General features: G+C 45.6%; 1 protein-coding gene across 1 annotated transcript; it reads left to right on the top strand.

Annotated features, from left to right (window-relative positions):
- Positions 1 to 41,040: 41,040 nt before the first annotated feature.
- LOC115326183 lies at positions 41,041 to 43,547 on the top strand (the record flags this gene model as incomplete). The annotated part of the gene is made up of 9 exons (XM_042286240.1): positions 41,041 to 41,108; positions 41,169 to 41,532; positions 41,832 to 42,005; positions 42,092 to 42,167; positions 42,270 to 42,380; positions 42,469 to 42,717; positions 42,775 to 42,946; positions 43,139 to 43,290; positions 43,366 to 43,547. Coding segments are annotated over 9 exons (1,548 nt in total), but the record flags the coding sequence as incomplete, so codon positions are not given.
- Positions 43,548 to 72,089: the final 28,542 nt, after the last annotated feature.

Here is a 72,089-nt window from a genome sequence, read left to right as displayed (position 1 = left end):
GAACGGCCTGCAGACTGCAAGCCACGGCTGAAGATCCGCAGCCCGAAGAGTGGTGCATAACCCGAGTTTTAAAAAGCGCTGAGAAAGTTCACCGAGGAGAGAAGAGGTCGCGGTCACGTGGTATCGTTAAAGGTCCGGTGTGACCACGAACTTCCCAGACGAGATGTTGCGGAACAGTTTCGAAAAGTGCTGCATCAGCCATCACCTTGACGAGAAGGATTACGACGCTGCCTGTGAGAATGAAGGCACCTCAAATAGCTGCAGTGACTGTAGCGACGAGCGTATTCAGAAAAAGGGTAAAGTTTCTAGCGAGACCTCGAAATAACTTTACATGGTTAGTGTAATTATTACGAAAGGCTTTCCTTTTGTTGTTGTTGTTTTTTTCCTTCTGAGAGTGGTACGTTGGTGGTCTAGGTTATATGCAGAGGCGGGTAATATGCGCGAAAATACGTAACAACGGCCCGAAAACCGTACGACCAATCCACGGACTGTCGGCACATCTGGACATTTCCGCAGCTTCGTGGCGCGAAGGGAGCCCGAAGTGGACCGAAGGGGCATGTTGGAAGGTGTGAAGAGGCACATGCAAGGAGGAGAAAAAGGAAACGCTCCAAAGCGTGGTGGCAGACGACAAACGGGACGTTCGCCGTTGTCCCGCTTCAGCACTACTATCATTTACTCAACGTTTTACGAATTAGTGAGCCTTGTCCATTATACTTGGACTTTTGGAGTAATCAAACATTGCTGGCAAGTCATTGTTTTAACAATATCCACGCCAAAAAGAGCATGAGAGTTTAAACTGACACCAAAAACAACGCATCCGAATGATTTGTTGGTGTGTGAGGCTGCACTTTCTGCCCATATCCCACTGCGCAATGTGTTGCACCGCTAGAGGCCGCGTCTGTTTTGTTGTAAACATGAGTTGATGTATAGTTCACAGAATCAGTTGATATGAAATACCACCACGCTAACACTGTTAATGTGATGTGGTCTACTTGTGTTCACGAAGCTACTTTTTCTTCCCCAGGTCTCCGCGCTGGCACCTGGGATAAGTAGGGCTGGCATGTTTGTAGAAGCCAGCCACGCGTCCCACCAGAAAAGTCAAATTTAGGAATAGCTCTCTTAGTGCTCCATCGCTCGATTGCACGCACCAATAAGGGTGATTGAAAGTTTCCTGCACCCCGTCTTGGAGTCACACAAGGGTCTTCAGTTTTCCAGCTGAGACCAAGCGTTTTTCCTGCCTGAAAAATAAATAATATATTCTGCTATGCACCAAGCTTATGGATTGCCAAAAACCACATCTTGACAAAATAGAGTCCATATATATGAACACCAAGAAGAAGAAAAAACAATTATTCCCCATTTCCGTAAGTGTGCAAAAAACATCTGGCTATATCTCACTATGGGGGACTTTCCAGCATTAGATAGGAAATACTCTGCTATAGGAATGGAGGACGCGCCCTTTTTCATAATCTGCCGGATTTTAAATTGCACCGATATGCTTTTATCTAAGGCTGTAAGTGAGCTGGTGTAAATTCAACTTTAGAAGAACACCGAGACTGAGCTTTAGAAGGCAACAGATGCAAGAGGAGGAAAAGCAGCCTCTCTTGTTTCTCCTCTCGTCTGTGTCGTCTTTTCGGTAACGTAAATCTTGGGATATCGTATGGGCGTAGATTTTGCAAGTTTCACATCACCCAACTAGAAAACGATCTGAAAAACAAATTATCCCGTGAATAAATAACCTTATATCAACGAATACATAGCATACCATTCCGGATTGCGAAAATGTGTGCCTGCGAATTACGTCTCAAAGACGAACCTTGAGATTCTTGTGAAATATGGAGCTCACGTAAAATTAATCGTTCCAGCATTTTTAAACAATATCAGCGGATTTTTTCTGAAGCTCGATTACTTCCTGGAAAATCAATTGATACGTCGTCATTTGTATTGATATCATGAACTCTATAACCTGCAGGTTTAAAACTTACATTTACAAGAACATTTATTTTTCAGAATTTATTTTGCTCGCGAGCAGTATTTGCAAGAATACAGCATCCATCACACAACTCGGAGCAAATTATATGAATGCAAGAACACTTTACGACCTGTTATCGCTGTTGGCAACGCAATAATGCTCTCCCAGTATTTAATTTAGACTATGTTTCAGCTTAGGTTGTACCGCAGAGAAGACTAGAAGAGCAGGCTCATAGCGTTGGCAGCTGCTCCTGCTGCACGAGACCTCGTGCCGCCGAGCCGACGCCATACAGTAAGGAGCTTGCTCTTGTAGCCTTTCCTGTAGTACAACATAAGCTGAAACATAGTACAGTGAGAAGGGGGGAGGGGTTCTAATTGAATATTTCTTGTTCCCGCACAACCTGGAAACCTGATCATTTATGTTTTACCTTTTCAACATGCCAGCAATCAACCATTTGCCCAATCTTGGGGTACAACTTGGCAAGAAACGAGTTGATCATGAAGTGGCAATCAGTGATGATTCCTCCTACAGTCAATTCATTGACTTCAAAAATCACTAAACATCCTCAGGCCCTCGAGCTCTATCGCCCAGCTGCAAATTGCTTCGTTAGACTGAAGTGACAAATAGAACATTGTATTATCACACCGAACGTAAAGAAGCCGGAACGAAGTCAACTAGAGCTGTTGAATGGGACAACGCATGTCTGCAACATGTTGCCTTCGCCATTCACTTTTATTTAAGTACAAAAAGTTTTTTTTTTTTTTTTTTTTTTTTTATGGGAACAGAAGCATCGGAACATTTATGGCAGGTCAGTTTAGCTGCACTGTTTCATATGAATGACCGTGTTCGTTGACACGTCAATAACGGTGTATGTCTCATATTTCGCCAAGTGCCCGGGGGAGTCCGACCGCCCATCACCAGTGCAGACCAGTTATCGTTCATTTGCTTGCTTGCTCGAAGAGCTCGTTTTGTTCCTTGGTCCAAACCTGGAAGTTCATTTGCAAAGATTTTTGTAAGCAAATATAAATCCTCGACATGCTTTTCATTTAACCTTTAAGTACACTGCAAGCATCTTTCGTTTATGTGAACGGCCATGGAAGTTCTGCGTTGAAGTCTGAATCTCAGACAATGCTATCACAGCTTTCACTAATCGTAATTGCTGTTTTTTTTTTTTTTTGTCTTTTTTTTTCAAAATGAGGGAATGGAATGCTCCGAGTCATAGGTATAAATATTGAAGGCATATATGTACTATAAGGTGGCTTCGCCAAAACACTTTTTGTACTTTCTATGCACGGCGAGCTGATGAATAGTTTTTGTCATTTTCCATATTGAAACTCAAGGAACATAGTTGTGGACTTATTTAGGTCGAATAGACCCCTGCCTGATCAGCTCTTGTTCCCCTCGTAGCATCCAACAAGGACAGTTTGGCTGCCGAAGAGCCGCCTGCTTAAGAGCGGGCTCGCCTTAACCTGGAAGAGACGCCACTTCGTATCAAAATATAGTACCGGCCGATTAACCCTTACGATGGAACTAAGGAACCTTTATTTTAAGGAACCTTTATTATTTACTTATTCCCACAAAAAAAAAATCTGCCTTTTACGCTGGCCACTTCTCCAATAAGTGAAGGAGAATAAGAACTAACTGAAAACGCTGCCTCCATGTTGAGAAAGACATAGTGCGATGGTTCACCTACATGGAATGCCGCGAGTCTTCGAGCGTCAAGAATGTGCCGTGAACCCTGTTTATCCTTGTTTCGATCACACAGTTCCTACCTCTCCCGCTCCCCCCCCCCCCCCCCAGGAGCGCGCTAAATATAGGTGCAGATGATACCTCTCAACTCCACTACCTACTATATTTTTCGGCATATAAGTTGCGTTCCTTTCCTGGAATTTTTACGCAAGGACAAATCGCAAGGGGAAATCAAGGCGGCAGCAGACACCGGCCCACCTACGACAAACTTTTTCTTAGCAATGCGCTTTACAAATATGATCCCACCAACAGACAGGCCGTGCCTTGTCAAAATCATCACTCTTCAAACGTAACCAATCTGCAGCCTTTTCAAATCGAGTCCAGTTGAGAAGGTTGGTCAGCTGTACCTTTTTGTCGCAAACTTTCGCACTTTAATATCAAAGCAGGATGGCTTGCTCTCTTTTATTGATACATGTTCCGCTGATTGGTATTTTGGGAACTGAGTCATGGCTCAGCTCAGACATTGCAAATTCAAAGTTTACATTTAGACCTGTTTTCAGTCAATTGAAAGGACTGGTCTTACTCCAGGTGAGGTATGTTTATGATCGCCGTAAGAAAGATCATCCAATTGTCGTTTATTCCAACTTATACAACACTTGAGATTATGTGGGTTACGATGAGAATAGGCTTTGAAAGGTGCTTACTCGGAGTGTGCTACAGAACCACCGGACCCCTGGCCAGAGTTTATTGACCACTTAAGAGAAATTGTAGACGATTTACTCTTAAAGTTCCATAGCACTCCTATAGTCATAGCACGGAATTTTAACTGTCCTGGTATAAGCTGTACAGCAAATCAAGTTTCTAATTACTGTACAAGCGAGAGGGAATGACTAAAGTTCTTGAGGTGGCGAGTTATTTCCAACTAGAGCAGATTGTCGCAACCCCTGCACGTGGAGATGCTGTGTTGGATTTAATTTTTACAACGAAACCTGAGCACTCGTCGGTTAATGTTATTGCCAGAATGAGTGATCACAGTGTTGTACATTTGTCATGTTTCTCCGAGGGGACGAGTGCAGGTCGAAAGACGAAGCGACACATTAGTAGACGAACGAAAATCAAAATATTCACAAGCACAAAAAAAAAAAAAAACAGAACAGGAACAAAATTATAAGCGGAAGCGAAGGAAAAAGATAGAGTGATTAAATAGCTACAGTCACTACAGTCAGTCTCGGTCGTCTTTAAGTGGGAGTTCAGAACACTCACAGTCTCGAGCGTGAGCGTGCTTGGGCCGGAACCAGGCCTTGTTCTTCGATGTTACAAATATGGGTCCAAGCTTGCTAGGAGCTCTGGGCCACCCAGCACCGGTTCGATGGTGTCGCTTGACCAACCAGGTACGTGGCCTGGGTTGACAACAATGTTGCGAGGCCACTCCTTCGTGTCCGTCTTCGAGCTCGAAATCCAATGCTCCGCGCTTCTGTTACAAGCAGAAAGCACGACGTCGCTCCGGCTCGATGGCGGCGAGAAGACCTGGAGCGGAGCCAGGGTTCACCAGGAGCGAAGCCTGGTCTTCCGGGAACGTCGACGGGTCAACTGCCGCCCTTCAGGCTCAGTTGTCGAATGTCATCTTCTCTCGCGAGCTTAACCTTTTCCTTTTTACTCGAGCTTTTCCCTTTCTTCATCTTCCACTTCAACCGTCACTTCAAAAACGTGACACGCCCCCCTTCTTCAAGAGCCTCACTTCCTGAGGCGAAGAGACGCCAAAGATAGATAGATAGAAACTTTATTCAAAAAATGATGGTGGGGATGATTCAGCCGCCTCAGTCCAGGCAGCCGCTGAGGGCCCTGTTGATGTGGGCCGCCAGTTCCCGTTGTTGTTCGAGGCTGACCGCAAGAGCCAGCCACTCCCGGGTGTAAGTGTGTGGTTGTGCCGGGTTATGGGGGCAGTCCCACAGTAAGTGGTCCTGGTCGGAAGGGGTGAGACAGCGGGAACAAAGAGGGAGAGGGTCACCTAAGGAGCGGCGAAATAGGTGGAGTCGAGCGGGTGTGAGAAGTGTGTATGTTTGTGCCTGCCGAATGAGTGTTTGCTCACGACGAGTGAGCTGGGTGTGGGGCGGAGGAAAGGTACAACGAGAGGCGAGAAGGTCGGCTAGGGTGGGGAGGGGAGGAGGAGGAACAGGGGCTGTGTCACAAGCGTCAGCAGGGGCCCGGAGGAGCGTTTCGCGGGCAAGCTGATGAGCGCGTTCATTCCCGGCAACGCCAGCGTGACCAGGTATCCAGTGGATATGAAGAGGTCCTCTAACATTGTTGAGGAGAGGAAGTGCAGAAGGGAATGCGAGGCCCTGAGCGAGGTGGGAGCAGGCCGACTTTGAGTCCGTGTAGATGTGGGTGGTACGGCCAGGGGAAGAGTTGTTGGCAGCAGCAAGTGCAATGGCGAGAAGTTCTGCTTCGACCGGGGAAGCGCAGCGCTGCGTTTCCGAGTGTTCAGTGCCGCGTGAAGTGATGTACGCGAATGCACCAAGGGTGTCTTTTAAGGCTGCATCGGTGAATACGTGATGAGATTCGGGATCTCGGGAGATTTTCCTCGTGTAGTATGCCGCACGGAGAAGACGGCGAGTGGGATTTCGATCCCTGTCCATGTGGCGGGGAATCGGGGCCACGGTAATATGTTGGAGAATCGTGTTGTCTAGGGGAGTGGGTTGAGGTCCGGTTGGATGGGGTGTATAGCCGAGTTCGTGCAGGATGAGGCGACCTGTTGGAGTTAGCGAGAGTCGTTCACGCTGATGTATGCGATGCATGTCAATAATGTCGGAGACCGTAGGTAGTACGCCCAGTTGAACCAGTCGAGTGGTGCTAGTGGTTAGGGGGAGCCCGAGGGCGATCTTAGTCGCCTTACGAATAAGAGCGTCGAGCTTGCGTTCTGAAGTACGTGTGAGGGATACGTAGGGAGCTTGATACTGAATGCGGGAAATTATGAGGGCATCGCGAAGTCTAAGGAGGTCTTGTTCTTTGAGCCCCCTGGTGCGTGTGGTAACACGGCGCATCATGTTGAGGATGGGTGCAGCCTGGCGTAAGATGTTCTGTACGGCAGTAGTGCCTCCCCCATCGGATTGTATATGAAGGCCCAAGACTTTGAGGGACTTTTGTGGGCGTATGATGTGGGTGTCATGCTGGAGGGTCACTTGAGGGGGATGCCAGTGGCGAGAGTGGATGAGGAGCAGGGAAGTTTTCTCGACCGAGCAAGCGAGACCAATAGTGCGGGCTGCGTGATGAACAGCTTCGAGGGCGGCTTGAAGAGAATCCTGGATGTGACCAGGACTGCCTCGATTGATCCAGATAGTGACGTCGTCAGCGTATAGAGAGTACCGAATGTCAGGGAGGGGTTGGAGGGCGCGGTGGATACGGCGCATAGCGAGATTGAATAATGTTGGAGACAGGACCGCTCCCTGAGGGATGCCTCTCTGTGGGTGAGGGACCGCGTCGAGCTTGTGTTCGCCGATTTGAATTGAGAGCGTACGCGATCGAAGAAAGTTCCGGACATAATTATACATATGCGAGCCACATTGTGTGTCGGCGAGTTCTGAGAGCATAGCGTCATGGTCCACGTAGTCGAACGCCTTCGTGAGGTCTATAGCGAGGATGGCTCTTAGCTGGGCTGTGCTAGGTGACTGCAAGATTTCTTCGTGGATGCGTAGCAGTGTATCTTGGGTGGAAAGATGTGAGCGATAGCCAATCATACAGTGAGGAAGTGCTTGGGTATCTTCAAGATGTTGTTGGAGGCGACGGAGGACCATGCGCTCCATAACCTTGCCTACGTGGGAGGTGAGCGTGATGGGCCGAAGATTCTGGAGTTCCACCGGCTTACCAGGCTTGGGAATGAAGATCATGTGGCCCTTTTTCCACAGATCACAGAGCGGCAGTTTGCCTGTCCACACAAGGTTGATGGAATGCAAGAGATGATCTTGATCAGCGTCTGAAAGATTCCGGAGAAGGGCGGTGGTGACCAAGTCGGGCCCTGTAGCTTTGGAGCCTTTACACTGACGGAGCGCTGCGCGTAGCTCTGCGTAGGTAAATTCTTCATCGAGCCCAGTATGAGGAGAGCCTTCATAGTTAGGATACCGCGGTTGGCATGCAGGAGCGACATAAAGTCCCTTTATGGCAGCCAGAAGTGTATCCGGGTCCGTGTGCTGGTTAGTGAGGCGGTTTATCTTGTGTGTGGTCATGGTCTTGGTAGAATCCGGATTTATGAGGGCTTTCAGAATGCGCCATGTCTTGGCAGTATTCAGGGTGTTCTGAAGTTCGTCGCAAGAGGCATTCCAATGTTCGCTACTGAGCTGATCCGAGTATTGCTGGATGTGCTCATTTAGGCGATCGATGCGGGCACGGAGCTTGCGGTTCGTTTTGCAGCGCTTCCACCGCTTCAGAAGAGAAGCACGTGCTTCCCAACTGTGCGCGAGGTGGGTGTCGATGTGAGGTTTAATTTCATTGGTGGCAAGGATCTTGGTGCGTTGATCAAGCGCGTGTGTAAGTTGCTGTGTCCATGTAGGTATATCTGTGAAAGGGGGGTCGCTACGGTCTTGCCGATAATTATGCCAATCGATTATGCGGATGGGTTTCCATCTGATGCGTCTCGGAGTTTCAGATACCGTAAGGTGGAGGATGGCGTGGTCACTGCCCATATACTCTTGCGTATGTTCCCACTGCAGATGAAGAGATGGTGTAGAAAAGGTGAGATCTGGGTTGGTATTGCGCTCTACAGAGTTACCCATTCGGGTATGTTCATGTATGTCATTGTGCAGTGTGTAGCCGGCTTCTTGTAGTGCACAGTGCACCCTACGGCCTTTCTTGTCTACACGAGTGTAGCCCCAGGCGGGATGTGGGGCATTAAAGTCACCTGCTAGAATATGGTGAAAGCGGCGTTTAGCCCGGCAGGGATGCAGAAGCTCGTTAAGTTCCGGGAGGGTATTCCGGGGAGGACTGTAAACATTACTGATATGCAGAGAGCCGCGCTTAAGGGGAATCGATACAGTGAGACTATTGGCAGTATCGTGTTCGTGAGTAGCCGTGAGGGTTGAGCGAACGAGCGTGGCAAGGCAGGGAGTTTGTTGAAACGTGACATAGCCAGAGAGAGTAGGATTTAGCCCTGTCTCTTGAAGGAGAAGGATGTCAGGTAGCTGAGGTTGCGATTGGAGCCACAGGAAGAAGGAATTACGCTTGCTCTTGAAACCGCGACAGTTCCACTGAAAAATGTGTATGCACTCTTCCATGATTATACAGGGGGGGATTCAGGGGGAAGAGGGTGAGTCGAGGGGATTTGCGATAAAAGTGTCGCAAAGAGGGATTTAAAGTGCTCAGTCTGCTCTTGAAAGCGGCGATCAAGCTCAGCAGAGAAATGTGCAAGAAGGTCAGTGTTTTCTTGATGTTTCTGCTGGACAATGGCTTGCTGCTCGTGGAGGAGGGAGAGCTGATGCGTAATTTGCTGCTGGAGGTGCGATATGGCGGCATCAAATTTCCGTGCGTATTCTTCGAGGCGATTGGAAAGATCAACATATTGGTCCGCATTCGAAAGGGTGTGAGCGGGGGAAGGGGAGGTCTCCTGGTCGGAGAGACGACTACGTTTGACACCTGGAGAAGGAGAAGGGTGGGGAAGGCTTGTGTTGGCTGGGCTGGGGAGGGGTGAGGGAGGGGGTGGGGTGCGAAGCGGGACTGAAGGTTGGTTGGAGAGGATGTCCCGATAAGTGAGTGAAGGTGATCTGCGTGCGTGTTCAGGCGTGTGTGGGAGTGGCTGGCTCACCTGGTGGGATGGTAGGCGAGAAGGGGTCTGATGGGCGGTAGGGCTGTGACCCCGGGTACCAGCAGGACTGCGCCCACTGGAGGTGTGGGTCCGGCGTGGAGAAGAGCTGGTGCGGCGGCGAGAAGGGGTGGTGAACCGGGTGCGACTGCGGCTGCGGCGAGAAGGGGTGGTGAACCGGGTGCGACTGCGGCTGCGGCTGCGTGCCCCGGATGGCGCCTTGGGAGGAGCTGTGGCGGACGCTGCCGCTGCCACACCTTCAGCTTTGAGGGCGGCCTTGCGCTGAGCGATGCGCTTGTTGTAAGCCAGCTGGCGAACGGCTGCGTCGGCAGCCTGCTTGTCTTTACATGCTGCGTCGTCAGCACGATGCGGGCCACCGCAGCGGAGACAGACCGGGTCCGCCGAGCAGGTGTGGCTGTCGTCGTCAGGTTTCAGCTGACCACATGTCGGACAGCGGGCATTGTAGGTGCAGACGTCAATCCGATGACCAATCTGCTGACAGCGGTGGCAATATTGGGCCTTGGGGCGATGGGGGCGGCAGCGGAATATGCCACCGGCATAGCAGATTTCATGCGGGATGTGTGTGCCGTGAAAGGTGATGAGAGCCGTGGTCGTCCGGCCCATCAGGCGTGCGGCGAGAATTTTAAATTCGGGGCGAAGCGTCGACATATGGCGCATGAGATATTCAGGGCTTGTCCCAGCGGGAATATTGTGAATAACTCCTTTGCAGGTATTGGACGGAGTGGCAGGGTAGATGGTGACGCCACAGCGACGGTCTTCGAGATCGACGCTGGTTATTTCCTGTAGGGGCTGGGTTACGTGGGAGTCAAGGCAGAGCAGAAAAGCGAGGTTCTTGGATTTGTCCACGCGCACCATGAACTTGCTGGCATCGGCAGGAGCAAGGGCGGCCTGGGTGCGGAGCGCGGTGTGGATCTGGCAGGGATCATGTTTGGTGAGGTTAAGGTGGTCGCTGGGGCGTAAAACAAGCGTGGCTTGTACCTGGGAGACAGCATGGTGCCAGCCGTCTTGACCTTGAACAAATTTGGGAGCCATGTCGAAGGAAGCGACGGGCCGGAAGGCCTTGCGGCCGGTCGGAGGGCGCGCCGGTGGAGGCGTATCCGCGCGATGCCTAAGTAGGCTTAGCGAGGCGCGCCTCGGTTGGATTCGGAAGCAGGCTGAGAAAAGTTCGAAAAACGGCCGGCAGCTCACCGAAAATTTTTCAGGGCATACCGGAGATGTTGTCGGAGCACGACACAAAATTGGGTAGGATTGGAAAAGTTCTGACTGGGTTAAACTCGCCGAAAAGGCCGGAGCCGATGCGGTGCCCGTCCGATCACTTCGGCGATGCGAGCGCCTCCTCAAGAGACGCCAAAGTTCTGATGAGATGTGCGTCACGTCGTTGACGTGGCTTGTCTTCCTCACAACGCTCACCACACACACACGCATAAAAACATCAACGTAAACATAAAAACAAATGAGACCTTGATATTGGCACCAGTCTTACACTTTTCATAACACTCGTTCCGGCTAAGCAGTTTATCCTTTGAAAGTTTCCGTCAGACGTCTGCTTGAAACGTTTCTGTAACATTTCTTTAACTTTGTTCTAAATGGATTCAAAGCTCAATGGTAAATTATATAGGCTAGTCACTACTCCTCACACGTGACTCATAAAGTCAGCACCCACGTTGTCTTTACCATTAATATATTCTACATTAAAACTTTCAAGTTGTAGCGTCATATTCCATTTCATCACTCGACTGTTGGTGTGCTTGGCTTTGTTCAAATGCTCTAACGGCTGATGGTCGGTCTGTAATTTGAAAGCTCTCCCGTACAAAAATAACTTGAATCCTTGCAATGAGTTTACGATCCGGTGATATCTTCCCTAGTTGAAGAACTGTTCAAAGGAAACATAAATTTCTACTGTAACCGATTACTAGACGCTTAGTCGAAGAAGACAAAAAAACGAAAAATCACAAACTTGATTCCAAATAACTGGCCTGAAAGTAGCGAAGCCTCATCACGCAAGTTCGAAAACCCGAAGTTTGTTTAGTGTTCGAATACCACGTAGGGCGCACTTACCAAGTGAAAGTTTAAAAAGAAAACTTTTGAAACCGCCATGACAAAAGTGCGAAATCGAAAGACGAAAAACAAACAAAAACGAAGCAGCTTATGACTCGCAGCAAACGTTACAGACATGCCGTGTACAGAGTTCTGTCAAAATTGTAGTATTGAAGTGGCTTTCTTGAAGTAAAGTAGCTAACCACCCAACCTGGACTTTCGAGGTGACCAGCTCGGTGTAGGACCTAACCCTGTTTTGGCGTCACACTCAATCTGTGCTAGGCTGGCCTCAGCTGGGTCGGACTCAACCTCTGAGCATTTAGTGCTCTCGGTTTGTTTTTACATCCGAACTTGCTTCCGCATCTTCTGGCCCACGCGTCTCTGACTCCTGCTTATCTGGCGTGCGTCCTGTCTCAGCCCAGTGATTCCTGTTCGGCGACGAAGCTTACGCACCTTGAAGCGCTCTCTCCGCCCTCCTCTGATCTGCGCTACGTAAGAACTTGACTCTGTGGTGATCTCGCAGGAAGAACGCTGTGTTTCGTTTGACGAGATTAAGTCAGACATTTCTTTATTTCGTACTTCTCGCCGCCATCTCGTTGTCGGGATTCCGAAGCGTCACTGGCTAGAGGCCCCAGCAACAATTCATTGGTTAAATCCTCTACGCTCGGCATCTCATTCTTCACCATTTCTGTGGTGCAGCTTAAACTACCTTAAGGTTTCCATGCCTCCCCGAATAATCTCATTTCCCCGTCAGGCGCCTCTGTGTCTGCACTCAGGGTACGGGTGAGCGTTACCGAGTCACCCTCAAGTTTCTCATCCGCGTATCGCTCTTCAACTGATGCGCACGTCGCATCTTGAGCTGAAGTCACAATAGCATCCAAAAGCCCGATCATCTCTTTCAGGCTACGAGATTCTGCCTGAAGACGCGACCGTCTTGCGGCCGTCTCTCTTTTACATTTCTGCATTTCTAAAGAATCTCCGTCACCTCCATTCTCCGTCTCTTGCCATAGCATTTCCCATTTTTCACATTCCAGCTACCACTTTTGCTATACAAACGAAAGGTGACCTTCTGGCCACTTCTTAAGTGACACCTCGTCCATTTCCAAGGACTCCCCGAGTTTCGTTACATCACTGAGTGTGTCATCTTCTCTCATCCATGCTCTTTCGCCATCTGCAGATTTCTTCAACTCTGGCCCATCATAGCCCAGTTCCTTTCCGACAGGCGTTAATCTTTCTACCTCCATGACCCTGGATGCCTTTCGCCTTCGGACGCTCCTCTACCTCCAAGAAAAACAAGACGTCAGAAATGGGCCACGTATCCTGGCAGGCTTGCCAATTGTCACGTTTCTCCGAGGGGACGAGGCCAGGTCGAAAGTCGAAGCGACACATAAGTAGACGAACGAAAATTAATTTACTCACAAGCACAAAAAAAAAACAGAACAGGAACAAAATTATAAGCAGAAGCGAAAGAAAAAAAATACAGTGATTAAATAGCTGCAGTCACTACAGTCAGTCTCGGTCGTCTTAAAGTGGGAGCTGAGAACACTCACAGTCTCGAGCGTGAACGTGGTTGGGTCGGAACGAGGCCTTGTTTTTCGATGTTACGGGTGTGGGTCCAAGCTTGCTAGGAGCTCTGGGCCACCCAGCACCGGTTCGATGGTGCCGCTTGACCAACCAGGTACGCGGTCTGGGTTGACAAGAATGTTGCGAGGCCACTCCTTCGCGTCCGTCTGCGAGCTCGAAATCCTATGCTCCGGGCTTCTGTTGCGAGCAGCAAGCACGACGTCGCTCCGGCTCGATGGCGGCGAGAAGACCTGGAGCGGAGCCAGGGTTCACCAGGAGCGAAGCCTGGTCTGCCGGGAACGTCGACGGGTGAAGTGCCACCCTTCAGTCGTCGAATGTCGTCTTCTCTCGCGAACTTAACCTTTTCCTTTGTGCTCAAGCTTTTCCACTTCTTCATCTTCCACTTCAACCGTCACTTGAGGAAAGTGACAACATTGTACCTACTCTTTGTACGTTGCAAGAGTTGATATTTTAGATAAACAAATGTCTGATTATAAGAGAGCAGATGAGGAACCTTTGATGCCCAGATTGTTTATGTTTTCTAGCTCTTTCTTGAGTCGTTTTGATGAGCGTTCCGTAAATAAAATCTGGATGTTGTTTCGCAACAAACTGATAGAGTTTCAGGCTGCTTGCATTTATGTTTTAAAAATTGCACCTTGTCTACGTTTTCCGTGGCTTACATCTAAACTTAAACGAAGTGTCCGGAAAAAAAAGTGTTCATAAAAGGCAGCGAAGAGCTCTGCCTTGGACTACGATTTGACCTCCTATCACTCGTAGGCCTTATGCTGCAAGAAATCGATAAATAAAGGCGAAGCAAGGCTTCTTTGACGTTGATGTCTCGAAAATGATATGGTCAGACCCGGAGAAATATTGGAGGGTTGTAAACCCAGACCCTGCAAGTGTGCTGCCGTGCTTGGGTTCTGGTGACACCTCACTTGGTGAATCTCAGTTGGCAGACCAGTTCAGCGAGTTTTTCAGCAGTGTTTTCACTGATAAGTTTTTTTTTTGTTTTCCTTTTACATTTGACTATATTACACATGTCACTTGAAAGCAATATGAAAAATATTTTAATTTTACGTATGGGCAATCTGCCAGTGGCCGGTTGCCCACTAACTCTAGTCCTGGCCCGAATGGCATATCCACAAAGTAATTAAAGGTAACCAAATCAATTTCAGGACATCTTCTGGGAATGCTGTTTCAACAATCCCTCTCCATCGGTGAATCACCAGACGTTTAGAAATATGCCTATGTTGTTCCTATATTTAAAGGGGTCCTGGAAAGACTGTCTTACTGGGTTTTAATCTGCACGGAACCTGAGCGCACTGAACGTAGTAACTTAATGAAACTTTTCTTTTCTCAAATTTCGCTTTATTTTAAAAGTTATAGGCAAATTATGTTTACAAAAACAAGCAAAAAATAACCCTCCCTCATGACGTCCTTGGTTGCTTGAGTGGCCGTGAACTAGAGGAGAGGTGGTGAGCTCAGCGAGCGTTCACGGCTGCCGCGGTCTGTGTCGACGGCTCGAGAGGGCGCCACTAAAGCATATTCTAGATAGGCTGTATGGAGCAGGCGGCCAGGGCGGCTCGCATTGCATTTGCTGCGCGATTAAACGCTAAATCGGCATGACACTTCATTGGCCACAAATGAGAGCAAACACGAGGTAAATATCAGTTCAGAACGGAAGCCGCTTCGCGCTGCCATACCGCTAAACGGCCAAACCGCAAGCCAGACCAGCTGCCGAAGGCCTTCGGAACGCTCTTAACCGGTCGAATCCTCGAAACCGTATACGAACGCAGCACCGCCGCGTACATTCGGGACCTTTCTACGCTAGCCGCTCGTCGGTGCCTGTTTCCACTGCTCCTTTCTAGTATGCGCCGCCTTTTCCATTGTCCACGGGTCATTTTTTGTTTCCGTACATTATAAACTGCATTTGTTTCTTTTCTGATCTCAAATGCTGAACAAAAACTGCTTTCATACATAACTGAAACGGTTCGCGCCACTTATATTTTCTATCTCAATAAAAAAGAAGCTTTTAGCGGCTCTGACCAATAGTAAGGACAGGACCAAAGGCGTTACATATTGCGCGCTTTCGGCACCGCGGGTCGCGCTCGTAGGTAGGTGGAGGAGGTTCCCACGTCGTCCGGTTAAAATATGACGCACTGATATTTAGTTATTCTCTCCGTGCCCGCTGGCTTGCCCAAACCCCAAAAGACGGGGAAACCGCGAAAAAGGTAGAATCTTAAATATGATTGCTGTGCTTTTTATATGTACATCAGTCACCTTCACTCTAACATGGAATCTTGCTCTGGACTATTCGCGGATGATTGCGTCACCAAGCATCCTGTTATGGACCCTCACAATAGTACAGTTTTACAAGATGACTTAGACACAGTTTTAAAACTGTTGTGACACGTGGCTGATGGAAATAAATACACTTGAAACAAAATCTATGACCTTTTCCTCGAAATGATATCTCGCCCCTCACACGTACTATCGGGGAAAAATGAAATGCGAACAGAGGAGCGCGTGGCTCGCGGTACAGGCTGCGCCGCCTGGAAGTAAACCTAGGGGCGAGGGTGCGTGGCCTACTTCGATGTGTTCACGCCCCTCGATTGGCGCTCCCCCAGCTTCGGCAGTGCGCCTCTCAGTGCGCTGAAAGCCGTCACCGCTATCTTTGCCTGCTCGGCGAGTGCGGCGAGCTTCTTTGCACCGCACGCGCTGAGCCAGCAAAGAAAGCGGTGATAGCTTGCAGCGCACCAAGAGGCGAACTGCTGAAGCTTGGGGAGCACAGAGGGAGGGGCGTGAACACGTCGGAGTAGGCCACGCACCCTCGCTTCTAGGCTCACTTCTAGGCGGCGCAGCCTGTACCGCGAGCCACGCGCTCCTCTGTTCGCATTTCATTTTTCCCCGATAGTACATTGGTAGTGACGCCCTTGAAAATGTCTCATCCTTTAAATATTTTGGCGTTCATATATCATCGAAATTAAGGTAGACTTAAGGTATAACCTTCACATTGAACACATTTCTAGCGTCGCGACCACTTGGCTTTACCAAACGAACACTATTCCAAGCCAGCTTAGATAGAGAACTTCTTGCCTACACTGCCCTTGTCAGATCTCAACTTGAGTACGCATCAATCATATGGCACTTTCATCCAACATATCTGGCGGGTATGATTGAATCTATTCAAAATAAAGCTGCAAGATTCATAGCTAGCGACTGGTCCAGATTCAAAAGTGTAACCAGTTTAAAACTTCGGCTTAACTTGTCACCTCTTCATACAAGAAGGCACCTCGCACACTTATCATTTATATAAACTTTATTACAGCCCTATCGAGAAAAACCAGTGTAACTATTCACTATCTTGATTACGAAACCGGAAATTTGTTTCTTAAAACCCTTAATCCAGATTGGAGACAAAGGAATAACTTCTGGAAACCTAAAATCCAGATAAAGTCCAGAGAGAATCCAGATAGATTTCCGGCTCCATAATCCGGATAGCGAAAAGTCATACTGAATTTTTCGGTAGGGAGTCCCTCGCCGTTTAGGAACTCTTTCGTATTACCGGCTCACCATTAATCGTCCCGCTTAAATCACCTTTTTAAAATTAACCCCATTTTTGCAAAAACCAACATGTCTAAAAACCCTAAACTACTTCTCGCTATATAGAACTGCAACAGCCTCCCCTGAGAAATGGCCTTAATCAGTGACCATCAGTCTTTTGTCTCCGCTCTAATCATGTTAAACCTTGAATAGTCTTGTCTCCCTGCAATATTTGTGGTTGTCAGTGTCTTCTTTCTGATGCAACGTTGTGCGCTATACTTTGGATATCTTATGCTTGGAGGCCGAAATTGCTCCAAATGCTTTGCACCTTCAATTTATGCTGTGTGCCTTTTTTTGTATTTGTCTTTTTTTTTTTGTTGCCACTGATTCCATTGTACCAATCTTTGAGTGAGGTTTCCCTTATGTAATGCCGGAAAGTGCCTTTAGTGTTAGAATAAATAAATAAATAAATGAATGATATCGCAGTGTTTATTTTCCTTCTATATTGGCACGCGTTCAGCACCATGTAATTTCAGCATAAGATTCCATTTTAACTTCACGCGGATTTCCTTGTACCACATCGTACTATGATATGCTAAAAGAAAATCCGCTGCCCGATCATAACGATTTCAAAACACTGGAGTTCCTGGCATCGCTCTGTTAAAAATAGATACAGAAAAAACAGGAACTCCAGATTTCTGCACTACGGCACGCGTGGCACGAGAACGATCGGATAGCTTAGGGGATACCTTCCTAACGTGAGTTCTTGCGCTTATGACTCATGAAAAACAGCAACTAAAAATGTGGTTAAATTAAATATCTAATTGTGCAATTGTTACAACGGTATTTGAGGAAAAAAATTTATTCAAATATTGAGTTAACAAATAAGAGTGAACATTGGGATTTGTTAACTTTTTACACCAAATTATAAATTACATTTTCTAAACAACTTTTCGTTACACGTTCCCATCGCTACAATATAAAAGGCTCTACATCACTACAAACACACTTTTGTAGCACTGTTGGTATTGCTAGCATTTCTGCTGTCATCTCGGCTTTTATATTTGTGTATGGAGAAAAAAAAACTGACAACATTTGATCCGCAAAACAAGAAAAATTACGGTTTTGCTCCCAGTAAAAATCCAAAAAGGAAAAATTGAGTCCCTCATACCAAACAAAGACGGTTTATCGAAGATAGCGCGACAACACTGCCACGGGGACCCTTAGCAGAATGACGGCGCAAAACTGCGAGCAGCATTGACACGTCCCGTAGCCGCCGAGAAGTCCAGACGCTAAGGAGGAATGCCGGTGTCGTGCGCAAACGTTTGTGGTCGCGAACGGACGTGCATCACCGCACTGGTGGTTGAGCTGCTCCCTTCTTAAAGATGGCACCCGTGGAACCGCAGCCTTAAGCAGCCAGTGACCGTAAAAAGTGGCATGATGTCACAATATATATTGCGTGTCTCGATCGCCTTTCTGTCTCGATCGCGGTCGCGTTTTGTCTCGATGGCAGTCGCATCTTACGTTTGCGTCTCACGCTCTCACCATGCTACCCCAGTCAAATTATGTTCTACAGTAAAATAGTCATATGCCAATTCATAAAAGACTCAACTTCTCAAAAAAAAAAAAACAAAAAAAAACAGTGTCTCGTCCAAGAAAGAACGTTTTCAGATGTTTCTTTTTAACCGCACCAATAAATTATGCATTGCAGAACGCTCATTTTCCGGTCAAATGTAGCGCTGGCCAGAGCCTTCTATATGCTGACAAAGCCTGCACACATCACCTACATCGTCGCGAGAAACGGCCGCCTAAATGAAAATGGTGGATAGGCAGACAACAAATGAAAGGCGAGCCACGTGACTGGCACCCCGTTGCGGCAAGACGCCGAAACACACCTCTCCCGAGCGAACAAGTGTGTTTCGGGTCCTCGCCGCTGCCAAAGCTATGCGCTGACGTCCAGGTTCCTCGAGAAATGTCTCTGATGCTCTGTGCTACCAGATCCTCGCGCTCCAAATCTGCGACCGGGCACTCTATGGCTCCGTCGTCGAACTGCCATGCTCTGTGAGCAGAGGCGTACCAACTTGTTTTTGAGTGGGCAGGCAAACCAGACCGCCCCTTCTCCCACCCAGGTCCGGGGGGCGGTGCCCTTGGTACCCCTTGGGCGCCGCCGGCCAATGTTTTTCCTGACCAGTGGCGGCTTTTTTAGGCGGGCGGCGAAATACATGGCTGGCCCCCTCACTCTGAGAACTGGGGGAAAGCGCCCCTTTTGCCCCCCCCCCCCCCCCCCCCCCCCCGGTTGGTACGCCAATGTCTGTGAGAGTATAGAGGAAGTTATGCGCTAGCGCTTTAAACCAGATGCCAAAGTTTTAGAACTAAGCGTTATCTCGATTAAAAGTTATACGTGATTTTCTGAAAATTTCAATGGGAAAATGGGGCCCGTTCTTGCCAGTTACCTGCAACTGGCGCCACTAAGCTCAATGTATTCGAGAGCTTTGTCGGTCGCCGTTTTCATATTAAACATTTCAGAGAACTGCTTATAGCTTTTAAATAATATAGTGGTTAGTCTTGAAAATTTCGCTTTGGTTCGGAACACTAGCGTCACATTTTGGGCTGGAGGAAGAGCGCTTGGCGATGTGTAGTTTAAATGTTCAATGAAAAATATATTGAATTTTTTTTTTGTCAGACATGTTTTACAATGGTCAGATTAACTGTGATGTCAAATCGTAATCTCTTTGCCTAGCGGAAACTCGTATTTGTATGAGAAAAAATTCTATGGTCAAATAAACGTATATAGTGAATACTATCATATAAAAACCATGCAAGCATATATAAAATGTTATAAGAAACTTATAAGAAGTTTCTCATAACTTCTTATATATTATATCATTCTCGTATGGCCTTATAAGGTTTTTTTATATATTTGTATACGATGTCATCTGAGCATATGTGTCGGAACCGAAACATTTTATATGCGTATAAGATTATTCACTAAGGTTATCACCAGGAGAAAAAAACAGGCAGGAAAGAAAGGCGCGAGCCATCAACGTCTCGTAGCGGAAATAACAAGAATGAAAAACAGGAGATAATGAGCGAATCTGACGTTGGCAATATATATTTGATAGCTCCCAAAAATATGGCGACCAACACAGCATACACGCACCCCCCCCCCCCTCATCCGCAAAAAAAAAGCACATAAAAATAATAATAAACAACATTACGACCTGTTGAATCCCGAAACCTTGTCCAAATCAAATGCCGGTGAAACAATAGAAAAACGTTATGAAAGCAAAACGTACGTCCAATAACAGTCTGAAAACACTGGCCTGTTTAAAGAAAAAATGATCTACGAGGCATGTAACCCCCCCCCCCTCCCTCCCCCCCCCCCCCCCAAAAAAAAGAGAAAAAAAAGAAGAAAGATAGATAAACGCGGACAAAAAATATGACTATACCATACGAAAGGGAAACAAAAAGCAAATCTGTAATAGGTGGCGCCGACTTTCCAACCACTTAAACTTAATGCTGGTCATATCCCGGTCCATTATTTTTTCCTTGTAGTGGTTGGAAGGGCTCAATTGCGCACGCCCTTTCAGGGGCACTTTTCTTTAAAAAATGGCGCCCCGTTTTTCCGCTGGAGTTGCGAGACTCGGGTCAACCTTTACCATTGGCTTTGAGCTGGGTCATTTTTTTCTTAAAGGGCATGTTGCCCGGTTTAGAAGTGAAACGTTATAAAGTGCCGTTATGTTGTAATAAACGATGCAATTAACCAAACTGGTGGATATCCTTAATCCAAAACTCAAACACTTCCAATCTCCAAAACCCGTATAAACAATGTGCACTTCATTCCACAGTAAAAACGGGAAATAAACAAACCGAGACCTGTAGGAGGCTGTGTGCTTTAAGAGCAAAGAAGAAATCTTTTTTAGAAGAAAAATCTCACATCTCGCTTGAATTTCAACTATCTGGATTTAAAGGCGCCTTATTTACTATTGCTAACTAAAATAATACTGATAATCTGCCGACACCAATACCAATCAATTATTGATAATTAAACAAAATCACATTGTTCTGGCATGCATCTACATTAGAATTAAAATCCACAATGGCAGATAGCTTTTTCTTAGTTGACCCGTTTAAAAGAATACCGAAAGAGATGGGCGATTGACGACAGGTATGAAGCCGTGAAATAGTGGACAGGCGAAGCATGTATAGATAATAATCATGGCAAGGCTACACCACAATTCTAACTTACAAGCGTGCTCTACGCTTGAAACAAACCAATCATCTCTCCGGATTCACTGTGCCATGATATTTCAAAAGTTCACTGCTGTGCATACGTCATCTTAAGGATTTAAATATTTTAAAATTACCGACATTAGAAGCCTATGCTCACTCAGTTTCCTTGTAGTATCGCTCAGTCACACCTCGTTTGTTGTTTCCTTAAAATAAGAAATTCCTATGCGTATTGCCTTTGCAGCGGTAAAATGAATATGCAGATCGAAAATAAAGTGGCAAACCAGGTAACATGCCTAACGTGATTAGTTCATAACGTTTGTTCACAAAGCTCCTTTGCTTTGCAAAGCTGGGGTTTCCCATAGCTAGGGTGCGGCTTTTTTCGGAGTTAAAGTTTTGAGTAAAATTGAACAATGTTCACCGAAGCTTGTTATTTTTTGAAAGTTTAGTTTTTTTTTTTTTTTGCGAAAGGAAGATTAGTTGTTTTTTATCTAGGTTAAAATTAAGCACATACCTTAAGTATAATGTAATTCTAGTGTATAATGTAAGAATAGCTTAATTAAGTACATTTTTAGACATAACACGTATTCCACGATAGTGTAGAATTGGACAGAAAGAAGCGCATTCAGTTATTCAGGTACGGCCCTATCCAGAGGAGCCAGAACCCACATTTGAGAATGCTGGAAAAGCACGAATCGGAGGGGCTCTCTAGGTACTGAAGTTCACTCCGCGATTTCTATATTCAGTTTACCCCTGAGTTCATTCGCATAGGCGTACCCTACGAAAAGAAAGTTCAAATATGTTGTAAAAAATATTAATGACTAAGAAGTAACCGAGAGGCTCTTTCAAATCCCTTTAGAAGAAGCAATGACAGCGAGCTTGCCGAAAGCATACAAGAAAGTGACATGCTTGGGTTTCATTTTTTTTGTAGGTTTTCGTAACAATTCGGTTCTCACCTCGCATTATCAAAGCACTGAAGAACACTGCGTAAGCAGGTTGCAGCGCACTGAATGATTTGCTCATGATGATGCCAACAAGACTATATGAAGGCTCTCGGTAGAATGGAGAATAAAAATTAAGTTGGTTAATATTTTGATTTATGCCATCATTAAAGTCGTGAATCAAATCAGAACAATCTTACCATGACGATTGAAACCAAACTTTTTAACAAATGCAATTCCGAAAATATATCGTATTTCTCTAGCTATGGTACGCAATCGGCACAAAGACTGCACGGGCAAATTCTGGGACAAAAATAATTGTTCGCTTAGATAGCTTGCACCCGGTGCATAGTCAGCAATTCTTGCATAGTCCGAACGCAAACATCATCATGCACAGCAAACATTGACAAATGTCTGCCGCATTAGCTCACAAGGAAGCTCGAATCATACATAAATCAACCACTATTATACTTCGTTATTCACAAAACTTTTCACGTCTAGTCACACTGAACGAACTAGAAAAAAAAAACAGATCCTTGTACAGTCCACAACTCTACATAATACGCATCGTGAATAATTTCAATATTTTAAATGTATAGTCCGCCGACTACAGTCCGGAAAAGATTGTATTTTTGTTTACCATTATTTCATCAGGTTATGCTTTCCTTCTACGTGCATTAGTCTGTATTTAGATCAAGCCATCATCCAGGAATAACTATTTCTATCAGTTTGAAAATGAGCAACAATCAGTGCTCGTTTGAGCAATTGGAGCACTGGGGTTACTCCCTACCTCCCACTTGAATCGTCAGTTACATAAAGCAAATGAGAATGCGAAAAAAAAGGAACGAAAATAAGACAAGTAATGTCCTATTGCAAGCCAATCAGAACGTGACAAATACAAGCAAATAGAGCCTTTTTTCTACTAAAAAAGTTCGCGTCTTTTGCTCTACTTTGGCAGGTTTACATCTACTAAATACGCAAATTAAACTACATCAAAATTACAGTAATTCTTTCTTCCATAATATCATCGGTGATTGTACGCATTAGTCAATTATTCTGCATTGCTTTAAAAAATGCGTTTCGTAATAAAAAATAATCGATTTTAGCTATAGTGATTTGAATCAAAATAATCATATTTAAAATAAATAAGCTTCTGTTAAATCAAGGAAACAATACGTATTAAATTTTGTCAAACCATCATAATTCTTTACCACCACGATAATCAAGGGTAGACAAGCGCAGCCATGCTCCTTCTGTCCGGAAGGTGCGTAGAACGATGTATTGTCACCAAATGATACCCAGTTTTTGTAACACTCGAAAAAGCGCCCGATTTGTACGTTTTGCACAAACTGGAGTTGGTGAAACTTCTGCCGCGGCGCCGAGGTCAAACGTCCGCCCCTTGATCGCGGGTGGCGACATTCATGATGAAACTGTGAAGAGAAAACGTGCTAAAAGTAGAAACGTATATACATTTATTCCCTAACGCCTGTCAACTACACATGCCCCCCAACCGGCGCTCAAAGCATCCTTCGCGGAACTTCCCCCGTACCCCACGCCACATGGCCCCACCTCCGTACCGAAGGGGAAGCACACTCATTCCGTCAGCGCGGGGACCGCTTGCGCTTTGGCTGCCACCCGTATGCTGTCGCCTTCCTCATGGGTGAGGTGTTTTTTTTTTCTGGACCGCCGATGGGCAGCTACGAATAAATGAGCATCGAAATAAAAAGGGACACATTGATCGTTTCTGACGCCTCTCAAAAGTATCGCTTCTGTTCAAACATGCGACCCCCCCCCCCCTCCCCCCCACACACACACACACGATGGCGGCACAAGTGTCGCGTTAAATGTTGGAATCATAGAAATGATACTAACTTTGTTTCGGTGCGGTCAAAGACTGCACGTCGTTTTCACTTTCACGAGTTTTAGTAGATCGTTCTGATGACTCGGATAACGATACCCAATGCTCAGCCGACGCCTTTGCGCAGGCATCATATCGTTATCGGGTATCGTTATCGGAAATATCGCAACGATCTACTAAATATTTCCATTAAGTCCGACTTTAGACAACGATACAATCCGATGGACCCAACCAAGCAGCACAAAACGCGCAACGTCACGGCTCTTGTCGTTTTGTACGTTTGCTGTCGTCGATTACTTCTGCGTTTGGTTGTATTAGAAGGCGATAACAGACGCAGATTAAAATGGCAACTTTCGACTTGACCGGCATTGAGCTTCTCAAGCGCACCGATGTCGCCAGCGTATGTAGTTCTAAACTTCCGCATACCGCGGTTTCGGTTCCTCTACCATTGCCCTGTAGCCCTGACCTTCTGAGACTCGACTTTAAAATGTGGTCTGATAGTATTTTTAAATCTGTATAAACCGATTACTACGTCAGTAATAAACATTTCTTGTGGCGTGCTTTTCTTTATCGTCTTGGAATAGCATCGTCTTTGTGGGGAACACATTTTGCTATTTGAATACCAAGAAAGAAGAAGGGACTTCCCTACTGCTTTTCGTGTATTTTAAACAAACGCTGGCGCTAGCCAAGATGCATCTCACTGGTGCACACTGTTCCACTGTCGTTTTTAAATTTTTCGGACTTACGCCCTTTATAACTCAGAGGAAAGTGTTTACATGACACCTTGATGTCAATTGAGAGTATGACACAAAGTGACACTGACGTCACAAGGCACAATAACGCCACGTGGCACTAAATTCTCGCGAATATAACGAAGCAACCTCCCGTCAAATTTATCGGCGAAAATTCTTTTCTAAATATAGCCGGAAAGTTACGACGTCACGTGTCGTAAGATTATATGGCGATGCCATGTCACAATGTAACGACAGTTAGAAATCTCGATAAATTAAGCGAATAGACTTTCCGAACAAAATTTAGATAGAGAACCGTGACGTCATGTGACATGACGACTTGTAAAACTGACGTCACAAGGTAACGACAGTATGGTTTTCCGCTAAATTTAGCGGAGAAATGTATCCGCTATATCTGGCGGGAAAATCGTAAAGGAATGATCTAACTTATGTCAAGTGAATATTTGACGTCAGAATGCAATAGTTTCGCTTTGTCCAGATAAATACAGCGAAAAATATGACGGCCAAAATTTTGAGGGGAATTTCCCTCGCCAAATGTGACACGCTATGACGTACTTACACGAGATCCGCTGCAAAGCCTCACCAATGACGACTTTCGCTATAAATGAAGCTTAGCCTCATGATTAGAGCTCGGTTTCAGTGTCATGATATGTCTCTTATTTCTGACATTATAGTATAGTAGTTCGCTCCTAAGAATCGCTTCAACTTGAACATGACCAATAAACACGGTAATACAAAACACTGCTCATGCTGACCGTATGGGTTTCTAAACATGTTTAATGTAAGAGCCAAAAAAAACAATTTTTACACAAAAAAAAAAAAACTAAAAAGAAAAGGAAATGTTATGTTCGAGAAAATACTTGGGAAATATCACCTTGCGGCACCTCCCCCCTACCGCGTCCCCAGCAGCTTCTGCTTTACTATATCTTGCATTTTTCTCAAGCAATTGGTCTGACAAGTTCCTCAAGGATTGCTTTTTACATGTCGTCAAAATAGAGCTATATCATCGCAGCACACTGCAGAGATGCCTAACGTGTATTTTTCATGTTTTGTTTCAAAACCCTGAAATTGGTTTGATATAAAGACGGTTACATCTAATGGAAAATGTTTTCCAACTAGCTGCGCAAGGATAAATTGGTTTTATGTGTGTAACCTTTGTAGCAACCATTTACTACATTGCAAATATGAGTTCATCGTGTATAACAAAGACGAAAGGGAATGAAGGAAAAATGAAATAGAACTATTGTATACCAAAAAAAAAAAAAACAAGAACGGGAGCCTGGGGCAAAAACGAATCGATGTAAATGAATAAAGGAGTAGCTACAAATAAGTGCCACGTATGTGAGGAACTAAGAAGTTATTAAAGTTTCTACGAGCTCAAGAATGCTGTTTCCGACTTGGAATAGCGAATTTCCTGAGATATAAGAAAAGAGAGAAAGAGAGAGAAAGAGAGAGAGAGAGCAACGCTGTTTACTTCACATTTAATCCGAGCAAATACGAAATTCTACTCAGAAGTGCGATTCCTCTCGTTCGGAGCTTTACATAACTATGCATTTCACGCCAGAGTTCTCGCATTCGTTCTTACGAAAATGGCTGCGCGAAGAGAAATGCATAAAAATAATTAAATATCGAAAAATGGCCGCACCATTTAGAAGTGCGGCGATAATCAAATAAAATGCGGTAAAGGAGACATAGTGCACGTGAGTTATTTTAGATGGTATTGCTTTTTCTCCTTTCAGGGGCTGAGAATTACTTCCCAGGGAGTTTTATTGCCACGTTTTGAGGGAAACTAAATAACGGTGGGAAAGTATGCTTTTAAAGAGGCTGGTTTTCTATAGAACACGCGAATTTTTCAGGCTCATGACTAAGATCCCGCAATGCTGCGTTTTTTGTTTTTTTTTAATTTTCATAAAAGCGAGGTTTCCTCTGTTGATAAATGGCAAAATAGACGCATCTATTAGTTTCTTTGAAATGAAAATAAAAACCGTTACTCAAATAAAAAAAAAACACTACAATTGCATTTTTTTTTCTTTTATCTGCCATCAATAACAAAAAACATGGCCAATCGTTTTATGCAAAGTAAAAAAAGCTATCTTGGGTTTTTCAAGAAAAGCAGAAGTAGTAGTTCTTTGTTTGCACACAAAAATGATATTATTTTGTTATTAGCGCTAAGTAAAAATATATAATTTCATCAAACAAAAGTGGCATTAATGGTCACTACTTCACTGAGCAGAATGAGATTCCCCTGTAAAGAACACACAAAAGCATCGCCATGTTGTGTCAAAACTCAAAAAAGTCAAATTGGACGTTTTGTGTTGATACAGCGTACGGTCGGTCTGCCAGGATGGGGCAACACTGGTTTACACTGTAGATGAGCGATTTTGCAAGTGCAGAACGACTACTAACGTGGGGTCCTTAACGTGCTCACGCAGCAGTGATACACGACCGCACGCCGGTGCGATGCTCATCCAGATCGAAACGGGAAGGGGTGGGGCGCGAACCCATGATTTCTGGGTTCTGCAACGCGAGCTTTCACTCCACGCGCGTCGAGCTGGGTGTGCACTTTAGCCCACTCGGCCATTTTTTTTCCATCCTCTTATAAAACAGATTGTCAATCCACGGCTCGCGAGCTTTGTTTTCTTTAGTTTCTTAAAATATTTAAGGGGAACGCCTCATCATATAATTGCCTACCTTTCACCATAAACTCACTGTAAGCTTTGTTGGAATTTTCTTCAAGATACACCGCACTCCAGTCTTTAATGTCAACTAAGTCCTCGATCTTTTAAAGTGTTTCTTCATTTATTCTGCAATATTTAAATGATTCTTGCTCTGTTACTTTTCAGTTGTTGGGAATAGAGGGAACGCAAAAAATGAAAAAAAAAAATGGTCGCTAATAATTTGTGTTAATATTCCGGCCATGGCATCACTTGTACTTAAATATATTACACATATATGTATTGATGTGGAACTTTCTGAGGTGACCCTAGTTGGCAGCGTCGTAAAATTGCTACAGCCGTAGCACATGGTGGTTTCATTAAACTCTGTCGCATGTAATGTGTCTGAATTGCATTCTTATTGATATCACCAATTGAAAAATATGGGAGTGGGAGCAACTAATGCCTTTGCAAGATGTACCGTGAGGCATATAACATTTTCGTTTATCATCGTGAAAGCATCCGCTACTGAATAAGAGTAGCTGTTTTTAACATATGGAAGGATTCCCCCGCTTCTCTTATCGTCCTTCGTTAAGTTGGCACAGCTGTAGTTATCAAAATGTGGCGGTTGATCGTTTTTGCTCAACCATATTTCCGTAAAGATAATGACGTCAAAACATAGGGAAAGCGAATAAAAAATATATCAAGACCGTCGGTTTTGCCATTAATTCTTCTTGCGTTTATGTGAATAGCTAAGAACGTTGATGAAAATCGCCTTCAGCTTCATTATAATATTCACTCGTAAAGTACTCAAATGGCTCCTTTTCCTGCATTTTAAAGGAGTGGCTATAAAAGATCAAATCTCATCAGTTTTCCTCCTGCACCATTTTTGCTACGTCTGCTTGGGTAGCAATCCTCAAGATTTCCGAGCCGTCGATCTTGTGTGCATGAACCTTCCCGCCTCTGGTCCAGACATACTCTCAACCTACAACCTTTTTTTTTTTTTTTTTTTTTTTTTAGTTAGCGGCGCCCATCAGCTTCTTGTTTTGTTCCGTTAAATGTTCGTTTATATAAACAGCGTTAGCCGGACCCCTGAAGTTCACTGCTTCAGTTATCCTCCGATCTTATTTTGCTTTCATGAGAAGTGCAATTATTTGGGATTGTTGCAGAAAGCGCACAATTATACTTTTTTTTTGTTGGCGTTAGCGTAAGCACCATGTGGCACATACCATTGTATTTGTCGTCCAATGTTTCACCCAATACTTCACCCATCTTTTTTTACAATGTTGTTTGCCTCGGTTTGTGGCGGGATTTCCCTGATTTCTACGTTTTTCAGTCTTAATTCCTTTAATTTCTACATTAGCTAGTTTCACGCGTAAATCATGGTTTTCTCGTTCTAGCTCATAGTTATATTGTGTCAGTTGTTGTATTTCCTTTTGTAATAATTTTAGGTTATTGAAAATTAACTTTACCTCGTGGCAAGTATCACTATTGAATTTGACACTATATCTTAGTAATTGGAGATCAGCTTCGTATCAGGCGCCGGATATTATCGATTACCTTCGCAAAATGTTACTTTTATTTCGCCATGAATAAAAATAAAAATTAGACCAGGCAGCACAGTACACGGCACAATACTGACAGGAACGTCGGCTGTGTCCGGCAGCAGTCAAAAAATAAGAAGCGTAGAAAAAGGTTTTCTTGCGCTAGGCTCTCACCTGCGTAGTCAATGTTTGTTTGTTAGATGCTTGTTGGGAAAGCACCGCTCCCGAACTGCAGACGGTCCAGGATGGTTGTCACTTCTTATAGGTCACTTCTTATAGCTTCTTAGGTCCAGATGGCTGCTGGAGGGCGCTGCAATCTTCGGCACGTGCCATTAACCCAGTGACGGTGTGCAGCTCCTCCTCCCCGGTGACAAGTCAAGTTGTAGGCTTGGGCACTTTCTGCGTTGTCAAAGCTTGTTTGGTAGATGCTTGTTGGCAAAGCACCGCTACGAAAAGAGAATTGAGGGAGAAATTAAGTGATTGCTGGTTTCCACTGAAGTGAGGTGCGGAGGAGTGTAAGTACGTAGAAATCTGCAACGCTTTTTCGGCCGTTTAGCTTAAAGAGTAGCCAAGCTGTCCCAGATATATGGAGTGTCTTTCCAACAGTCCCTGAAGTCGGCAATTTGGGGGATTCAGAGTGATATTCTTAAAACCCTCTTGGTATCTCCACTCCGCAATGACGGTTTCGTCAGCTCCTGTGCCGATCTTAAAGACCAAGCTTTTAGATCACACTAATAAAGAGACCTTTCATACGCAGTAAACCGGGAAGGGGAGGGTGTGCGTTACAGACTTTACTAGTGCTGCAATCGTACTTTGCATGTACCTACAGCTCACGAAAGGTTACATTAAAGAGCTCGTGCATTTCGCTTCCTAGGCATTCTATCCGACATGGTTCTAGAAGTGGGATCTGCTGGCAATAGCTCTCCTCCTGAAAAAAAGTCAGCCCACTGTAACGGCTCCGGCCTGGAACTTCAACGTGGTCTGAACAGGGTACTACCGACCGACACGACACCTGCACAACAAGGTCAACCGCCCCAAACTAACACCTGCGAACATGATTTCATTCCAAATCACGCCACTTGACCCATTCTCATTTTCGCCGCCATCAGAATGGTCCAGTGGAAGGAACGTTTCCTGCATTACCGCGCTGCTTCCGGACTTTTGGGAGCATGCAAAAGAGAGTCGACACGTTGGTGCACCTCACGAGCCCTCAAGCAAAAAACATAGTCAGCACTTTCAAGTTCACACCAGATAAGCAGAAAAATCGCAATGCCATTGTCCAGAGCTAAGAAAGCTACTTAATCCTCGACGGAACATAATCTTCGACCGGGCGAGATTGAATACCATAGTTCAGCTTGACAGTGAGTTTATCGAAGATTTTGCGACAGCTCTCCACGTAGTAGCGGACACGTGCAACTTTGGTTCACATCACCAAGAGCTTATCCGAGAAAAGCATGTCGTAGGCATCAAGGATAACAAGGTGTCGAAAACCCTCCAGCTTGATTCCAGCTTAGGTAGCCTGTCACAACGAAACGGTTCAGCAGCAGAAGACAGAACTTCGTGTTGGCAAGCCCTAGGAAACGGAAGCCGTTGAACAAGGGACCAGAAACAAGCCTCCTAAACACAATACGTGTTCCAAGTCACCGCCTAAGACACAATCTTGTCTACAAATGGCAGTAGTAATAAAAAGAAAGCACGTCTCTGTGGTTGGTGCGGTAAAGAGCATCACTTAAAACTTTATGCCCAGCCGAAACTGCCATCTGCCAGAAGTTTGGAAAAAGTGGTTATTATTCGACTCTTTCCCGTTTGATGCAAGTGCTACCGACCACTGAGCAAGAGCCAGAACTCATCGGCTTATTGCTCTACCCTTCGTCCCCAGCGTGGGACGCCTTTCCCTTGGTTTAATCTAGAAGCTTGGTTTTTATGATCGACACAGGAGCTGACGAGACCGTATTCCGGAGCGGCAATAGTAAGAGATTTTCGAGAATGTCACTCTAAAACCCACAAATCGCCGAATTCAGGGACCTGATATACAGAACATACAGATTTCTGGAATAGCCTCGCTACATCTTAAGTTTAACCCACTGCACTTCTGCACCTCTCGGATAATGAGCAATCGCTCACTTTGGTCTATTCAACTCACTCAATAGTCTATCGGCGTTGACAGCCAAGAAAGGCTTTCACGAGGTCGTTCATGGTCTAGGTAATTTTCAACGAAAATGCGCCATCTTTCTGCGACCGAAAGCCACATCGTACTCGCTCACAGTTGCCTTCACGTAACACAAATCGAGTGCGCCAATTTCAGTTATAACTAGCCACAAGAAGAAAGGCACTTGGCAGTTAGTTATCTTCTGTAGGGTGTTGTCTTCTTGACAGGTCAACATGCGTTACTAAATAGAATAATTATATACATTTTCTTTATTTTTTAATGTCCTATAGATTGGTTTTATATACATATATATGTATATAAGGTTAGAGTTGAACAAATTTATTTCTTCATTATTCTCTTTTTTTTTTTTTTATCCTGCAGCCGCTTTGGTGCTATTGCAAGGGTGGAGGCTCTGAGACAAGAGCAATCATATAAAGTTAAAACAGACAAAGAACATAAAACGACATAAACATCAACATCGACCGCTGTCACTGGCTCACAGAAATTCATCAGGTGATAGTAATCGAATATTTTCAGGCAATTAATTCCAAATTCTAACTTCTCGGGTAAAGAAGATGTGTTTGAACATACCGGTACACGCATAAAACGTTCAAATATTTACGTCGTCATGGTTTCTTGTAGATGATGCATTGGAAATCTTTTAATATGAACTTAATGAGGTAAAACCTGAGGAGTTAATTAATACGTATTTTAACCTTACACATTCGACACGGCGATGCGAAGAAAGGGAACTCAGGCCTAATGGGGTAAGGTTGGAGGTGGGTGAGAAATCTCTGGCATGCGTGTAAAATTAAACGTACTGCCTTCTTCGGAATTAACTCGAGTTTGTTGATATCTGATTGTTTATCTGTATTCCAAATAACCAAACCGTACTCGGTAATAGGGCGGATTAGTGTTTTATATGCCAGAAGTTTAATATCTCGCGGGGCAAACACGTAAAGTGCCCGGTTTCCGGTGACGGCGAAGCCGCTCAAGCCGGAAACTGGCTTGAGTGGTCGAAGCCGCTCAAGCTCGTTTCCGGCTTGAGCGGCTTCGCCGTCACCGTCGCAGTCGCCGTCGGCGCAACCGCGTGTTGAATTAGTGGAAACATCCCATAATGCAACGCGCCGGTCTCACTCGTGACCCGCGCGTTGCATTGTAGGACGTTTCTATAATGGAAGTCACACGTGACGTCAAGAGTGACGTGATGAGGGTCATGAGTGACGTCACGAGGATCCCGCGCGTAGCATTATGGGAAACGTCCCATGAAGCAGCGGGCGGGTCTCATTTGCATCGTTGGACGTTTGACATACTGACATCAGACGTGACATCACGCCTGACGTCACGGTTACTCGTGAAGGTCACGACAATGGTCACAACCTTTACTTCATAAGGCCTTCACTTGTGACGTCACGAGGGGTAACGACTCACGTCACGAGGGGGCATGCAGGGAGCGGAAGGACGAGGAGGAGGAGTGGAGGAGAATGAGAGGAGGAGGGAGGGATGAAGGAGGGGGAGAGGAAGAAGGGAGGGTGAGGAGGAGAGGGGGACGAGGAGACCAGGAAGAGAGGAGGAGAAGAGGGCACGGAGGAGGAGGAGGGAAAGGGAGTTGAAAACATCTTTCATCTTTAGAGCGCAACTCGCCGGCGCCCGTTTCCGGCTTGAGCTGCGTCGCCGTCGGCGTAATTGCGCATTGCATTATGGGAAACGTCCCACAATGCAACGGGTGGGTCTGACTCGTGACCCGCGCGTTCCATTATGGGACCTGCGCGTTCTATTATTGGACCTGCGCGTTGCATCGTGGCGGCGAAGCTCGCTTTCGATAAGTTGTGCATTTTTATTGCGGCCCTGCGCTTACGTAAAAATTTCCACATGTTCTCAATGGCAAGTCCCACGGCAACTCTCACGGCTTACACAGCGTTTTAAAAAGCTTCTCCGCCGAATGGGTACGAACGAGTAAAAAACGTGGCTTCAACGCTGCCACCAGCCTCCGCAACGCTCCAAAAAACGCGATTTTTCGATATGCAAGATGGCCAACCGGTGGCTTCACTCTCGCGCTGCAGCTGCAGCGACCAAGCAGGGCAGAGCCGTATATGTAAAGAGTTTGGCCATTCGTTGGTAAGTATAGGCGACAAATTAGGAGGCGCCAGTTGCCGATAGCGGGCTAGGCGTGTTCCAGGGAGTCTCCACAAATTCGAATGTGGCCAACCAGAAGCCGGAGATAATACCCTGGTGGTGGTCGCGAGAAACAAACCTGATAAGTGCATCGCAGTAACTCTCGGTGACTGAAAATATTGTGCACGTGATGTTTCAATTACGGTCATCCAAAATCACGACGGAAGAGTGTGACTAGCAAAACGATCGACATAATCCGTACGCCAAGCGCCGAGGGCCGGGAATCTGCCGTCCGAGCGGTCACACTCTATCCGAGCAAAACAAAGTTGAGCGGCGCGTTCGTTTCTTACATAGTTCTGCATGATCATAACCGAAACATCACGTGTACTCTATTTTCAACCATAAAACGTTACTACACTTCACTTTTACGCGCTTATTAAAGCCATAAACCAACATATACCTTGGATCAAAACAGTTTCTCGCTACCACCGCTAGGGGATTCTCTTTGGCTTTTGGCTGTCCAAGGGAGCATGTCTAGGACACTTCCTGCGTCTGGTGTACGCCCTGGCTCTGCCCGTGCCTCCCATTGACCAAACTCTCTGTATTTAAACACGGCTCTGAAGCGGGGATGCACGATCGAGCCCTTTCCCCAGGCAGATGCCGAGCGCTCCGCGCTAGCGGTCGGCCTCCGTGAGCGATGGGTCACGTGATCCGCCCCAGTTGCACGCGCTGCCACCGCTTTCATAGCGTTTGGCCTCGCTTTTTAACAGTTTCGGTTCCAATTTCTATGTTGCTGAAAGCATGAAGGAACTTCATGCTTTGACAAACTTTTGGAGTGTTTACTACTTGATTAAGGGTGACGCCGACGTTAAGACACTATTTATTTTTCTTGCATTTATATAAACCCGATGAAGACAACTATAAGTACTTTTGTACGAGCCGTAGGATGCAATTAAGCAATACCAAACACCTACGCCGTAAAGCGACCGCAATCTCCAAAGAGAGTTATATGTACTTATTCGCAGCATTACTTTGACTAGAAAGGGCCTTTGCAGCAGTATATGTTAATTCTCATTTTTAAAATACCGTCAACATTTGGTGGTAAATCCATAAATATGCGAACATTAGCTATGTGGAGATCCCATACCCTTTTGAAAAAAAGTAGAATAATTTGAAAGAAATTAATCACTAATTTTATATCGTGCACACTATGGAGCATACTGTAACTCAAACATAAATATTTGGCAATTTTTTAGACGTTTAATCAGTCTTCGCAATTCAAAAATAAACGAGTGGTCCTCGTTTTCAAATAGGGATCCATGAAATGAGAGCCCTCATTGGGAGCCGAAATTAGACTCCGTTGCTGCATATTGAACTCGTGTTTCCTAATGACTATACTGATCCCCCACTAAGGCGGGCTCCGACGCCAGACTCTATGGCTTCGCGGGCTCACATGGCCATCTCCCGTGACCCAGAGTTGAAACCTCCCTTTCTTCCTTACTTCCTCTCACTATCACCCTCTTTTTCTTTTTCTTTCACTAAGCAAAGGAATCTTCGGCAAAATGAAGAAAATAATGTATTCTTTTTCCTGTAGAATTCCGTGTTGTTTCAAGCGGTATTCTTCATGGCAAGTTCTCGAGGAATTCCAAGAAATGTTCGCGTCCATGGAGAAGAGCTCTCGGGGCCGGAGGAGGTGTGCATTCTCCCCGATTATTTACCCCGCCTTTTTGTTACGAATGAAGCCGTGTGCGCTCCTCCTGTTCGCCTTCCCTTTTGTCCTTGTTGGCGCTTTTAATTTTATAACCCATGAACCAACTCGCCTGCTTTGCCACTTTAGTCCTCTCGTATGGTTCCTGTCTTTTCCTTCACAATCAAGATTAGAAACGTTAGTGTACGGCGTAAACATAAAAAACGAAGATATTTTTTTTGCCAGTGCCTTCGCGGAAAGCAATTTTGATGCATAGACGCGATGACGCCAATTTTTATTGCGAGACTCCAAGATTTTCGATGCTTGTCTCTTTATGTGTTTATATAACTGTATAGCATATATAACTGTGAACTATTTAGAATGCGAAAAGCACAAAGGTCAAAGGGCACCGCTCTGTACAATGGCATAGCGGTGACCACTGTTTATTCTACACAGGTTGTTTCTCGAAACGCGGAAGATATTGTGTTTTGTAAAAAGTACTATGCGTCGTGCAGAACAAAGGGTTCATATCAAAGGGCCAATTGGGGAAGATTAATTACGTTTGGTGTAATGACTTCAATATTGACTTTTTAATAATAAACTTTTATATTTTCAGCTATGATTTGAATTCGAAAATTTCTGGGAATTATCAAAAATCACTAAATTACCTCAACTTAGAACGATGACGTAGAGCATTCTACGGCGTTAAAAAAAACGCTCAATTTGGACGTGTCTTAACAGTTCGGTGGCCTATCGTAGCGGATCTGTGCGCGAGCGGTTATAGCCCTCGTCGTCAAAAAGTGAATCTACCACCTCGCCTTCCTTCTACAAAGAGGGAAGGGGGGGGGGGGGGGGGGCGCTTTAAGGCAGAAAGCGCGCTTCTGCATGATTAAGCTTAGATTTTTTTTTTATCATGCGAAGAAGACGTAGGGCAGATCGTTAACGACGGGGGAGGAGGAAGGGGGTTCACAGATGCGTCCTGATAGGAAGCCATAACCTCGAAAAGCGTCAATAATTGAGTGGCTTTTCAGAACGCCGTAAAACACAGTGTTTTACGGCGTTCCAAAAAGGCACTCAATTAAGCACGCGTCTTGCAAAATAAGGTCATTTAGTGGTTTCCGACGCTTACAAGAATGTTTCTAATTGAAAGCATACCTTTACGCTTACCAATTTAAATGTAATAACTAAAAAAATATCAACCAACTAATTACACCGATCTTTATTCTTTTTACCAGTAGTCCCTTAGGCAAACACCAACACGACATTAAAGAAATGCTTAGTGCGATGTTAAATATACAAAGAGACGATTTGCCCCACTTTAAGAAAAAAACACCTTGTGTAACTGATACGCCGAAAGTGAGCATTCCATTCGTATATTTATGATCGAAAAATGTTAAGGCTAATAGTCCTAATATTTTTGCAGCGAGTAACACAACCAGCCTGTAAATTGACCCCAATGAAAACCAAAAAAAGTAACACATCAAAACTAAAATAATTTTTGTTTATTAAGTAATTATGGCTCATTGAAAGAGAGTTCCCCCCCCCCCCCTTTATGCTGACTATAACAAAACAAAATGTAGGAATCAAAATAAAATACAATGAAAACAAAAAAAAGCCACACAAGTTTTTTTTTTTTATTGAAGTAATTATTCGCGCAATTAAAAGAAGACGACAATAGAGAAACGAAGAATTTTAGTTTGATAGCTACACGGCGAGAGTTTCAAAGATTTATAGCCCAGCATTCGGCCTCGGCTTGTCGCGGCACAAGAAGGCGTGGTAGGAAACTTCAAGCGTTGACAGAGATTGAGGGGATCCTGTTCCCTTAAATCACTACAAAGTCGAAAACGAAAATAAATTTCTTGTCACGATCTTTGTCGGTGGGCGTGCACCAAGACGTCGCTTCTGCCTCCGCTATTTACGAGCTAATGGCGCGGTGATTTCTTTTAAACACGGCGATCATCGCGTGATATATTTCTTCCTGGGCTCTGGGCGTCCACGTGATCGATATCTACAACGCGATGGCTGCGCCAAAAGAGGTTGTGATAAATGTAAACAAAACTGGTTCTGATAAGCATCCTGCGTTGCCCAGGAGGCGCTGCGAAAAATGTCTCGTCAGGACTTGTTTTAGGTAGTAGAAACCTGAGCAACTCAAACTGCCACACACATATAAGCGTGCCTGCTCTAACGCGAAACATGATAACGAAAAAAAAAAAAAAAAAGAGCGAAAAATGATAACGCCGTTGAAGCACAGGCCAAAGCTTGGACGATAAGAGCGTGAACCGAGAAACGCCGTATCACGCGTCTCAAAGAAACATAAAGCGGAAGAAAAAACAAAAACGTCGGGACGCCAGATGTTCTAACGTCACCACTCACCACTTAGAGATACGAAACGCGTACCCTAGCGGTGGTGGCATGAATCCGGAACTTTGGATTGTCTTGCGGCGTCTAATGTAGCCGATTTCGGACGCCCAAAGGTGTTTTTCCGCTCTTCTGCTCTACACAGAAGGAAAAATATTGCGGTGAACGCGCCACAATAGTGGGAGTCCCAACCAGGTGAGCTTGTACTCCCCAAAACGAGGGAGCCACATTTGTTTAAAGCTTGAAGGCAGGAGGCCTATATACAAAGTCTTTACACTAAAGTTTGTCCAAACCTCCGATTACTCGGCATAACAATAAATACTCTAAGTTTCCATATATTGCATCTTAAGCGGGAAGCAAAGTGTGTGGAATCTTTGTACCGAGTACAAAACAAAACATTGCCCATTTTAGTAATACAAGCAATACGGCGAGCAAGTGTTCTTATCTATGTCTTGGGCGGAGGGTCCGCAAAAAAAGGCACACAATAAAAAAAAAGGCACAAAAAAAAATCCTAACGAGTGTGTAGAAAACGCGCTGTTGCAGCGAAACTCGCGCCAAAGTTGTTTAAAGTTGTGAGTAAACAAACGCACGTGGGTGCATTTGTCGGCAAAACAAACGCCCGAGGTGTGCGAGAAGCAGACAAACTTGCACGCCGTATAGTATATAATTATGACTTTGCAATTAGATCACCAAGGCCGACGAAGTAGGCTGTGCACAAAAAGATTTTACGAGACGTTTGCGAGTGCACCTGCCAGCTCGCCACACGGAACGTTAACTGAAAACTACACACAGCAACACACCCCCCCAGACACACCCACACACACATAAACAAACACGCGCACACCCGCATACAAACACGCGCACGCAGACGCATAAAAACAAATATTGCTAGAAGAGAAACCTTATTCCAAGGGTTGATGTACAGGGTGTCACAAAAGAAAATTTACACGGTCTTTTTTACCGCAAACATAAACTAGGCATCGCCGAAGGCTCATTCTCCGCCCAAAGGTAGCGCTAGAGGTCACAACCAGATGCCAAGGTTTCAGCCCGATCCGATAACTTAATCAAAAGTTATAAGTGATTTTCTGAAAATTTCAATGGGAAAATGGCGGCGGACGGAGTTTTCAAACACATGGGGCTCTATGGCACCAGAAACCGAAAACGGGCGAAAATGGGCTCCATTTTCCCATTGAAATTTTCAGAAAATCCCTTATAACTTTTGATTCAGATATCGGATCGGGCTGAAATTTTGGCATCTGGTTGTGACCTCTAGCTCTACCTTTGGGCGGAGAATGAGCGTTCGGCGATGCCTAGTTTATTTTCGTGGTAAAAAAGACCGTGTAAATTTTCTTTTGTTACACCCTGTACTTATACCTGACGCTCTTGAAGTCGTTAAAACACCGGCCAAAATCAACATTGGAGAAAGAGCCGGATAACATTCCCTGTTCTCCAGTTCACTTTAAGTTGGACTGGAGGCGACGCTACGAGTCAATCGAGCCACTCAAGCAGCTACAAAAGTGCACCGTCACGGCACTCACTGTATAACTGGGTTTGCTATCTCCGATCGAAACGGACAGGGGTGGGGCTCGAGCCCAGGATCCCTGGGTTCTGCAGCGTCGCTCCACGCGCGTCGAGCTGGGTGTGCGCTTTAGCCCACTCGGCCACCGATCCCCTTTTTCTTTCTCTCTCTAACCGCTCAACCGCACTGGAAGCGTTCGCAGCCGCTTTGCGAACGCGGTTGTATAAAGATCCAGTACAATTGCACGCGCACTCTTTCTTTCTCAAACACGCAGAGTAAAATGTCCAGGATCGCGGCGCATTCTCTGCGAGAAGTTGGATGAGTCAATGAGAGCGAATTCACGAAGACGATGAGCGCGATGACGATCCACTTTTGGGGTTCCTTGACTGGTTTCATCGCATCGTAGAGTTAGCTGCGATTGTACTTAAAGGGGCAGTCAAGCGGTTTTTGGAGAAGCTACTTTTTGGTGCGATGGCGTTAAGGAAGTGTCAGTGAATGAGTATCTTCAGTTTTAGAAGTCAGAACCGCCTATTAATCACGCAGGAATAAAATACGTGCGGACTCTTTTCTGTACTTGCGAGGGCCAATGAAATTATCGTACGTTTGAAAATTTTGGCGGTCTTTGTAAAGTTTCGCTAAACAAACAATTTTCAGTTCATTTAAATATGTTGTACATGATAATTTCACAAGACGTAAAATATTTCTAGTTTAGAATACGCGATACTGCAATTATCGTTTCACAAACAAGGGACTACGTTTTCGTTTTGCCTTCCTCCGCGTGGGGTGAATTTCCCGTTCCCTCGGGATGCGCGGAAGCGCGCGTATCATTAACTCTTTCCCTCCGGGTTTTCGGGAAGTGCGTTTATGTCCGCCCGTCCTCCCGAGGCGAAATTCAACGTCGCGATATCGTTTGACATCACGTACCAGAGGTTACGCTGCGATGCCAAACGTTTGTTTGGTTACGACTTGCCCCAACCGCAAATCGAAGAACGCCCGAAAAGACCTGCGTTTCGTCGTCCTGCCGAAAGATGAACCTCGGAGAAGCACGTGGTTACGTCGCGCCGGCCGCCAAGACGACACCCAGAACTTGCCTATGACGCCCCGTTTTTGTCACGACCACTTCGACCAAAGTGAGTTCTTCTGCGCGGAGGACACGGGTCGTTCACAGCTTCGATGGAACGCGATGCCGACGCTTCTGCTTCCAGTCGAGGACGTGATCGAGGCATCTCCGCTGAAGCGCCAGAAAGTCGTGGTAAGTTAGTTTTCTTTTTTTCGCGGCATAGCTTTTGTGGGGAGTTCCGAAAATCTTAGAAGCCACGTGTTCGGAACAAGTTGCAAGACGAATTGCGCGTGCACGCGAAGCTTATGAGCAGGAGCTGTCCACGTAAAGGGATTTCTTTGGACAGTGACCGAACACGGACGTACCGATACCCACAAAAAGTGCAATCGATACGTAATGTATAATAATAGATAATCCCAGTGCCAGTAGTGTCGTCAAGATCAGTTATTTCCTGTTTTATGGAGGGTTAATCTCAATATTTCGGACCCCGGAAGGTCGCAGCCTAATTTTGTTTTCACAAGCAACAGCAATGCCGTTACTGTGCACACTGTGATCCGTCGGCACCAGATGAAATAGAACAGGAGCGCGTGAGCGTCTTTTCAGGGTGGTCTTTGGCGAAATAAGGGTGGGTGGAATATATACGGAGTGCAAGTGCGTCTACTGTTCGCGTATCTCATGCGTTCGTTTACAACCGACATGTGCCCACGTGCTCTTGTTTGCCATCTGAGATCAACCAGTGGCAGCGCGTACCTGGCTGCTTCGTAAACGTGTGTTTCTTGCGTATTCTCTAAATTGCGCGTTGATTGGCACGTTGTTTATGCGTATTTATGTTTTCCCGGAAGCTCGTACAAACTCTCTCCTACGCGAAAGGCGCATTTTGGTTCACTTGCACGCCGTATTATGCGCTTCTTTGTTTCTATTCTTTTAGTCCCGATAGTACATGTTGCGCGTTGAAAAATAGAAGGAAATGATTGGGTTACAAAGATGAGGGAAATGCAAGACTATTTTTAATTCAGAAAATTGCCCTCCCCCCCCTTACTTTTACTGCTTGCCAAGCTTGTACCATTGCAAACTGTTACGAGTAATGAAAATCATGTATGCATAACATATCCCAAGAACTAGGCAGATGATGCATAATACCACTGTGTCACCATGAGATTCAATAAATAAATACTCATCTATTCTTCAAACAACAATTCCGCAGGGCAACGACACTGGTGCCACCAGTCGGGTACTAGTACCTTCTAGTAGTCCTGAGCATCAGGACAATGGTGCTGTGGAGCCTGCCAAAACAGGTCAAGGTGCTCGTAAGTACTTTCGGAAATCAGCGTGCATATAGAGGTTACAAGTCTGTAATTTCTAATTGTAGCAGCGACAAACACCCTTGCTGTGGTAGCAGCTGCACCACCAGTAGCTGCACCACCAGCAGCTGTACCACCAGCGACAGCCATTGCCATGGAGGAGGCAGTTACACCACCAGTAGCTGCACTACCAGCAGCAGCACCACTAGCGACAGCCATTGCTGTGGAGGAGGCGGTTCCACTAAGTCCGCTAAGCCCTGGAGCCACCAGCATCTCATCGGGATCCGATCTGACATACTCCCCAACTTGTGACGAAGATTTTGAGAGGTAAGCTGTTCTTGTTTACATTCCGTTTCGTTTCTAAATATTTTCTTGATTCTGCTGCAGCGATCAATACACACCAGGCCCACCAGAGGGGGAGCGACAGTTCCTCGTGTTTGAGAGCTGCCTGAGGGAGCTGTTCAGCACCTGCCAGGAGTGTTCAAGGCCCTGCAACACCACAATCACCCCCCTGGGCACACTGATCAAGGTGAAAAGCATCTGCCCCCTGAATCACGAGCGGATATGGGACAGTCAGCCTCTCATGAACGGGAGGGCAGCTGGAAACATCCTGCTGTCCAGCCACCTGCTGTTCTCTGGATCAAATGTCACAAGCACCTTGAGGATGCTGCGCCACATGAACGTGGAGGTCTTCAGCGATCAGACCTTCTACACGTATCAGAAGAGCCTCCTGTTCCCTGCAATCGACGAAGTGAGCAATATTTCAAAGGGTCTTAGTTGCTTTCTGTTTTTTTTTTCTTAGTGGTGCTTAAATAGGTAGATCTGAAGGCAGAGAATGGTGAAGTCTTAGTTGAAAAATTACTAATGCACTTTAGTCTTTGTAAACAAATACTGCAACACAGCCAGGGTTGACTACTAAATATTTATTTACTTGTGTATTTAGGAGGTACTGAAATTACAAATAAGCAAGTTTTATTTTATTGTGCACACATAACCGTAACTTTGTAAGGTTCACCTGGTTTGAACAGCAACAATCATTTACATTAACAGGTCTACCTGCAAAAACAACAGGATCTGGTCAGACAGCTGGAGGACCAGGATGTTGACATCACCAGCGATGGCAGATTCGACTCTCCTGGGTTCTCTGCCAAGTTCCTGACCTACACTGCACATGTTCAGCAGATCAACAAGATCCTCCACTCCATCCACGTCCAGCTAGGAGAGGTAAGAAACCTGATCTGAGCGAAAATATAAACACTGCTTTGCTGGTCGCATAACACGATTAAAATATGCCACACCTCTGCTTGTAGTCGGAGCGAGCCATGGCAAGTGTCAACATGGAGAAGGAGGGCCAAATCAAGCTGCTGGAATTCTTCAAGGAGAAACGTACGTGCACTCAGTCAAGGCTCAGCAGCTACGCAGCAAATTCCGCAACCTGAGCTCACATTTAGTTTTATTATTGCAACTTTCTGGAATTATATGGTGCAGGTATCCATGTAAAATCCTTGGGCACTGACCGCCACCCTGCCATACGAAAACACATGGAGGTGCACGAACCTGGGACCGCCCACTACTTCGACATTTGGCACATCTCCAAAAGTAAGCAATTTTGACAAGTATTGCATTTAACCTACATTTTCAGGGAAATATGCTGCAGGTTGATCTGAGTTATCTCGTCAAATCTTAGGTGTGAAGAAAAAGCTGAACGCAGCACGAAAACGAGCTGGATGTCAACCGCTAGAAGAGTGGACGCAGGCGACCACCAACCACATGTACTGGTCTGCCATGGCTGCGGGAGGCAACAGGGAGCTGCTCGTTGAGATCTGGCTGAGCATGCAGACCCACGTCATCGACAAGCACACTGGTCACGGGGGCAGCTACACGCGGTGTGTGCACAACGAAATTCTCGAAGCCACAAAAATGTGGATGGATCCCAGTAAGTTATTGCCTTCATAGCCTAGTTTGCTTTTCCTAAACCACATTCTTTCTTCAGACTCCCCGGCCTACAGTCACTACAAGCAGATCACTGGGAACAAGCGCCTCCTGAAGGACCTGGCCCAGATGTCCCACCACGGCCAGACATTCGCCCTGGAATCCTTCCACAGCGTCCTCATTGACTTCGCTCCCAAGTCCCGGGCATTCACTCCAGAAGGCATGCGTGCAATGTAATATTATGATTAAGCTGCATTAATGCTTAATCAGTTTGCATATAATCGTTTATCACCTGAACCTACTACGACCTGACTTAGTCCTTTTCCCCAACGACTAGATATTGGTCTCTCAAAGTACAAAAGAAACGGTCGAATGACAATTATTATTGCAAACATCATCCCTAATAAAACACCATTTCACTGCAGGACTCGAGTGGCAATCTTGCATTTCAATGAGAACGCTGATCGCTGCCAAGCTGAGACGCAAGAGGGCAAGCCACGCTGGGCGGTGAAAACATCCAAAGCACGCAAGGGCCACCACACAGCTTGTCCCGTCAACACAGCACCACCTACAGTAAGTGTGGCATTCATTTTATGGTCGTTGACTTGCTCGGTCATTTGATAAAGTGATAAAAAAGAACCTTCAATTCCAGGCTACGTTCACAAGCTCGTAGAGGAGGTGATCGCAATCAATAGTCGATGGCGGTGTCTTGCTACTGCGGCGAAGGCCAGCACAAACATCTTTCCGGCGCCCATGACTGCGGCCTTTGCCAGGCCTTCAAAGGAGGAGTTAGTGGAAGCACGGAGGTCGCGCTTCGGCCGTACTCTGCAGTAAGGGCACTCTCTAAACTCATGTTTCATTTCCGCAGCCTGAACGAAGTATACCTGCCAGTTAAAATGAGCGTCCTAGTACATCAATGACTCTACTTTCACAGGACTCCCTGAACATCGCCATGCCCTCCATGCAGCCTGCCATCTCATTCTCAAAGCCAGTGGTAAGTGTGGCTGCAACGAAGCGATAACCGCTTTATAAATACGCAACCTTTTCTCTACAGAAATGCCCCGGACAGTACAAAGTCCACTCATTCGTCCCGCAGTCTCGTCATAAAAGCCAGCAGTAAGTGTGGCCGCTGCACGATGCTAGCAATTCTGTAACTACCCAACCTTTTCTCTACAGAAATGCCCCAGGCAGTACAAAGTCCACTCAATCGTCCCGCAGTCTCGTCATAAAAGCCAGCAGTAAGTGTGGCCGCTGCACGATGCTAGCAGTTCTGTAACTACCCAAACTTTTCTCTACAGAAATGCCCCAGGCAGTGCAAAGTCCACTCATTCGTCCCGCAGTCTCGTCATAAAAGCCAGCAGTAAGTGTGGCCGCTGCACGATGCTAGCAGTTCTGTAACTACGCAACCTTTTCTCTACAGAAATGCGCCAGGCAGTACAAAGTCCACTCATTCTTCCCGCAGTCTCGTCATAAAAGCCAGCAGTAAGTGCGGCCGCTGCACGATGCTAACAGTTCTGTAACTACGCAACCTTTTCTCTACAAAAATGCCCCAGGCAGTACAAAGTCCACTCATTCGTCCCGCAGTCTCGTCATAAAAGCCAGCAGTAAGTGTGGCCGCTGCACGATGCTAGCAGTTCTGTAACTACGCAACCTTTTCTCTACAGAAATGCCCCAGGCAGTACAAAGTCCACTCATTCGTCCCGCAGTCTCGTCATAAAAGCCAGCAGTAAGTGTGGCCGCTGCACGATGCTAGCAGTTCTGTAACTACGCAACCTTTTCTCTACAGAAATGCCCCAGGCAGGACAAAGTCCACTCATTCGTCCCGCAGTCTCGTCATAAAAGCCAGCAGTAAGTGTGGCCGCTGCACGATGCTAGCAGTTCTGTAACTACGCAACCTTTTCTTTACAGAAATGCCCCAGGCAGTACAAAGTCCACTCAATCGTCCCGCAGTCTCGTCATGAAAGCCAGCAGTAAGTGTGGCCGCTGCACGATGCTAGCCGTCCTGTAACCACGCCACTTTTTCTCTACAAAAATGCCCCGGGCAGTAAGTTTGGCTGCAGCAAAGGGTGAACCAGCTTATAAAGAAGCAAATTTGTTTTACAACACTTGCACCAGGTGAGCACTACCAGGAAAGAATGGCCAATCCTGAAACCAGAGACCTGCACTAAGGATATGTGTTGCTTTGCAACCATTTTTAAGTAGAATTGAGACCTATTCCAACAGTTGTGTTTGGATTTCAGGACCACGAGAGATGCAAGCTTTGACGACTGATATCACCTGCCAGTGTGGATGTTAGAGGACAAGGAGCACCAGCGAGCAAAGAAAAATATATCAGGAGGCCTCCATTTTTCAATATTTGTTAGCAAGGAGTGAGGCGTAACATTTATTTGAGAAAGTCTGGTCAGTATATTGTCTTCGGTGCAGCTACATTAGGGAAGTCAAGATAATCAGGACCCTATACTTACCAGTGGGCTACCATCTCACGCACTGTTCATAATGTGACCTCGACCGGAGTGTGACATTGACAACCAAGTAGAAGGACAGGGTCTGTCATTGCATGCCAGGCATTTTCAACAGTGTCAAAGGAAAAATAGTAGGTTTACTGAAAGTGTAATGTATATTCAGTTGAAGCATACTAATGAACGTGTTCATGGCACGTTTCTTTTTTATAATTGAAGCATCTAATACCCTGGCGTTGATTTTCCATTTCATGTGCTGGCAAGCTGACAGGTTGAAGAGGAGTTACCAAGATTACAGCACTGCTCGCCTGCGACTTTTTTAATAAATGGGGTTTTCAGCCAGGAGGTAGACTGGCAATGCTGAGTAAAGTTGTGCATAACTCGGATCACTCAGAGTTATTTTTAATGATATCCAAGCAGTACTGCCAGTCTACACCACGGTTTTCCCCCATCTGAATCATTCTCTTGTTTCACCTTTGTGCGATATCTCTCCTGTGTAGACCGGGAGGTGCACTGCACTCCAGATAGTTATAAATAAATGTTTAGAATAACTTTTCTGTTTCACATGACTCATCAAGAGAAGGTGGAAGCAGATAGAATGTATCCTAAAAATTACCTGTAGGATCCGGTGCATCGGGCATAAAAAATGTATAGAGGGCATTTTCTGCCAATAAAGGAATGGTGAAATCATATTAAAAAAATTGCTTCATGATTGTGCCCTGCAAATAAGCAAGTAAGTCTCGATGTACACGGTTGTCCACTGTTGGGGTGCACACGGCACTGCGTGGCTGATGCTCGGTGGAGCGCCGCAGTTGGCTGCCTTGTGAATTGGGGCCGATTAAAGATAGCCATTGTCCAAGCCTTTGCTGCGTCGTCTGCTACATAAGCAACCGACGCGGCAATTACTTCGCTATGTGGCAAAGTAATTTTTTCTCGTGCGGGACACTTGCTGTGTGCCGGCTGGTTTACCTTTCTCAGAGGAACAAGTTGTGCAGAGCACTTGCAGATCAAAGTTTCTGAGCATCATGTGACACCAGGGATGTAAGAACAGTGCTTGCTTCGCCTCAGAACATGGCCGCTGTGCCGACACTGTAGCAGATGACGCGGGGGAGGCTTGGCCCCTGGCTCCCCCTGAGCCTGCGCACTAATTGGCCCTAACTCGCAAGGCGCTCACCTGCGGCGCTTCGCGGAGCGCCGGCCACGCAGAGTGGACGACCCTGTACACCACTCATGTTTGTATACCTCCCCAAAGAGAAACTCGCATGACAAAGACATGGTTAATGTGTCCAAAAAAGCAATCGCATTTTATTACCTTCACAACATACATGACGGATTCACATATCTTTAGTGCCTTTCAAAGATCACATGGCACTATTGACACTTTGTCAATCAACGAAGGAATCAATACTTCAACATTTCTAACATCGCCGACAATCTGTGCTATTCCATGAAGCAGAGCTGTAAAAATGCTAACGCTACAACAGTAATCACAACAAGAAAACTCGTAATATGCAGCAAAGCTATCCAAGGGTGCAGTAATGACCCAGGGCTCACCTCAACCATCAGAATCTCCCTTTTCCCAGACACTGGCAACGCCACACAAAGGCAGGCATGGGTGGGTACTAACCCACGGATTCCTCTTTGTCTGGCCCCTATCCTCTGGCCTGTCCGGCATGGGTGACCCTGGCCGGCATAGCCCAAGAGGGTCATTGGGGCACACAAACCCCTCCACCACAGTAAGGTGGGAATCCGCTTGAGGAGGGGAGGGGGGGGGGGGTGCAGGCAAGTGAAAAAATATCTGCAATGTTGTTATAACTTTTCGTACATTGTTTTTACTGACTTCTGTCTTCGTTAATTTTATTGTTATGCTGTTGTGGTCCTGCTATGAAAGTTTGATAATAATTCTTCCTTGGTTTTCCTTTTGTTGCGAATAGATCACAGCCCTTCCCTTGGAAGTTTGCACCAAAGAGGAAAAACGAGCAGGGTTCCGGTTTATGTGGTCGGAAGGTGTGGACGCTCAATTCATAGACACTCCGTTGAGCGAGACACTGGTTCCCTGCTCGCTTTTCCTCTTTGGTGCAAACTTCCAAGGGAGGGGCCATGATCTCAAAGAGAAAACAAATGAATTATGGTCAAACTTTCATAGCAGAACCACAACGGCATAACAATAAAATAAACGAAGACAGAAGTCAGTAAAAACAATGTACGAAACGTTATAGCCACATTGCAGATACGTTTTGACTTACCCTCATATGTTTGAGCCCCCAGAGTGGCTTTCAGTGACTGTGCCGAAAGCCAGAATACGAAGTGTCGGGAAACCGGCCCCTGATGGCCTTCACCACACAGGATGGCAGTGGTCGCCTGTTGTGCTGGCCAAGGCGCCGCCACAGCCACATGAAGCACTGCCGGTAGGCGGCGTAGCGGTTGCGCCTGAAAGAATAACCACAATAATTTTCTGTAAGACGCAATATCACAACCTTTTAAAATTGCAGATTCTGGGCTCTACCACCAGAAACAAAAAAAAGTGCTGCAACGGGCCCTCATGCCTGGGCAGCAACCGATCTAAAATAACCCGAAGAGCAGAGAAAGTTCTAGATTGTGTCCATTATTCTTCCCACAAATTCAATTGACAGGTGTGAACATTATATTAGGTTTATAATTGAATCGCAGTAGTGTATACTCCATGTGCAAGAAAGTAGCAGCGGTTATGGGGCACAAGTGCAACCATTTTGCGTTGTAGTTCTGCATCGTGTAGTAATGGGCCATAAATCACCACAAAGAACTGTTAGAAAAAGTCAATTCCAACAGACCAGATGACCAAAGCCTAACATGCACAACAATATGCATGTCACAAACCCTAAAATATCCGGCAGCACTGTTCATGCTGACTCGATCGAACTACTGCATCTCTTTGTGGCAAAGAGATGCAGTAGTTCACGCCAAAGAGTCGGGGCATTGCTTTTATCATAATTGCTTGCACGCTATCAATAACGTTTGGATAATTCAGAGAGGGACTTCAATGAAGCTGAGGGAAATTAGCTTTTTTGTTGTTTTTTATCTAGTGTTCAAAGTCTCGACGCACCATTTCGTCTGGAAGCTGCACCTGCCGGAGTGGAATCAAGGGGCAATGATCAAGGGGCACATTCCGCCGTGATCAGCTTTTTTAACGACACAATTGCAAGCCCGTCGCTGCTACCGAGGAGAAAATGGCCATATCAAAACTTCAAAGGCATCCCACGGGGGTCTCGAGTGGCGCAGCAGTCAGAGGCGAAACTTGAGCGCACTACTCCAATGGGTGTGAACGCTGCGTTCAGTAGTGTACCCTGAACGTAGCGTTTATCCATGTTGTGCCAACGTTTGTTGCAAAAGTTACGCCCGTTAGGTCCATAATGTGAACGTAATATTAGTGATAGGACGAATCACCGGAGATTTGGATTCGGACAGATTCATCAGATTCGTCGCTGGTTGCAGACGGCAGTGTGAAAATAGTCGTAAACTTCGCGAATGTGGACAGTTGTGCTTTTCTTAGGTACTGTTACTGCATATAACCAGATTTCGTCTTGCTTATTTCAACATATGGTATGTACTAAACTGTCGTTCTAAACCCTGGCAGGCGCCAAGGTCCAGCTGAGCTGATCGGTGTGGTTGACGTGGGCCTAACCAATGCACGGTTTCGCGGTGATCGGTAAAATGTAGCAAAATGAGGTGTATTATACATAATGTGACGCAACGTACAAGAAATATATATTCAGGCAAGGAAATGATTTGTCTCCTTCTCTAGAGCTGCGTATGTCTGCACCTATAAGGCGCGAAAACTAGATGAATGTTGCTCGTCACAACTTCGACCGCGTACCGGCACCGGTGGCGAAGAAAAACGTTGCACTGTCGTTTCTCCGTTCTCGTCAGCAAGTTTTTTTATCCGTGAACTTTATTTGACGAATAAAAAACACAACACAGGGGTGTCCAACACAACTTCATTGTTTCCAACCAAACACTAACTAAATCGGATAGCATTAACCAGGAGTTTCACATTGTTTCCCGTGTTTTGATAGCAATAGGCGGTATTCACTGAGCCTGCAGGTTCAATTTTGCCAGGGAGCGCCACCGTCGATTCGCCATCTTCGAGGTCGCGGTTTGACTGGCTTGGCTACGCGGTCGTACAATTTTATATCGTTGAAGGAGCTTTCGTTGAACAAGAAAGAAAGAGGTTTATCTCGGGGGCGGGCCGTTTTAGTTTTCTTGTTGCCGCCGAGTACCGCGTGTGTAAAGGCTGAACCGCATGTAAGCGAGCAATGAGACGAGACGAGCGACAGCCACGACTGAAACGACGACGACCCGCTTCGCTGTCGCTCGGTCACTTGCGCGACGAGACAAGCCGCGTGAAAACGACGGGAGCAAGCGACCAAGGCGATCACCGACGTTTTCTAGAAATCTAAAAACCGAGCGACAACCGACCGTGAGAAATCTCCGTCACTCGTCGCCGCTCGCTAAATCGCTTATATGCGGTTCACGCCTCACTGTCGCTCGTCGCGTAGCTGTGTTTTTGGATTTTTAGAAAACTTAGTGCTCATCGCCTTGGTCGTTTGCTCCCGTCGCTTTCATGCGGTTTGCCTCGCGGCAGCGAAGCGGGTCACCGTCGCTTGTCTCGCCGCTCGCCAAATCGCTTACATGCGGTTTTTAAATCGCTAGCGCTAATGAAAAATGCGCCGCATATTTCATAAGCTGCGCACTCTGTGAGCCGCACGGTATGTCTTTGCACAGGAACGAACACCGAAGGCAGGACGTATGTACGACACAGAGGCGATGGAGCAACGCGGTTACACGGCCGTAGTGCAGCAAATCCGCTAGAGAAAAACAATAAAGAAACTAGCAAAACAAAACAGAGTAATCACACCGTGCTACAAAATCACCAAAATAGAAAAATCAGTTCTTGCAAGAGCTACCGCCGTGGGCACGGCGCGCGACACGGAGCGCTTCATGGAGCCGAGGGGGCAACGCGGCCGCGGTGCCGATAGCGACAAAAACGAACTAAAACACACAAAAAATATTGCTACGGCGCTTCAAAAGCACCAAAGTATAAGAATAACCCCTAGTTTCGGTTAAAAAAGCTCTTTAAAGTTGTAAAATGCTGCTAAACCACGCTCAAAAGGTCCGGCCATACGACACCCGCGATAGAAAGAGACCTCGAAGATGGCGACCGTGGTGGGCGATGCCAGCGAACCTAGCGAGTGACGTCAAGTGAATGTCACCTATACCTCAGTGGAAACTCGTTGGAGATAATCGAATCGAACATACTCACTTGTGTGGTTGTGTGCCACTATGACAGTAATTATGGGCACGAAATGGGTCTGTACCGAAGAGCACGTACGGCATCAATCTCTTACAGCGATGAAAAAATGCGCTTGCATTTTTATGTGTGTGCACCAAGCATGCGTATTGGGTCGTAATTTGGAACTGAAACCAATTTTCCCGTGATGTCTGGCTACCGTTCTTGACAAACATCCAAAATAATCTAAACAAAGCGGAACATTTTATTTATTACTGTGATATTATATTACAATATATTTAGTGCACTTTGTAGAACTCAGTGAGTATAATATCACGAAAAGTTGAAACACTCATCAACGTGATTTGACAACCATGGCAACGCTCCGAATGTTTCCAAACTTTTCCGAATCGCTTGAGATTCGGCTACTTTTCCGAATCTTTCCGAACCTTCAGATTCGAATAAAGATCCGTCCCATCACTAGTGATAAGCTAAACTGGAGCTAACCAGATCTCACGAACTTGTTCTGAAGCAAGAGATACTGATGCAGCAATCGAGGTTTTGAACATTTTACTTTCTGATGACCCACAACTTCACAATGAAACACGGCACGAAACGCAAGTAAAACATGCGATGCAACCACTAATGTGACTTCACATTTGAAAAGTAACGTGCGTAACGCTCACTGAAACAGATAGTAAAGTAGCTGTCTAACGTTTTACTGCTGGCGCCGGTTTGCAAGTTAGCCGAACAGCAAATTACGGCGTTGAACTCACTCGTGCGCGGTTGTGCCCATTCCGTCCTGGCGGTAGTGGCGCATCATGAGGTAGGCGACCTCGAGCACCCCCGGATTCAAGCACACCGTCTCGAAATCCGGGTTGCTTGTTAGGCAGCCAGGTTGCCTCGACGCGGCGGCGGGGTACTCGCGGCAGCAGACGCACTCGTCAGCTGTCGGCATCTGCGCGCAACATCCGCACTGGCACCTTTGAGAAAGAAGATAAGAAGAGAACAAGCGTAAATGACACATACAGCGGTAAAATAAACAGCGTATCACCCACCAGTCGGTGTTGCCGATCCGCCCCGTCTCGTCAAAGGCGCCGTCTTCGTCCTCGGACATGGCCGCCTGCTCGTCCTCAGAGCCCGAACACGACTCCGATGCGCTGCTGTCGTATACATCACACGTCGGAGTAGCGTCGTAGGAAATCATCCCCAGGTCGGCTGTCCGCCGAAGAATGTCAAGCTCCAACGGCGTCAGGTCCTCGAGCGTACAGAACTCCGCCATGATCGAAGCTCGAATGACAAAGAAGTTCGGCCGGTGCGGCTACCTCGGGATCGCTGCGCGACGGAACGTTGTTCAACGCCATTGGCCCGAGATCGTTTTGATATGCGTGCGATGACCAATGAGAGTGGTTTCGTTTTCGGGTGGATCCGAGGTTTGGCGGTCTTCATTTACATTTTTGTTAAAGAAATAATCACCGTATGACTATATTTTTTGGTTTTTAGGGATACTTAGGGTGTCTTAATTCAGTTGTCATCATCAAAACACGAACTCAAAAACCGCTTGACCGCCCCTTTAAATAGAAATGAAATATAGTAGCGTAACTGGTATTCGATTTTTATAACCTACGCGCTGCAAAGTGAAAGTCAAACTGGATGTTTTAGTGAGTTATACAGCCTAAGGCCGGTCTGCCAGTAGCGGCGACACTGGTTTACACTGTAGCTAACCAATTTAGCCAGTGCAGTACAACCGCTAGCCTGGGGTCTTTAACGTGCACCACGCAGTAGTGATAACACGACCGCACGCCGGTACGATGCTCATCCAGGTCGAAATGGACAGGGGTGGGGCTCGAGCCCAGGATCCCTGGGTTCTGCAGCGTCGCTCCACGCGCGTCGAGCTGGGTGTGCGCTTTAGCCCACTCGGCCACCGATCCCCTTTTTCTTTCTCACTCTAACCGCTCAACCGCACTGGAAGCGTTCGCAGCCGCTTTGCGAACGCGGTTGTATAAAGATCCAGTACAATTGCACGCGCACTCGATGACATCAAGTGCGCGTGCAATTGTACTGAATCTTTATACGACCGCGCTTGCAACCGATTTGCGAAGGCGAATCCGCTTCCAGTGTGAATGAGCGGTAAAGAAAAGTTTGCGAGTTCGCTTTGCTGCAGAACACGAGAAAGCGATTTACGGCGAGCAATAGAAGCAACCTGGCGAATAATACAGTACACTTACGACTGTTTACGCGTAGGAAAGCGAAAGCATTATAGTCCCGCGCGGTCAACGCAGAGTTCACCGTGCGAAGCGTACAATAAGCACAGATGAAGTCCGGCGGTGACAACACGCTCCCCCACTGAGCAGACGCGGTGCCAACTCCGGCTTCAAAGCTTTCGTGACAGAGCATCTGCGTCACCGTACTTTTTTATGTTTTATTTCTGAAAAGCGTCCGTTTTGACCTTGAGCAGCGGCTCTCCCACCGGCTTCAGGGTTTCTGTGACGAAGCATCTGGGTTGCTGTGCTTATACGTTCCTTAACGGGAAAAGGCGGTGTTGTTGTGCCCGAAAGATGGCCATAAAAGTACGTCAGCGAGCACGCGCCACTCAAGGTCAAAGCGGACGCGCCTCAGAAATAAAACGAAAGAAAAGCACCACGAAGCCGCCTTTTCCCTTAATGCGACATATAAGGCTTTCGCTTCAATAAATACGCTCAGAATATGATTCCCCGCAGGGGGCACCTGTGAAAGCAGGTGTTTGGAGAGTGGCGTCTCCACGGACCCCGAGCCATGCGATTCGCCCGCCCACGTCTGACTGTGCGTGGCTTTTCCGTGTCTGGGGAAAAGGGCATCCTGGTGGTTGAGCCAAGCCCGGGGTAGGTTTGGACCCTTCGGGGCCCCCCGGGCGAGGCAATACACCACTTCGGCCCCCGCTTCTCATAGACGGGTGTCCTGGTAAGGCCCGGCCAGGATGATTCAGTCTAGTCGCCACTTCTACTATCCCCTCTCTACTTCCACCCTTGTCTGCTCCTCCTTTTCACTCTTCTCATTCCTCTTCTTTCCTTTTTCAACTCCTTTGGCGGCAAGGGCTAACCTTGGGTGGCGAAATACCTCTTGTCCAAAACCACACTTGGTTATAGAGACTGGGCAGCACTAATAGAGTAACGTCTTCAGCCAAGCCCATCTTGTTATGAAGCGTTACCTATTCCCTTGTTGGGCTCGGTGGTGGGCGGTGCACCACAGTTTCCGAACACCATTCCCCTCTTATGGGTTCCAAGCTGAAACAACCTGATCGGCCTCCGAAAAGAGGCCGGACCGAAGCACTTTCAACATTTCTAAAACAAGACAACTCAGAAGACCACTTTACAAGATTTTTCGTCTTACACTCCGACGACACTTCTAAGCCACTGTCAAAACTATCTCCATCCTTGTTGCCAAAACTCTTCAAAACACGCTCGGGGCAAAATATGAAGCAAAGAAGCTTTTTTCCGGTGACCTTCTTGTCGAGATTCATGAAAGATATCAGGCAACTGCTTTGCTTAATCTGAAAATGATACATGACCTCAAAGTCACTGCGTCTGCACACCGTACGTTGAACACTATTCGCGGTGTGATATCAGAGGATGATCTTATAACCAGTTCTGAAGAGGAAATCGTGGAGGGTCTAAGCACTCAAGGTGTCGTGGCCGCAAAACGAATTAAAATTCGTAAGGATGGTGAGGAACGACCCACCAAACACGTGATACTAACATTCGAGAAAAACTCGCTGCCCCCTACTGTAAAGGCGGGTTACATCAACTGCAAAGTGCGGCCATATGTCCCGAACCCGCTGCGCTGCTTTCGCTGCCAGCGGTACGGTCATGGTTCACGAGCGTGCCGTGGTCGTGAGACCTGTGCCAGGTGCAGCGGAACTGACCATACCGCTGATGACTGCAACCTTGACTATAAATGTGCAAACTGCAACGCCGACCATCCTGCCTACTCTCGATCATGTAACCACTTTAAAAAGGAAAAAGAAATACTTGCTCTCAAGGTGAAAGAAAACATCTCCTACCAGGATGCAAAGCGCCGCCTCTCTGCTTTCCAGAGAGGCTCTTTTGCCGAGGCGGTGTCCAGTAGAGGACCTGCACCGTCTAAGGTATCGGTGGCGACCCAGGTGTCTTTTTCAGACCACGGGAAGCCACTGCAGTCCTCTACGCCCAGGCTGAAGCTTGCGCTTCCTGGGCATCCTATCTCAGCAGCGAAAGCAGCAGATCCAACTAGTCGCACCAAGGACATAGGTGCCGCAGCTGCAACGGAGGTCACGCCTTCGTCCCTGCCTCCTGGTCCCTCCCCTCAGACAACGGAACGAGTGTCTCGCTCCTCCTCCCCGGGGAGAACTTCCCCGTCTAGGAGGCAGCACGTGCCACGTGCAACCGACGATACCGGCGGGACTGCGAGCCGACCTAGCACGTCGACTGCTGCCCCATCAGGTCAATGCAGGGGCCGTGGGTTGCCCTTACGATCCGTAGACAGCTCCAAGGCCTCCGGTAGGCCTGCCAAGAAGTCCCTAGAAGCAGAAAAAACTGTAGAGGCAGGCGACCTTTCTGCCCCAGAGCCAGAACCAGAGGATATGGAGTGGCAGACCCAGAAACCAAAACATAAAGGGAAAACACCAGTTTTCCCTCCTAAATGAAGCATCACGTACATCACCCCTTTTTCCATCGTTCCTCTGATAGTTAAATTTCTATAAAGAATGACGGCGATCATTCAGTGGAATTGCCGAGGTCTACTGAGGAACTTTGATGATATCGAGTTCCTCCTGGAGCGACACCGCCCACATGCTTTATGTTTACAAGAAACGCATCTCAGTTCAAAGCATTCTAACTTTCTTAGACGCTACCATATTTTTAGAAAAGACCGAGAGGATGCGTGTATTTCTGCAGGAGGAGTTGCAGTGGTTGTCCCAAGGCACCTTCCCTGTTCCGAAATCGCTCTTAATACTGCGCTAGAGGCAGTAGCGGTGCGTCTCCTCCTTCACAAAGTAGTGACTGTTTGTTCTTTGTACATTCCTCCTTCTTTTACATTTTCGACAAATGATTTTAATGATCTTTTAGTCCAACTTCCGGAGCCCTTTCTTTTACTTGGAGATTTTAATGCCCACAACTCTCTATGGGGTAGCGACCACGTTGACGCCCGTGGTCGAATGATAGAATCAATTTTAACGTCTCACTCACTTTGCCTTTTTAACACGGGAGAACCAACCTATTTTAGCCCATCCTCATTATCATCCTCATGTATTGATCTTTCCATCGGTAGCGCTTCCATTTTTACTTCTTTTACGTGGGTCGCAGATACTAACCCACATGGAAGCGATCACATTCCAATTTTCTTGAAAAACAACTTTTCCCCCAAGTCCGTGCCGATGCGGACTGCCCGTTGGAAGTTCGAGAAAGCAGATTGGTCTGTATTTACCGAGTCAACGCAGCTTGCCTCTACATCATTTGATAAAATCTCGGTGGACCAAGTTACAGAACTGTTAAGTGAGTCTATTCTTTATGCAGCATCTCTTGCTATTCCTATGACTTCTACGCATCTCCCTCGGAGACCCAAGCCGTGGTGGAATGAAGAGTGCACTGAATCGAGAAAAAAACAAAACAAAGCGTGGGGTATTTTTCGACGTTACCCGACGCAGAGTAATCTCCTCGCGTTTAAACAAATAAAAGCTCGGGCAAGATACATTCGTCGCCAGTCTAAGCGAGACAATTTCCAGGGGTATGCCTCTTCAATTAATAGCACTGCAACACTAAAAGAAGTCTGAGATAAAGTTCATCGGATCGAGGGGCGATACCATGCTTTCGCAGTCCCACTTCTTTCCCACAATGGGATCTGTCCAGAGAGCCTAGAGGGTCAGGCCAATATTCTTGGTCAGCATTTCGCTCATGTATCAAGTTCAAAAAACTCTTCCTCTGCATTTCTTCGATACAAAGAGCAAGCGGAAGTGCATGCCGTGAAGACCTCAGGTGGTGTTCGCGAGGCTTACAATCAACCCCTCACACAGCACGAGCTCGAAATGGTCCTTCGCTCAACTAAGCCTTCAGCTCCTGGACCTGATGGTATCCACTACCGGATGCTTACTCACCTTCATCCTTCTACGCTACTCTTTATTTTGTACCTCTTCAATCGCGTCTGGCAAGAGGGTAGATTCCCACTGGCATGGAAGGTAGCCACAGTCATACCACTTCTGAAACCCGGGAAGGACGCTTCGTCCGCATCTAGCTACCGCCCAATTGCCCTCACCAGTTGCCTAAGCAAGAGATTTGAACGCATCATTAATAAAAGGCTCATGTACTTCTTAGAAAAACAAAACATTTTAGATAAAAATCAGTGTGGTTTCCGTTCCTGCCATTCCACTGTTGACCACTTGGTGCGTCTTGAAACCACAATTCGTGAGGCTTTTGTTAATAAACAACACTGCGTATCAGTGTTTTTCGACTTGGAGAAGGCATACGACACAGCATGGCGCTATGGAATCCTTCGTGACTTGTATGAAGTAGGGGTACGTGGCAGGTTGCTTGCTATCATAAAGAGCTATTTATCTGAGCGAACCTTTTTTGTGAAGTTGGGCACTGCTCTCTCCAGAGAATTTTTTCAGGAGGCTGGAGTTCCGCAAGGCGGTGTCTTGAGTGTTACTCTCTTTATAGTCAAGATGAACTCAATAGCCCGGTCTATACCTCCATGTGTGCAATATTCTCTTTATGTGGACGATCCCCAGATATCCGTTTCATCATGCAATCTTTCCATTTGTGAACGTAGACTCCAAGTTGCAGTTAACCCTCTTGAAGTGGGCAGACGAAAATGGTTTTAGGTTTTCTCCTGATAAGACTGTGTGTGTCTGCTACTCTCGGAGAAGGGGAATCTCCGTAGAGCCTTCCTTACGAATGCACCAGACTCCCATCCCGGTAAAGAAGGAGCATAAGTTTCTGGGTCTTATTTTCGACCGTCAACTGTTCTTCATATCTCACATAAAGAATCTGAAGATAAAATGTCAGAAATCACTGAACCTCCTCAAAGTTCTGTCCCACAAGACATGGGGCTCTGATCGTCTATGTCTTTTACAAATTTATCGCTCTGTGATTCGCTCACGTCTGGACTACGGTAGCTTTATATACGGATCTGCTAGGCAATCAGCTCTTAAGGCACTAGACCCCATCCATCATCAGGGACTTCGTTTAGCACTTGGAGCCTTCAGAACGTCGCCTGTGCTCAGTCTCTATGCTGAAGGAAATGAGATGTCCCTTGACAGACGGCGTTTCTCCCTAGGGTTTATGTATTCGTTAAGGATACGTTCAGTCGCTCAGCATCCAGCCCGGGAGGTTGTGGAGAGCACTAGATACCAGAAGACATTCGAAAACAAGCCTAGCATTATCCCTCCATTCGTGATGAGAAACAGGAATTTGGCAGAATCTATTGGGATAGACAGTAAGCTCCCAGTTGATACAGTTGCAAGGACGGTGGCTCCATGGGATTTTAACTGCGTACGTTGTGATTTTTCATTAACAAAGTTCAATAAGAAGGATACCCCAACTGAGGTCATGCGACAAGAATTATTCGAACTCCACAAGGAACACGATTCTCATTCCCACTACTACACAGACGGCACAAAAACTGAATCCTTTGTTGGCTGTGCCATGATTGGTCCTTCAGTAAGAAGTGTTCGTAGGCTTAATTCGTCCGCTACTGTTTTCACTGCTGAACTGCATGGCCTTCTGCTTGCAGTAGATCACATCATCCAAACAAGTAACTCTCAGTCAGTTGTATATACAGATTCGCTGAGTGCTTTACGGGCTCTGACATCGCTTGAAACCCCAAAGAATGCCCTCGTTGTTTTATTACAAAACAAAATAATAATGGCAACCAGGAAAGGATGTAATGTTCTATTCTGCTGGGTACCGAGCCATGTTGGAATCCCAGGGAACGAAGAGGTATATCGTGCTGCGGGCACGTCTGGCTCCCGTGCTGTAGACATTAGGAGCATCCCGTACAGAGATTACTGTTCCCTAATTAAATACCATGTTAAATCCCAATGGCAAGCAGAATGGAGCCTACAGGTGTCAAACAAACTGCACATGATTAAGCCTTTTCTTAGTGAGTGGCAGAGTGCTAGGCACAGAAACAGGTTTTATGAGGTAGTCCTTTGTCGACTACGCATAGAACACACGCGGCTCACGCACGGACACCTCTTACGTGGGGAGGACCCTCCTGGATGTGAACATTGCCAGGAACCGCTGAGTGTCTCACATATCCTTCTAGAATGTCCTGCGTATGAAGAAAAACGCCTCCACTACTTTTTCCAACTGTACAAAGAGCATGTTCCTTTACACCTATGTGTGTTACTTGGAAATGAGCCACTACTCCCACCCACCCAGGTTTTTAAGTTTTTAAAAAGCGTTGATCTTTTACACAAATTGTAGCATTATTTATAATGTATGGTCCTACTCTTATTTTATACATTTTGCAAATTACCAGCTACTAAAGCTCTTTCTTCTCCAAAATCCTCTTCTGCAATAGTATCATATCTTGGCGCATCATAGCCTTAGCTGCTTTTGCGCCACAAAACCCCAATCTACTACTACTACTAGAATATGATTAGACAACTAAAGTCCGATGCCTCCAGGAACAGTAAGCACGCGTTGTGCTCGCGCATTTTCCCCGCATACCTCGGAGTTATAAAACTTGATCGTATTTAAGCTTTGTCACTCGCCTGGATCGTTGAATTGTTCGACTTGATTGGCTGCCTCTGTGTTATGAAACAGATCATCGTTTTTTTGTTGTGTTTTTTTTTTTTTTCGGGGGGGGGGGGGGGTGGGGGGCGAGGGGTCCGCGCTATAGCTGTTATTAAAACAATGTAAGAAATACAAGTGGAATTGGCTATCTCAACTCTCCAACAGAACGAGCAGCCACGTGATCTGGTGCTGATTTATATGCCGGCAAATTCATCATAGTCACGTCCTCGAGTTGGCAGTGTAAACGCACGGGCTCGTCCTCAGTAAATCGTTAGAGATCGGTCATTCCCCTCACCGCTGCAAGTAGATGCGAAAGCCAGCCGCTTATATCACGCCGAGTGACTGGTTGTGGTAGAGAGAACGTCTACATGGTGTGCCATGTTGGCCCACTCCTTGAGCACCTCGAGCGTTTGTTTACCCCCAACCTCAGCCAATGACGGCGTGAGCTTTACTTCTTTGTCATCGCTGGCTCTGTACACGTTATCCGTGTTGCCTTTTCATTCGCGGGTCCTTGCTTGCGTTCCGATGCGCCAAAAAGACGCATTTTAGAACACTTGCTCGTCGTATAGTCACTCAAAGCTTAAGAAATGCAAGGGCGTAGTAAGTCATCTTCATGCTCGTGGCTTTGTGATTGGTTCTTCCGCGTTCTTGTGGCACAATGACGCACCCTCATTGTCTGCAGAGGGATAATAAGATGCTCGGAACTCGACATTCCCTGCGTTCCGTGGGCCGTCAATGACCACAGTGTACATGCAGAGGTCCTGTCTCCTCCGTGAGACGACTTTGATTATCGCTGTCATAAAAAACGTAACATTTAGACTCATCATTCTTTCACGACATCTCTAAAGGTCAAACTCTAAATTTCGTTTCACATATTTTAGGCGTGGGAGGCAATTTGATGCGTGAAAAAGGCACGTCTGTCGTTAGAGCAAAGCGCCGTGCCAACTCCGTAGTGGAAACTAAAAGAAAATTCGCAACATATACATTTGCAAAGTGATCAAAAACACTACCAGACATATTTTTTTTTCCAAGTTTGCAAGATGTTCTTAAACTTAAATATTGAAAACGTGTAATATTGTAGACCTTGGAACACACACACGATTATTGTTTTTGGATCGAACGTGAATAATGTTTCCTTGTATATGTTCTTGTGTGGTCAAATAAAATCATGCTAAAGTTTTAGTTTAAATATCCATCCGTAGGTTTGATACATTGTTAAGCGGTGCTCCTTTTTATCATAACACATTCAGACGCTTAACATCTGAAACGAGATAGGTAAGTTAGTTTGGATTTTGTTTTGCATTCTACAATTTTGTCTGCCCGTTGACACTTGCCTACGAGAAACTTAACAATAAAAAAGTTATTTTCTTAGGGGATTAAAACTACTATTGAGAAATTCCTGCTACACTAAGAGGTCTAGACCTCTGAAGTTGCTTCTTTTATGACTGACGACAGAAATCACATGAACTTCAAAACTTCAAAACTTTTTTTACAAGCCGGCTAAAAATCCTAAGCAACTGCAGATATTGATATATTGAAAATATGTTAAGATTAACTCTCAATATACCTTTTGTTATTTATATCAGATGTTTATCATTTATTGTGTGCTTTCTCCTTATTAAATTTTAATACAACAAAGGGAATCTTAATGGTTTGCTATTGGAAAGAACGAAGAGACAGCAATGGATTAGTTAAATAATCATAAATTTATCTTTCCTAGTTCATTGAAAGAACGTTGTAAAAAAGGTAGGAAAAGCATGTTTATTCATATTTTTCTTTCGATCCTGTCGTTCTTAACAAAACGAAGCAAATTTGCTACCGAGTGCAGCTCAAATCCGCTAAAATCGGATGCGCTTAAAAAAAATTTTAAGCAAGCTTTTTAGTTTATGAAATTGTTGTCTTAATAAGCACTTTCTCAGTGTTTCTCATTTTCGCCAAGGCTTTGCAGCAATATATCTAGGCACAACACATAAACAGCCGGAATTCTATCAAAAAATAAAACGTTCTAGGCTGTCTGAACGTGAGACATTGCCTTTATTTATTCTTGACGCTGGACCGGATATGACTACTGTTTGGCTAGCGTGCCAGGAAAAATGTTTGCGTTTTTTCATGAAGGGTTGGAAAACAACTTAGACTGCTCAATTCCAAAGCGGAACGTTTAAAGTTCACCGGAAGTGTAAACATGCTGGCTAGATCGCTTTGCCTCCACTTCCCCTTCCGCTCCGCAATTGCACACTTCCGTTTCAACCGCGGAAAAGGAACGGGAAGCCCGCCCAGTTGACTTGAGATATACATAATAAAAGATAGGTATGATTTTGTGTTTTGACTTTGACTCGGGAGACAAGTGACAACGACGCTTGACTTGAAATTGACGGAATATTTATTTGTGTCCCACAAATAAATATTCCGTCAATTTAAAAAAATTCCATTTTTTCAATGCACTGTGAAAAGCAGCAATGTATGTTGCACAACGAGCAACGAATCTGTTTGTAATCTAGACGAGTGCATGACTAAGGGTGTCGCTGTGGACATAATGAGCAGGCTATTGAGGTTATGAAGTTTTGAGCGGTTTAGCAGAATTAAGTTACAAAAATCGCATCCTGTCAAGTATTGACGGCTTGACTACCTTTATGCCAGCCACTCTTAACGATAACATTGAATGTTATCGTTAAGAGTCCCTAAATCAATGTCCCTAACATTGAGTTAGGGATAAATTAGCTGGCAGTTTTAGAGCGCAGCTCTTAGGTGCCCGTTTCCGGCTTGAGCGGCGTCGGCGTCGCCGTCGCCGTCGGCGTGACCGCGCGGTGCATTATGGGTAAATTTTTCCGAAGGGACCCGAGGACTCCCGAAGGAACCCGAGGTCGTCCCGAAGGAACCCGAGGTCCTTCGGGAGGGCCTCGGGTCCCTTCGGGAGGACTTCGGGTTTCTTCGGTAGGACCTCGGGAGGACCTCGGGTTCCTTCGGGAGGACCTCGGGTTCCTTCGGGAGGACCTCGGGTTCCTTCGGGAGCTGCATGCAACAGGTTGCATGAAACCTGTTGCATGCAAATGGCATACAACGAGTTGTATGTAACCTGTTGCATGCAGTCCAGGTTGCATGCAACCTGATGACGTCATCCGCATCGTCATCGTCATCATCACTGATGACGTCATCAGTGACGTCACTGATGACGTCATTGGCATCCGCATCGTCATCGTCATCACTTATGACGCGTCATCAAATCGTCATCGTCAAGGTCACGTGACCCCCAAGGTCACGTGACCTTAGGGGGTCATGTGACCCCTAAGGTCACGTGACCCCTGAGGTCACATGACCCCTAAGGTCACGTGACCCCACTGAGGTCACGTGAACCCCCTGGAGTCACGTGACCCCCTGAGGTCACGTGGCCGCCTGAGGTCACGTGACCCCCTCCCCCGAGGTCACGTGACCCCCTTGACGTCACCCGACCTCCCATGAGGTCACGTAACCTTAACGAGTCACCTGTCCCTCAGTACGCTTCCATCCTTCTCCTTAAGAGCTGCGCTCCAACCGGCGTTACAGGGACTTGTAAACGGCTTTCATTTTTTTTAACTGCCCTTTCTTATCATTGGACGGGTCATCTAAAATATCTGGTAGTAACTCCGAGCGTTTGTGCGTGACAAGCGAAAAGAGCCTTATTAATAATTGAGGTTGTCTGAATATTTATACAGCGTGTAAATGGTCAGCCATTTCAAAGTTGCGACGAGTCACTCTCTGTAGATGACCAATTAAGCCAGTGCAGTGCAACCGCTAGCCTGGTGTCTTTAACGTGAATCACGCAGTAGCGACACCCGACCGCACGCCGGTGCGATGGTCATCCAGATCAAAACGGGCAGGGGTGGGGATTGAACCCAGGATCCCTGGGTTCTGCAGCGCGAGCTTTCGCTTCTCGTGAACCGAGCTGGTTTGCGCTAGCCTACTCGGCCACCAGTCCCCCCTTAAAGAGGCTTATAATCTAAACACAAAAAGTCTGTTGCTCCTCTCAGGGCGTATAGTTCATGGGACATATGTTGCAATGAATTTAACCTGAAGGAAGAATAAAGGCAAGCGTTTTGGGCATCTGGGTTACTAGTCGAAACTGTGGCGTAAATTCGTTGTCACCGCATTACAGTTAGCCAGCAGTTTTGAAACGACAAGTCAATGGATGCAGCGAGGGGCATTACCTTCCCGCGATTCATTTCACTAATTGAAATCTGAATGTATCATATGTAGTATAAAAACGTTTAAAGATGTGCCTGTTTATAATGCAATTAATGCAAAGGTGCAAGTGAGCTGGACAAAAATAACAATATTAAAACCCTGGACAAGGGGACCAAAAAAGACAAAGGACAAACACAAATCTTCAAACGCAGCAAGGTGATTGGTGGGCGACCAAAAAATTCGCCTGGTCCTGGTATCAAACCAGGGGCTTCCATATTTCAAGTGGAGCGCTCTACAAACTGAGCTAACATGGAGTTAGATATCGGTAGAGCAACAGGATGTTATCAGCTGCCACCGGTCTAGCACCGTTGGTGCTAGACAGGTGGCAGCTGATAGGGGGTGAGGGCTAGACACCTCTAGCTCTCATCCTCTATCTGAAAACAATTTTCGACTTAACAAACACTTTGTACATACCCATACTTCTAGCAAAACAAAATCACCACGGGTTCAAGCAAAAATGTATTTGCAGTTCAATATGCAACAGCGCTTTACAAAAAAAAAACAAAAAAACTGTAGGTCAATATTAGTCTTTCACTGACATACTCCCCTCTTCTCAGTCATGTGCCAACTAATGTTCCGTTCTGATGAAACGTTGCGAATATAGTTTTGAGCAAGCTCTTACTAAGAACCTCAATCATGCCGGGAAACCACATTGAACAAATCAATTAAACTATATATATATATATATATATATGTATATGTTTGTATATATTGCTTGCTTTACTCCAGTTATTCTGTTTTGTTTTGCGATCATTTCTTTTACTGCAATTGTTTCTTTTGCTACTTCTGCGACGCTCTTGAAAGTTTCTTGATTTTTGTTCGGCGGCATGTGTGGGGTTGTTACACTCACGGAACAACCCCCAAATTAACATATCAAATGACAAGATAAAACATCTGTGTATGATGTCAGTTAACTTTATTTGCTCGTAAGTTAAGATCAAATAATCATTATTAGATAACCAGCCTAGAATTGAGAAAAAAATTAATTTGCTTCAAGCAAAGGCCTTTCATTACGATTAAAAGCTAGTCTGAAAAAGGTACCGATTAAAAAGTGTTTGAAGTTGCGAGTAGAACGTTTTCGAATAAACAATTCTTACACACGTACTACTAAGCAAAAATGAAACCGTAAATGTGCCGACTCGTTCAACTTCTATTTAGCTTCACTCCCACAGTCGTTTGGTCCCACGTTAATGAGAAGCTTAAATTGCCTCGTTAACCCCCGGGCGAATTGCAAGCCTTACAACGACTGGGAAATTGCCAGTTCCAGTCATTTACGCTCAGATAATTGCAATAGAGTCCAAGTGCAATGAAAGTTTCATTACAACCTAGTCTTTCCAAGGCAGATTCGTACAGTATAGGTGGCCTTCATTGAACGTCATATTGCCACACGCATCGCCGAGCGAGCGCGTGCGTGGCCGAATGGTTACAGCGCTTGACTGTCCAACGGAATGCCCTTTAATTTATTGTTTCAACTTGTCGTTCTCGTAAGTTCGAGGACTTTCTTTTCTGATCAAGTTAGAAATGTTCTACGGGCCAAACGTTCTACGCGGAATGTTCCAAAACCCACGAGGGTATTAAGGGACTCCGCATGGCGAGCGGGGTCGGTCTCGCCCCAGCGTTCGATCCTGCTGTTACGCCGCCGTCCGACGCCCGCGATCTTCTATTGTAAGTCTTCTGTTTCCTTTTGTTTTGCGCACAATTTCGCGTCATCAAAATTTAGTTTGGTTTATTTTTCTCTGCCTCATCAATTGTCATTCGTTACAATAATTAGATGTGTTCTTTTGTGGCGTCCAACATATAAGAAGAGCAATCCACGGTAGAGTCAAGGTGACAGCGTGTACGGAACGGCGTTCCAAGCAACGGCGTTCCTGCAAAGCGTTCCTTTTAGGAGGAACGGAGGAACGCCGCCGTTTCATTTTACCTTAGTGTAACTGGAATGGGAACTTGTTACATTTTTACGGGAACGGAAAAAAGAACTGCGATTCTAGTTTTTCCTTTTTTTTTAGTGGCGTAATTTTGTTCTTATTTCTTAACGGAGATCTCTGAAAATAATGATAACAACACAGTCACGAAGAGTAGTTTTTCGATAATCTCTTGCTTATTCTAGGGTTATATTTTGAGGTCCTCGCTGTGTAGCAGTCGGGTTGGAGGCGAGCTGGTGTATAATGATCGTGTTTTCAATGCCCGAGATTGCGGTCCAACAAAAAAAAATCTTTTTTGGTCGAAGGAAAAGACGTAGAAAGAGGGACGTCTCAAACTCACGTACCCTCTTTACTACCACGAATAATCATACACCCAAAACCCAAGGCCGACCATAGCCATCCCTGAACATCCACGAAGAGGCCCACAGTTACAACGAAAGGACTGGTTCCAAGACAGCCAACGCAGCCGTCTTTTCCGAACATTGGTTGTTTTAAAAAAAATTAAGATTTATTTTCACTACCTTCTTCACCAAGCATAACAACGAATCCGACCTTCACGAAAGACGAGTAGATTTTCAAGATGACCTTCCCAAATCCCCACCCTCTTCTCCACTTCCCGTCTACCGGAAAAGGTGGCAATAAGACAGGTAGGAAATGGGGATCTGTTTGCGGTAAACCGGTAAGCGTGTGGTTTAGTCAATGGTGCATGATCTAGGATAAAACTCGTGCCCTGTAGACGTGGCGAGGACGTACATTCTTGAGAGGGTATTATCGGACCTCCTCTTATCTTCTGAGGTAACTGACAGAATCAGTGCCGTCTGAAGTGCCCACCACAAACATGTTTATATTTAAACGCTTGAGATTTTAAACATGAACATATCAAAACGGAGTCTTTCTTTCGCTTGTTTTCTTCTTCAGGGGTCCTTGCATTAAGACATTCAAAATCGGTTGTTGACATTTGATGGGATATATATCAAAACCTTTGCTTGATTTAACTAAATATGCGAATAAGTAATACACAAACTTAAGGTATATGTAACGATCCGTTGCATTCTTTAAGTGTAACGGGAACGAGTTTTTTTTTATATATTACGGGCATAATATGTAATAGTAGCGCGTCCCAAAGATCAAAAGGGACAAGTAACGGGCTATCTTTCCTCATTTTTGAGTGACGTGTACAACATTGCACAGCGATAGCTGCGACGTCACGACGGAGTCGTTGGCCGTCGTCGTCTCGTTCACGCACCGTAAGGTACCTGTTTACAACTGACCGTATTGGTCCGAACGCTTTCGCTGTTGTTTTTGTTTTGGAGCTCGTGAAATCATGTCTTTCGTCAAGATTTCTTGACATTGATAGTGGTACGGCACCATTTTGTTAAAAACTACCTCTTTGTATTTATTTTCAGAGAGCGCGCGAGTCGGCATCGTGATCGTGTTCAACAAGGAATGGCAACACCCTAAACAAAAGGACATCGAGGCAATCTAGTCAAAGGTATGGTGGAGAGTAGTGGTAACGCCCCCGCTTAACACCCAGCGGACCCAGGATCTGGTACGCCGAGCGGTGGGCGGTGGGCGGTGGGCGATCTTTTTCGAGGTTTCGGCAACATCGACGACGGACACCCTACGACCCACTGCGACAACTGAAACATCAAGAGATACAACTACTCTAGAGGAAGTCATTTGCAGTAGTAAGAAGATCCCAGAATAAAGTCAGTTCTTCGGCTGGCATAAATTAATTACGAATGTTAAGGAAGCCGAAACACCACGTGAATGTTATACTGGCGGTGGAGAAATAATGTACATGTTGTAGTCTGATAGAAATATCTAGGAACTAAACAATATCTCCTATGAGCTGACGTCTACATAAGCAAAATATTTGTCAAACTTGAAAATGGCATTGTGGGTTTTAGGCATTTAATTTTGATGCAGGAGCAGCCAATTTTTATATTTCGTAAAAATATTAGATGTCCCTGCGTGTTTTCTTGTGAAAGACAAACATTTTGCCTGGTGCATCTTGCCTTGGCAAAATGTAAGGTTGTACAGAGGTACCGATCTGAAAGAAAGACACGCACACAGTGAGTGAACAAAAAGCAAAAAGGTAAGGTCTATATCAAACAGTGAAGATAAGAAAATATTTTGGAAACTACGATGTGCGTCTTCTTTTTTTATTTCACGACAAAGACTAATACCAATGCAGCACAAAAAGCGGGAGCCTAAGAAGCATCCATAAGGAAAGCCTCACAAAGGAAATAAGAAAGCTCTTTCGTGGCTGATAGCAAATTCACCGTGACGCCTCTATTGTGGTACAGCGCGGAATTGCAATCTTCCAAAATATATCATGGTATTGAGAGAAAGAACAAAAAAATGCAGGAAGAGCACGAAATCATACCAACAAAAGAGGGCATCAAAAGAGTCAATTTGGGGACTTTAAGGGAGCCATCTGAATTCAGTTCCGCTCTGGCATCTGTTGACGTAGCAGGCAAGAAGTTTTCGTCATGGATGACGTCGATGATTGCGTCCCATCTCGGAAATCGCAATGGCGTTTGGTTTGTTCGCTTTTACGTAACTGCTTTTGTTTTCACATACAGAATTTTTGCCGTGCTAGCTACATCATACCTTTCTAGATGTCGAGTAAATTCAGTCTACATTTAGAACCTCTATAAAATAACAAGAGCGGCAAAAAGATTACGATTATGATTGGCGAGATGCCTTCGAATTTTTTTATTCTAATTTTATTCGTGTTTGGTTTGTGATAGCATCCTTACTACAAGTCATTGTTTTAGCTTCATTCAAAACAAATATTTTATCACCGTAGACTTCTGTTTCGTTTTTGCATTTGGAGCCCTGCTCCTAAGCCTGCAATTCTGAACATTTACCTCTTTCGTTGGTTTGCACAGTTGTAGATGGATAAGACGTCCGCGAGAAAACCGAGTCATGTTTTTCGCACCGAAAACTAAACTAGACATTGCGGACAGCTTAAACTTCATCAGAACGTAGCCCCCTCCGTCCGATCAAGATGCGAAAGCTTTAGCACCAACACTTATCTCGCTCTAAAGTTGAGAGCAATTTTCTGAACTTTTCAATGAAAATTTAGACCCATTTTCGCCCGTTTACGGCTTCTGGCGCGGTAGGGCTTCATGTATTCGAGAGCTCGGTCGGCTGCCATTTTTCCATTAAAATATCTAGAAAATCGTTTCTAACGTTTGATTAGGAAAACAGCTGGTGTTGAAACTTTGGAATCTTGGTCGAACGGCTGGGACCTCGTTCTGACAGAGTTTGAGCTCTCCGCAATGTCCAGTGTATTTTTGAGGTGCGAAAAACGGGGTTCGGTTTTCTCGCGGACGGCCGATAGTTTTATATTTAAAGGTAGTTTTTGGGTGATCAAGACCGGGTGGATCCCCAAAACTGCCAATAAAGTCTGCGAAATCCAGTCGTATTCCTGGTGTACACCGCTTGGCACTGCAAGTGTGAATTTAATATCAGGGGATATGCGCATGGTCATTCAAAAACTATTTTATTAAAATAAATAAATGTACTGTCTATGTTTCTATCCTAGAGGAGCTAACCTCACGACACAATATGTTGCTACATTTTCAATTAACCAAAGCAGAAGCTTCAGCCATGCGATCCAATCTGGAGCTGAAAGCGCTGCCAGTAAGCTTCTGGTTCGGCGCAGCAACGCTATGTGCGAAGTCACGTGACACTACCTCAGCGCTTGCTTGTCTCGATATCCCGTAGGGTTCCCTGCAGTTAATTCTAGGGTGAGACGTAGTATAGTTCTTTTGAAATCAGTTTTTCAGTGGCGAGAAATAAACAAGCATGAAGGAAATTGATGACACCTTAATTGTACACATATTTGTTTTTTTCAGATCTGTACGTATGTGGCGAGTCATATATTTGCGTTAGTTTTCTTTTGCCTTGTTCTCAAATAAACGGATACGTATATTATTTTGCCCTTAATAGAGCTGGAAGACTTCACCGTTTACCCACAGACAATCATAGATGCCAGGTTTACTCATAACCAGGATTGTGCTTGAGTATGGTAGAGTTGAAATGTCGTTGTCGTCTTCTGTTTTGCGCACATATTCTTAATATAACTTTTTATCTTTCTCTATGCCTCTCTCTCTCACTCTCTATCTCCCTCTCTCCCTTCTCACTCTCTCTCTCTCTATATATGTATGGGTGTTTTCATCTCAAATCGTGCAGGCAAAAAGGGTCGAATTTTTAATTTCGATGAAAAAAATATATGTTATGGCGTCGTGTTTAAAAACGCTGTAGCCACAAACCGCAAGTTCGTCAGATTTTTTGTTCTCGACTTACGAATTTTAAAAGAGGCCGTGGCAGAAAGCAGTGTTTTTCACATGCGTCATGGGTCGGATGTTTTGCTCAACCTCCCGCCGTGGATTTTCAGCCCACATTATATTAACTTTTTTCAAGCTCTCTGTGAACGAACAAAAAAGTACCATTTTTGAAATCAATTTTCTAAAAAAAATATTTCTTTTACAAAAATGTTGATATGGGAGTTGTCTACACGAAAAGCAAGTCGAAAAAGTGTGTATTCTGTTTCTATGTTCTATATTTAAGCTTCAATATCGTACAAAAACGTGTTTTTACGACTCGAAATGGACTTGCTAATTGCGCGCCTTCCCAAACGGTAAAATATTTTTTGCTCTTTTTAAATGTTCCCACATAAAAATGAAATACAGTAGTTCCACCCTGTTCTAATTATTGATTATTTAAATTTTATTATAGGCGGCAAGCTACCTTGGAGGAGTTCAAAAGAGAAAGCAACTTGTTAAACAGATCAGCAGGCGTCGTAAATTGTTAATGTGTAAAAATCGGCAGACGCCGTATCCATTCGGGGCCTTTATTGGCCTATATCAACGTCCCGCCCTTTCGGCGGGACGTTGATATAGGCCTTTTGCTAAGACAGGGCTCCTTACCCCATACAGTTTTGTTACTTTTGTAAATAATGAAGCGTTGATCATGGTCACTAATTTGACTTCTTCTAGTTGTCCTTTACCGTCAGGCGTTGCCTTAGGAACGGCAATAATATCTGACACACTTCAAGTAGCCGCTCTTGCCCAGCAAACAGTAGGACACTGGTATCACAACCCATACTTCTCCTACTTCGCCTCAGCTACTTGAAACTATCGATCCTAACCTTCACAAAGACCAAAGAAAAAAGCTCTACGCCATTCTTCACAAATAGAGCGAATGTTTCGATGTTGGTCAATTAGCCCCCTGCTCGACGATTTCCACCGAGTACCGAATCGACGTCGGGAACCAGCAACCGCTGAGGCAGTTGCCGTACCGCCTTGCTTTAGCCAAACGTAATTTGATCGACGATCAAGTAAGTGAGATGCTCCAGAAAGGAGTCGTGCGTCCGTCAAGCAGCTCCTGGCATCTCCTGTCATTTTGGTAAAGAAACAAAAAGGAACTATTCGATTTTGCGTGGATTACCGCCGTTTCAACCTATTAACCAAGAAAGATGTATAGCCGATGCCACGAATCGACGACGCGTTGAATTGGCTCCAGGGGGCCGAATATTTTTTAACAACGGACCTACACTCAGGCTACTGGCCGGTGCGTATGGCTGAAAATGACAAGAAAAATACAGCCTTCTCTACACCCGATGGTCTATTTGAGTTTAACGTAATGCCATTTTGGCTTATGTAATGCACCGGCTACATTTCAAAGGTTGATAGACAACGTGTTTTGTGGTCTCAAAGGAAAGATTTGCCTATGTTACTTATATGATATTGTTATTTTTTCACGAACTTTCGAAGAGCATCTAACTCGCCTTAACACCGTTTTGAAATGCATGCAACACGCAGGACTACCGATAAACACACAAAAATGACACTTAGGGTGTACTTAAATTCTAATCCTCAGTCACGTCCTTTCACCAGAAGGAATCCGACCAGATCCAGATAAAATTCGAGCCGTTCCTGATTTCTCACCACCCCAAAATAATAATAAAAAAAAGAATATATATATATATATTCGGAGTTTCTCAGGTCTCTGCTTCTAATACAGAAGCTTTGTGCGCAGATTTGCAGGCATCGCAGCAACTCTTCACGATCTGAATAATAGGAACAGATCGTTTGCCTGGACCACGGATTGTCAACACTCAATCCAGCTGCTAAAACAACTATTGACGTCGGACCCAATTCTGCGATTTTTCAATGATACCGCACCTCCACAGCTTCACACTGACGCTAGTGGTTTCGGGTTGGGCGCAGTCCTTATTCAAAGAAGAAAATGCTATGACACCTACGTCGTCGCCTACGCCAGCAGAACGCTGACCAAACCTGAATGAAATTACTCTGCGACAGAGAAATAGGGACTCGCCCTCGATTGGGCTATCCCGAAATTTCGTCCGTATTTATACTGACGTCATTTTGACGTAGTGACTGATCATTACGCCCTATGCTGACTATCGTCCTTAAAAGATCCATTCGATCGAGAACACGCCCTGCTTGACGGAGTCGTTCAGAGCGTTCCGACTCAGTCAAGCAGGCATGGACTGTTTTCCTCAGACTTCTTGTTTCGCACAAACACTGCAATATTCTAATAGCGAACCCTGAGAGATACGGGATTTAGATATTCCGGGAGTCGCGGTGATAAGCATCCCCTCCGAAACCTCCTCAAAGATTCCGACAAGGGGACTGCCCCCTCGCGGCCCTGAGCAACTTTATCTGCCTGCGTTTGCGCTGTATTACTATATTCAAACGGCGATCTGGGTTGTATTTTTGCTT

This window comes from Ixodes scapularis, unplaced genomic scaffold, assembly GCF_016920785.2.
Source record: "Ixodes scapularis isolate PalLabHiFi unplaced genomic scaffold, ASM1692078v2 PGA_scaffold7__128_contigs__length_106722199, whole genome shotgun sequence".
NCBI lineage: Eukaryota > Metazoa > Arthropoda > Arachnida > Ixodida > Ixodidae > Ixodes > Ixodes scapularis.
This window is presented reverse-complemented; position numbering and strand designations above follow the sequence as displayed.